The 72,089-nt window shown below is 49.1% G+C and overlaps 1 protein-coding gene across 1 annotated transcript; it reads right to left on the reverse strand.

Annotated features, from left to right (window-relative positions):
* Positions 1-6,327: 6,327 nt before the first annotated feature.
* Positions 6,328-47,388, reverse strand: LOC146829867 (uncharacterized). Its single transcript, XM_085608522.1, has 2 exons — positions 47,193-47,388; positions 6,328-10,260 (listed from the first exon to the last, which is right to left on the reverse strand). Exon 2 carries the CDS (start codon positions 10,089-10,091, stop codon positions 6,645-6,647), a length of 3,447 nt encoding a protein of 1,148 aa, XP_085464648.1. The 5' UTR covers positions 10,092-10,260; positions 47,193-47,388; the 3' UTR covers positions 6,328-6,644.
* Positions 47,389-72,089: the final 24,701 nt, after the last annotated feature.

Genomic DNA, 72,089 nt, shown 5'->3' on the forward strand with positions numbered 1-72,089 from the left:
TAAACAGGACTGTGATCTCTTATTGGGGATATACTATATCCCACTGGATGGAGAAAAACTCTTGAATAGAGTTAATAAGAACCCTACGTGTTTTTACATTCAACCTACTATTTCTGAAGTCCAAAGTTGGACGAAACGCGTCGGCTGCTTTTTCTGTTGTCGGAAGTTTTTAAAGAATTGCATGTTAAACTGCATAATAAAGAAGAAGCTTTTGGAATACGAACTACCCTAAAGATTTGGACTCACTTAAATTGTATAGGTGGAGTGGTGCATTTGGTGCTGTTTTTTTGTATATGGAGATCAGAGCTGTGCCTGGAGGAGATCAGTGCGGTGCCTGGAGGAGATCAGAGCGGTGCCTGGAGGAGATCAGAGCGGTGCCTGGAGGAGATCAGAGCGTGCCTGGATGAGATCAGTGCGGTGCCTGGAGGAGATAAGCAGGATGCCTGGAGGAGATCAGAGCGGTGCCTGGAGATCAGTGCGGTCCCTGGAGGAGATCAGATCGGTGCCTGGAAGAGATCAGAGCGGTGCTTGGAGGAGATCAGAGTGGTGTCTGGAGATCAGAGTGGTGCCTGGAGGAGATCAGAGGAAAGCCTGGAGGAGATCAGAGGAAAGCCTGGAGGAGATCAGAGGAAAGCCTGGAGGAGACCTGAGTGGTACCTGGAGGGGATCAGAGTGGTGCCTGGAGATCAGAGCGGTGCCTGGAGGAGATCAATGTGGTGCCTGGAGGAGATCAGAGTGGTGCCTGGAGATCCGTACGGTGCCTGGAGGAGATCAGATGAAAGCCTGGAGGAGATGAGAGGAAAGCCTGGAGGATATCAGAGGGAAGGCTGGAGGAGATCAGAGGGAACCCTGGAGGAGATCAGAGGAAAGCCTGGAGGAGACCAGAGTGGTGCCTGGAAGAGATCAGAGCAGTGCCTGGAGGAGATCAGAGCGGTGCCTGGAGGAGATCAGAGCGGTGCCTGGAGGAGATCAGAGCGGTGCCTGGAGGAGATCAGAGCGGTGCCTGGAGGAGATCAGAGCGGTGCCTAGAGGAGATCAGAGTGGTGCCTGGAGGAGATCAGAGCGGTGCCTGAAGGAGATCAGAGCGGTGCCTGGAGGAGATCAGAGCAGAGCCTGGAGGAGATCAGTGAAGTGCCTGGAGGAGATCAGAGTAGTGCCTGGAAGAGATCAGAGTAGTGCCGGGAGATCAAAGTGGTGCCTGGAGGAGATCAGAGGAAAGCCTGGAGGAGATCAGAGGAAAGCCTGGAGGAGAACAGAGGAAAGCCTGGAGGAGATCAGAAGAAAGCCTGGAGGAGAACAGATCAGTGCCTGGAGGAGATCGGAGCGGTGCCTGGAGGATATCGGAGGAGTGCCTGGAGGAGATCAGAGTGGTGCCTGGAGATCTGTGCAGTGCCTGGAGGAGATCGAGATCAGAGCGGTGCCTGGAGGAGATCAGTGGGGTGCAAGAAGGAGATCAGAGCGGTGCCTCGAGGAGATCAGAGACGGTGCCTGGAGGAGATCAGAGCGGTCCCTGGAGGAGATCAGAGGGAACCTGGAGGAGATGAGAGCGGTGCCTGGAGGAGATGAGAGCGATGCCTGGAGGAGATGAGAGCGATGCCTGGAGGAGACCAGAGCGGTGCCTGGAGGAGATCAGAGCGGTCCCTGGAGGAGATCAGAGGGTGCCGGGAGGGGATCAGAGCAGTGCGTGGAGGAGATCAGAGGGTGCCTGGAGGAGATCAGAGGGTGCTTGTATGGAAATCGCAGAAATTACCGTTCGCATAAGCTGAAGCCATTTTGTTTGAGGCATCCATTTTCGTTAGCCATATGTTAGCCATGTGCTTCTTCCGTCCTCACTGTTGCCTGCTTTTCTATTCTGCTGGAGTCATCAACTATAGTTAACTCTTTCAGTACTGAGCCAGAGCACTGCGCATGCTCAGAAAGGCCTGTAGCTGCCAGAATACACCCGTTTTACACTGTAACGGTCAGGCTATTCCAACTGATGTAAGCAGAAATGTCTCCCCTCCCACTTTGTTGAGAAAGCAATATCTGTATGCCCATGTTAGTCAATAACTATTGTTGTGTATGCCTGTACCTCCCTTTTGAGTCTCCATGCTGACTATGCAACATGTAAAAGACCCTTGGTTTCTGTATTCTATGGACTACCTCCTACAGTGGCCCGAGGGTACTGTATTGACGTAGTCCCACTCATGAGAGATTAATAAACATATTTCTTTGATATTACAGCTTCCGTGCCAATCTCTTCTTTGTTGGTTAAAGAAACATTGGACAGATAAGGGTGAACCCCTGCACCAGTGAGCCCCTAAAACGGCTCATTTCCACGCCTGGAGGAGATCAGAGCGGTGCCTGGAGGAGATCAGAGCGGTGCCTGGAGGAGATCAGAGCGGTGCCTGGAAAAGATCAGAGCGGTGCCTGGAGGAGATCAGAGCAGTGCCTGGAGGAGATCAGAGGGTACCTGGAGGAGATCAGACCGGTGCATGGAGAAGATGAAAGCGGTGCATGGAGGAGATCAGAGCGGTGCCTGGAGGAGATAAGACCGGTGCATGGAGAAGATCAGAGCAGTGCCTGGAGGAGGTGAGAGCGGTGCATGGAGGAGATCAGAGCGGTGCCTGGAGGAGATCAGAGCGGTGCCTGGAGGAGATCAGAGCGGTCCCTGGAGGAGATCAGAGCGGTGCCTGGAGGAGATCAGAGCGGTCCCTGGAGGAGATCAGAACGGTGCATGGAGGAGATCAGAGCGGTGCATGGAGGAGATCAGAGCGGTGCATGGAGGAGATCAGAGCGGTGCATGGAGGAGATCAGAGCGGTGCCTGGAGGAGATCAGAGCAGTGCCTGGAGGAGATCAGAGGGTACCTGGAGGAGATCAGACCGGTGCATGGAGAAGATCAGAGCGGTGCCTGGAGGAGATCAGAGCGGTGCCTGGAGGAGATCAGAGCGGTGCCTGGAGGAGATCAGAGCGGTGCCTGGAGATCAGAGCGGTGCATGGTGGAGATCAGAGCGGTGCCTGGAAAAGATCAGAGCGGTGCCTGGAGGAGATCAGAGCAGTGCCTGGAGGAGATCAGAGGGTACCTGGAGGAGATCAGACCGGTGCATGGAGAAGATGAAAGCGGTGCATGGAGGAGATCAGAGCGGTGCCTGGAGGAGATAAGACCGGTGCATGGAGAAGATCAGAGCAGTGCCTGGAGGAGGTGAGAGCGGTGCATGGAGGAGATCAGAGCGGTGCATGGAGGAGATCAGAGCGAGGCATAGAGGAGATCAGAGCGGTGCATGGAGGAGATCGGAGCAGTGCCTGGAGGAGATCAGAGCAGTGCATGGAGGAGATCAGAGCAGTGCATGGAGGAGATCAGAGCGGTGCCTGGAGGAGATCAGAGCGGTGCCTGGAGGAGATCAGAGCGGTGCATGGAGGAGATCAGAGCGGTGCATGGAGGAGATCAGAGCGGTGCATGGAGGAGATCAGAGCGGTGCATGGAGGAGATCAGAGCGGTGCATGGAGGAGATCAGAGCAGTGCCTGGAGGAGATCAGAGCGGTGCCTGGAGGAGATCAGAGCGGTGCCTGGAGGAGATCAGAGCAGTGCCTGGAGGAGATCAATGTGGTCCCTGGAGGAGATCAGAGCGGTGCCTGGAGGAGATCAGTGTGGTCCCTGGAGGAGATCAGTGGGGTCCCTGGAGGAGATCAGAGCGGTCCTTGGAGGAGATCAGAGGGTGCCTGGAGGAGATCAGAGCGATGCCTGGAGATCAGTGCGGTCCCTGGAGGAGATCAGTGCGGTGCCTGGAGGAGATCGGAGCAGTGCCTGGAGGAGATCAGAGCAGTGCATGGAGGAGATCAGAGCGGTGCCTGGAGGAGATCAGAGCGGTGCCTGGAGGAGATCAGACCGGTGCATGGAGGAGATCAGATGGTACCTGGAGGCGATCTGAGTGTGCCTGGAGGAGATCAGAACAGTGCCTGGAGGAGATCTGAGGGTGCATGGCGGAGGTCAGATGGTACCTGGAGGTGATCTGAGGGTGCCTGGAGGAGATCAGAGAGATGCCTGGCGGAGATCAGAGGGATGCCTGGACAGGTGTGTGGAATTAAAAAAAATATCTACTTGTCCATGGGGCAAGTTGCTTCATAAATCTACTTGCCCTGTAACAAAATCCATTTGTGTGTTTTGTGCCATGTAGTGCAGTGACAAATTATGGCAGCAATCTCATTATATAAGAGCTCTGATATAGTCTCTCTGATTATGTCAGGGCTCATACCATGGTTCGGGTTTTAAATACTAGCAATTCCCTTATGATGCCACTTTTCTGTAGATCTACATACTGGGGTTGAAGGTAATGGTAAGCAACAGTTCCAGGGCTGGAATGCCCTTTTGAGTCTGTGCAAACCTACTAACTTGCATGTTTTAAGGGTTTTCCCCAACTGTTCTCTAATCTTTTCCCATACTAAGAAAGGTTGGAAATTTACTCCCGACAGTGGCAGACATAAAACTTCTTCCGGGGTTGGGAAAAAGAGTGGCGTGAGGGAAAGTGAACTTGCAAACACTAATTTTCGCATGAGCAAATCTACACAAGCATATTTGCTCGTGCTAAATTGCAGTGCACAAATATTTTCTAGGAGTGCTATTTCTTGGCCAACTTCTGTAAATTCTTGGGATTCCACGAAAGCAGTATATCTGAACTTAATGCAAGGACATATACCATGGGTGCACTTTTGAGACTTTCTTTAAGAATTTGGGCCCCTAATTAAGTCTGGCGGTAACCATGACCTTTAGTGTTTATTAAAATTATGTCTCTCTCTATCAGCTGGCTTCACTGTGAGTGACAGCATTCTCTTTCACAAGGAGCATATTGGCACACAAAGTAGTTTTGTTCAGTGCTAGGATCTACAGTGGCAATGTGTGCTTTTTGAGACCAAAAACAATTTTTGCTTTTGCCAATGTTTGTTATAATGGTGAGGGCCCGGCAGCACCTACACCTAAAAGGTTTTACAAACACTATGCCAAAACAAGTCACGCATTGACAAATATCAAAAGTCTGACCACCAATTACAGACCTACTGGCTTGCCAATGCTTGTTTATTTTTGTTCCCCATAATCTTATTGAAACAGGTTACACTGATTTTCCTTCATTATTTTTGGAAAAACTAGCATGCATCAAAACGTTACTAAATGATGCTGCAAAGAAATGGTACCTGAAATTTCTCAGTAGTTTAGTGAAATGTTTTTTTCCTGCTTTGTTTATGAACATTTTATTTTGAAAGCAAAGAATCATCAATCTTGCTTTCAAGCTTCTGCAATATTTGCACCAAATCAGAGAGCATTCTGGGAGCATTATACACCGCCTCATATTGCTAAACTTTGAAAACGTGTGTACACATGTTTATACTGGAAGCGCTGTCAGTAGTGCAGTCTGAGCTTACAACATTTACTTCGAGCGCTCGCCCTAATATAAAGGCTTTCAATTAATAAACCATAAATACAAGTTTGAACACCATTAACATATGGATAAAAACATTACTTTAACTACACACAGTGAGTGCCCTTCCCTGATCCATAATGTGGCACTGCAAACTGGCAGCCAAAGGGTTTGTGCTGCAGGGGGTCGGACCTACTTGTCCCAAGGACAAAATACACATGAAACCTTGTTGCCCCTGACCCCAAACAATATGTGCTGATGTCCTGGGTGTCGGCCTATAGGAATTCCACATCCCTGCTGGAGGAGATCAGTGCGGTGCCTGGAGGAGATCAGTGCGGAGCCTGGAGGAGATCAGTGCGGAGCCTGGAGGAGATCAGTGCGGAGCCTGGAGGAGATCAGTGCGGTGCCTGGAGGAGATCAGTGCGGCATCTGGAGCTCAGTGCGGTGCCTGGAGGAGATCAGTGCTGTGCCTGGAGGAGATCAGTGCGGTGCCTGGAGGAGATCAGTGCGGTGCCTGGAGGAGATCAGTGCGGCGTCTGGAGCTCAGTGCGGAGCCTGGAGGAGACAGTGCGGCGTCTGGAGCTCAGTGAGGAGCCTGGAGGAGATCAGTGCGGCGTCTGGAGCTCAGTGCGGTGCCTGCAGTGAGATGCCTACACATGATTGTAAAGGAATTAAACTAACAATGCTAGATTTACAATAGAATGATTTAAAGTATTAATAGCTCTGTTCCTCCTCACTGTAACGCAATAGAATTGCCGTCAATGTTTCATGGTAACCTTTGGGTGCAGTGGGGTGCATCTTAGCACTTGCCCTGGGTGCAACAGTACTTTTAAACAAGTATCTGAAAAAAAGGCTCCTACTGGGAGAATACTAATATTAAAGCAAAAAGTAAGTACAACAGATATAAACTTTAGTATCACAAATCCATGGTCGTGATTTCTTTAGTAATGTTTAATAAAAGTACTTTACTGTTACTTTACATGTTTATGAATATAGTATAAAGTTCTTTCTCAAAGCAACACACCGTTTCTATATCATAATGTATAAAATCGCCTCACAATTTACATTGAAGTACAATCTCCATCACCTGAGCTATAACGTGTATGGACCACAATCGAGTGGTCTGAAGTTGGACATTTGTTGTGTACAGTCCTTAAGGGGAGGTTGGATGATGTTTAAGGCACTAAACAGTTTGCCGAAGAGCAGCGCTTCCCTTGGTTCAGGATGCTATCTTTCTTCTCATGTCTTGCAGATTACGACTCTGCCGTGGTCCTTGGGGTATTCACATTCAGGTAACCCATTTCTGAAGGCTGAGATGGTGATAAAGAAAGTGATGTCTGCAGGCCATTGACCGTGTCCTCATACTTTGCATCATGAATTGCTTTCAGACTTCCAATACAATCGGGCAGCCCTGCCGCTGAGCTGCTTACGTTTGGAAAGGACAAAGAAGTTCCAGCTAAATGTAGGCCATCCGAAGGGACGACATTCTTCATCTCCTCTAGGTTGAGTGTTTGGATGTTCTTTATCATACGCTCCAACGCACCAACCTGTGCGGTTAGCCGAAGGACACTTTCCTGAAGTTGCCGGTTTTCGGCCTCCGTAAAGTGTAACCGGCTCTCCAGGGATGTTATCTCCCACCTGTTGCTTTTCTCCATTTCTTCACAATCATTCATCTGCACTAAGAGGTCTCTTTTCTCATGAAGTAAGATTTCATTTTCTGTTGTAGCCTTTCGAATCCATGCCTGCTCCTTTTCGGCTTGACTTCGTATCAGTGCAAGTTCACTTACAAGCTGTTTAATGTGCAGGTTACATTGCTCAATTTCCTGCACATGCAACTCTTTTGCGCGACACAGTTTGGCTTTATGTCGAAGCTGCTTTTCATTATATTTTCGGATGTATTCATTAAGGTGCTTTTGACTTCGCTCATACTCAATGTGCAATTTTTCCTTTTCTTGCTGCACCAACGTCAGCTGATCTACAAGCTTCTGGTTGTTACTCTGGCAATCAAGGTGTTCACTGAACGTGGTCTTGTGGTTGTCATCAATTATGCGAAGCTTGGACTCCTGCTGGTGAACTCTGACCTGAAATTCGGTGTTTGTTTGTGTCAGAGAGGTCACTCTGTCCCGAAGACTTTTGATTTGCTGCTGTAGCTCTTCCACAGTCTGGTCAGATAGTTTTCTGCTAAGTTGTTCCTCTTCCAGTTGCCTTTTAAGTTTATTTTCATTTTCTTGGTGCTCCCTAGATTTGTTCTCAAATCGATTTTCCCGTAAAATACGGGCTTCTGTCAGGCACAGCTGATGTTGGGTCTCTTTCAGCAGCTGCTCAAGTTCCAAGATCCTCTTCTCGGCATCAGAAGCTTTGGATGCGGCCAGCGATAGCTTTTCTTGGAGGGTGACCTGCGTTTTTGAAGTTTGTTGCAGTTTAAGCTGGTCTACTTGGAGCTCTTTTACTTTCTGCCGAGTCCGTTCTAAGTCGGCATCGAGGCTGGCACACAGTTTGGAAGAATCTGCCAGTTTTTGCTGGACGTGCGTTAGTTCTCCTTTCACCTTGGTGTTTTCTTGCTGGAGAATGTTGTTGTTCTTCTGCAAGCTCAGGTTCTTGTCCCGTTCATGCCGCATCTCTTTTTCTGCCGCAATGAACAAGTTCTGAGCCCAGTGGAAATCTTGGCGCATCTGACGCATTTCCTCCTGCTGCTGCTGACGCAGAGAGTCCTCAGGTTGGTATACTGACCCACCACTATGCCGAGCAACCTCTGAATTTGGAGATTTTATGATCTGGCTTTGTGCATTTGTTAACTGTTGCCGAAGTTGTGCAGTTTCTTCTTTTTTGCTTTGAAGTTCATGCCTCATATTATCAAGATCATGACAGAGCTGGACATTTTCATTGAACAACTTTTCTTTTTCTACCATGCCTTCATAGAGCTGTCGCTGTAATGAGTCAAATTTGTGCTTACTCTCAGAAACGGCCAGATTTAATTCTACTTTTTCTTTTTCCAGACCTTCAATTATTTCTTCTAAGGCTGCTCTTTGAGCTGTGAGGTCTTTGATTGGGCTCCGGTTAGGGGTTGAAATCCCATTCTTGAACTCATGAGAGGTGCTTTGGTCCTTAGTCAAGTGTTTTGAACCACTGGATTCTTCTGAGAGGTGCGCCATCTCTTTCTCATCCCTCAAAGCCTTCTGTGCTGCTTCGAGGTCCAATTCCAGCTGGTGTCTCCACTCTCTTTCTGCAGCTAGGGTACTTTCAAGGATTTCAATGCTGTCTTCCTTGCTTCTGAACATCTGCTGGAAATCACTGGTCGTCTTCCGTACAGCTGCTACTTCTTGATGTTTGGTACTGGGTTTCTCAGTGCCTGTTTGCAGCTGTGATAACTGTGCCTCCAAATGCAAGATCTTTCTTTCAAGACCGTCTATGTCACATTCAAAGTTGTCCTTTTCTTCCTTTCTTTTGTTCTGTGTCTCCCCTAGAATGGACTCTAGTTCTTCGTTCCGTTCTACTAATTCATCGTACTCACGCTGAATCTTCTGTATCTTGTGTAGGAGCTCATTGTTCTTACATTCCCTCTCAACAATTTGTGCCTGACATTGTCTATGAATCGCTTCATCGCTGGGCCGTGACTTTTCTGGAGTCACACGAGTAACCATATTTTTTGTAGAACTTTCTGTCCCTGCATTCTGTAGCAGTAGGCTAGCAGACGGCGGCACTCGCTCGTCAGTCTGTTGGGTTAATACTTCCCGCTGTTCCTTCTGGCACTCATTAATACTTAAGTTTAGCTTTTCAATTAGCTCCATGTATTCTTTTCTTTCAGAGTCCAATGATCTGACACGGTTGCGCAGTGCCAGAATTTCTTTATCTAATCTGTTGTTATGCTCCTTGGCCTTCTGCAACTCTTGCGATTCCAATGTCTCCTGTTCTTGTTTCTTCATGTCTAGCTCAAACGTCAGTCGTCGGATTTCAGCATGAGCCATCTGGAGCCTCTGAGCGGCTTCGTCCAGATCTCTCTCTACAAACTCCCGCAGTTTCTTTTCCTTGACAAACTCTTCATCATGCATGGTGGTTTCTGCAGTTGTGCTGTCTTTGTATAAGCCAAACAGCTTCTTCCACGGGTTCTGGATTAATGTCTCCTTGGTTTCATGGAGGGCGTGACGCTGCTGCAGTTGTTCCTCCAATGTATGATGGATCATCTGCAGCTCATCCTTGAGCTGCGCTTCACGGACGCTTCCAAAATGAAGGCCGAGCTTTTCTTCATCCTGTTCTAGTTTCTCCAAAAGTGTGGCTCTCTCGACCAATAAATAGGCAATCTGTTCGTTTGGGCTGCTGTGCGCGATTTCCTCAAGCCCTTCCTGGTCCAGCATCTCCTCCACCTCCTTCACCTGCGCATCGTAATGAAGGCGCAGCTGCTGCAGCTCACTTCTGAGCTGTTCATTCTCCTTTTCAAAGTCCGAAGTTGGAAGGTCCCGCTCCTCAGTCAGCATACGGATGTGATCCGCGTAACGCTCTACGTCTTTCATTTCTTCTGCCTGCTGCTGTCGGAGCAAGTGCAAATCGTGGTTGATGGAAGATAATTTGCCTTCACTGCGCTGGTACAAATGCCAGAGATGGCACAGACACTCCTCAACACTCGTTGAAGGATCGAGCCCAGTTTCTTTTAGCACTCTCAGTACATCCTCCCAAGCATTTTCAGGTTTAACTTGCTCCATCATAGCTGGGGACAAGAACTTGTAATTTCCTTTATGCGTCAAACAGATAGGATGTTCTTCACGTGGCAGGATTAGAGTAGAGATGAAAGCGACACCACCATCTGGTCACTGGTAGCCTGATCACCAATTCAGCAGCCAGCTCCTCCATGCCAACAGCAAGAACCAGGAAGCGCTTGATTTTAAAAGAAAAGAAAAAAAATGTCAGGTGTTATCTAGTATAACAGATTAACAAAAGATACACATACGATTCAGGTGCAGAAATGAAACACTGCAAGATGCCACAGTGATACTCTGGAAATTCCTGACATGATTTGACTACACATGGATAAGACTTTACTCCCAACATAGTTTGGGCTCTAGTATGAGAGTGTCTAAAAGTGGGAAAGGTTGGACAGCCACAGGTCAATGGAGGTAAAGTGCTGTAGAAGGCACTAAAAAGAAAGCAGCTATAAAAACGTAAACTAGCTGTGAATGCGATAAGCTCAGGAATATAGCAAAACTAGAAGTGAAACACCACGGGCATGTGACACAGCTGAGGAAGATAGAAAGACCTGGCGTGGACGAGATAGCACTAAGAGGCCTGAGGAACAGCCCAGCCCGTTCATCGCTACCAGTAAAAGGGCATGGCAAAAAATCATGTCCGTGGGACTGCTAGCAGACGTAATGGACAAAGACAATGGCTATCAGCTCACTGGCCTGCAGGTAGGACATGTGTAGGTATTGGGTGAGAAAGTTCAGACCTAGAGAATAACCACCAAGTCCAGCAAAGTTCTTAGGAAGGTGGGCAGGGGGCAAGGCTGGGCCAGGGGCCAGCTCACTGGGCCCTCCAGGCAGGAAGGCAGTCCAAAGTGGCGGTTCCTCCTGGCCTCCAGCAGCAGCAGCCCCCCTCAGGATCCTGGAAGAGAACCGTTTCTGTGGGGACACAGCCCCATTTTTATACAGTAAAACCCTTTGTCTCAGGGTGCAGGGAAGGGGCGAACCAGTTACAACTGGTTCCTGAGCACTTTGTTTTGCTCAGCCCCTCTCCCTATTCAGAGTGCAGGCCAGGGTCATCAGTCGCACCACAGGGGGCGGAGCCAGCATTGTGTGGGGAAAACCCAGCCCTATTCAGGACCCAGGTGTACTCCTCCCACCCATCTAGCTGCTGATCTCCCTATTCACCACTGGGTGACTCCTCCTGACTCTGGGGAATCCCTAGCCCGTCACATGACCTCAGCCAGCCAATCGCCAGACAAGGCACACATTTCACACGGCACACAGAAGTGCCCACTTCTAGAAGTGGCACTTCCATACTAGGTACATGCACGCCGCACACATCATCGCGCAGCATTTCATCACACGAGTCCGCACATACCAGACTCGACCCTGCACACCCCATGCATCAGGAACTACCAGGGACACATACATTCCCCATGCATTCCTATGGGAGGGCAGGCCTATCTCACCACATGCACTCAGAGGGCGCACGCACTTTACTCTGGGACACAGGGAAAGTGCGCAGAAACCAAAACCAAAAATCACTACCACCAGGTCACCAATAAAAGCAAAAAGTTCAGGGGTGAACCTGCCAGAAGGGCCAAGTCCAACACCTAGTAACTGCTGGGATCCGTCAGGAGCCCGTGCTCAATGCAACACCACACTGGCGTACCTTTGGCCGCTGTAAGTCACTATCATAGAAGATGCCTGAAGGTCATACACTATGTACACAACCAACAAAGCACGGTTGCAATGTCCTCGTACAAAGCTCGCATAAGAGCTTGACCAAAAGGCATTGCCTCTACACTCTGTATACAATCTAACCTCCTGCAATGTGTGCAACATAAACAGGTGTGCCTGATATAAATGTGACCATTGGTCACATACATAGAGTGCATGGGGTATGGTGAAGACCATACCATGATTATACCATGGCCCTTCATATAAAAGACACACGGTCATGCACATTAGACGGCCACAGTTCACCCCCCCCTTTGCTCTCTGCTCATAACCAGTGCTTGGTGGAGAGATAATTGCATATCTACCCACATGTTGACTACATTTACGTGTTGGGTCACAAGCACAGTTCATTCAGCTATGTTTATCATGGATATAGGTATATCTCGCTTTAAAATATATATATATTTTTGGGAAAACAATGTGTGGTTGCCAGTGTGATACATATATATATATATACTTGACAAGGACTTGGATTTCAAGTGCACAATAAATCGTTGTGCCGTTTCCTGGTGTGCCGCCTCTTTACTCATAACTAAACGAGTTGTGGATTAAGGAATTCACATATAATAAGTGGTTGCTGCTACCACGGGCGGTGCCAACGCTGTAGGAAGGGGACTGCCGAAGCAGCGATCCGGTGAAATATAATATATATATATATATATATATATATATAATATATATATATATATATATATGTAGATTATTTTTTGCAAGATCTGGTCAAAAAACTTCCATCGTATGTGAAGGATACGGGAGATTTTCTTAACAAAATCCGCAATATTGAATGGAATGATGATTGTATTCTTATGGCATTAGACATAGAATCTCTATACACGAGTATTAATTATGGGACAGGTATAAGAGCAATCCGCCATTTTTTAAACTCACGATCCATTGACTGTTTTAATCATAACACGATGTTAATTGACATGATCACCTATTGCCTAAACAACAATTACTTCATGTTCAAAAATGATGTTTATGTTCAGAAGCAGGGTGTTGCGATGGGGGCCTGTTTCTCCCCCAGCTATGCTTGTTTACATGTTGGCTGGTGGGAGGAACAGGTTCTCAAGCGCGCCCACTCGGCTAAATATGAAGGGAACATTCGTCATTGGTTAAGATTTATGGACAATGTTTTTGTTGTATGGCAAGGAAACATGGCTAGTGCACTGAAATTTGTCGAAACCATCAACACTAACGATGAGAATCTTAAATTTACATCAGTAATTAGTGCGAAGGAGGTGGATTTCCTAGATGTAAAAATTTATTTGAAAGAAGGAAAATTAGCTACCACTCTCCACCGGAAAAGCACGGCAGGAAATTCAACACTCCATGCCCGAAGTGCACATCCAAAACATGTTATTGACAATATCCCTTATGGTGAAATTTTACGTTTAACCCCTTGAGTGCCCATGACGAGATGGTCTCGTCATGGGCCGCGGTTGCGCTGTGCCCATGACGAGACTATCTCGTCATGAGCCCCGCCCGCTAATGAAACGCCCGGCACAGGGCGTGGAAAGGGCGGGGCACTCAAGGGGTTAAAAAGAATCTGCAGCACACAGGAAGATCTTAAGTCATGCACCGAGGAAGCTTTGAGTAGATTCAGAAAGAGGGTATAGAGAGGCAATTTTAACATCTTCAGTCAATAAAGCAAACTCAAGGTCACGCAATTCACTCCTAGAACAAAATTTGGAGAAGAAACAAATAGTTAATACTGACAATGAGGGACCTAGATTGATTCTCACATTCAATCAGCAAGAAAGAAAATTGAGATCAATCATTAATAAAAATTGGCCAATCATTTTAACTGATGGAGTCCTAGCATCTAGAGTCAGGACTGTTCCTACTATTACCTTCAGAAAAGGGATCACAATGCGATCACAGATAGTTAAAAGCAGTCCTGAACTAGGCAAAATAGAGTCATGACTACAACCTATTGGTTTTTTTTAAGTGTAGCACATGTCGGGCCTGCAAATTTGGGATGAATACCACTCATTTTCTCACTCCATTCAGCAAGGAGAAACAGGCGATTAGAGGGAACTACAATTGTAGAACAGATTACGCTGTGTATGTTCTGACGTGCACCTGTGGCCTTCGGTATGTGGGCAGTACCAAATTACAGGTGCACGTCAGAATTCTACAGCATTTGCGAGCTATCGTGAACAATGATACAGCCTATCCGGTAGCTAGGCATTTCAAAACCCAACACAATAACAGCCTTCAAGATTTAAGGTATTTTGTAACTGCAGCCATTCCAAAACAACGAAGAGGGGGAGACAGAATGCTCATTAAGACAACTGGAGTCCAAAATAATCTTAGAGCTGAACAGTAAATACCCCAATGGCCTAAACACAACTGAGGACATGCATTATTTTTTATGAGATCCTATTTTTTATGGCGTGGTTGTTTATGAATTATACGTTTTGTATGTGTTTTTTATTGAGTACCATGCTATATTTGAGAAATAGGATAAGTCATTGTGATTCCTTATGTATTGTATAATGAGACTGCATCTTAGTATTGTTAAACAACAGTTCAACTTGACCACCCCAGAAATTTACGATATCTTTTAACTAATTTTAATAATTGGTTATTATGGAATGAAATCCTTTTTAGCAAGGCTTCTTTACTTTTCAAACAACTATTTTTAAGTATTTAGCAGTACTTATCATGTTGGTCACATGTATTTATTTAAGCATTGAAGCACTTTAGCCAATCAAGCATTTCATTAATAGTACTTGGCACTTTATGGAGAACGCGTTATTTGCACAGACTTTTTTAACTTATTTTGATACTACCTCATGTCATAGATTTAAACATTATCCAACCTAGAGGTAGCTGTAGTGATTAATCAGCATCAATACTGATCTACTCATCTAAGCATTGAAGCACTTTAGTTAATTAAGCACTTTATTAATAGCACTTGGCACTTTATTGAGAACGCGTTATATGCACATACTTTTTAACTTACACTGATATTACCTCATGTCATAGATTTAGACATTGTCTAATCTAGAGGTAGCCGGAGGGATAAATCAGCATCAACACTGATTGAATATCAGATGCCATTAATACAAGATGAGGGTTCAAACAACATCATAGATAAAACAATACACTATTACTTGTATCGCTGTCAATACGGATATTTGCAATTAGCCAACAACTAAGGTTATATGACAAACAGTTTGGGTGTTTCAGCGTTTTAAATAGGACATGGTGTATTTATACACACATTAAAGGGAATTTGTGACAGCTCCTTTAAGACATTAAGTCTAAATCATATATGGCAAAACCTTTTAAGTTGAATGCTTTACAAGGTTGTCGTTCAAAAGGTATATAGATCTGTACATAGTCAACGTAATTTTAAAACGCGGACAATTTTGTTGAAGAGTTTATGTCAACATGGTGTTTGTTTTATTATCCACAAGCTTTGTTCAGCGTACAATAAGTTTATAATAATTATGTATGAGTGTTGTACCCTGCTCTACTGTTAAACATCCTTCAGATTTGAAGGAAAAAAGTGGTAAAGAAAAGTTAATAGTATGTTTTCATCACATGTGTTCGGGTGTAGCACTGCATCTTTAAAAATGAAAAAACCAGCCTTAGCGTTTGTGGTAACGTGAGATCATGGGCACTTGTTGCTCGAAACGCGTCACGAATGAGGTCTTTGGAAGAATAAAACATCTCTGCCAACATATCGGTGGGTTTGTGTGCTTTCCTCTCGCCGGCCAGGAGGTTTGGAATAGCGTTTGTTTTTGGATATATATATATATATATCCATATCCTACTGGAGGCCACCAAGTAGATAATTATAGTAGGGTGTAGTTTCCATAGGAAGAGCGTTTTTTACATTTCCAATAACATTGGCATCCTTTGACAAATCCTTGCGCAATTTTTTTTAACTAGTATGATGCTCACTTTAGCTGCCGACTTAAAAGTTTTGAGGTGATCCATTAAGCAGGGGCCAAGAAAAAGGGGGAGTCCCAAAATGCATTTTTCTCATGTTAATTCTCATAGAGATCTTGGACATGACTACATCCCGAACTGCTGAACGGAATGACATCAAATTTAGCAGAAAGGAAGCTGTTGGTCCAGAAATCAACCTTTTTTTTAAATTGGTGTAAATCTGCTCAGCAGTTTTTGAAATATGAAGGCAAATCCAAATTTGTATATATAGGGTCGCGAAGGCTCCACGATCCCTCGCAATCTTGTGCTGAGATCTCATTAGCTGGCAACACTACAAACCACGAAGTGTTGGCAGCCATCTTGGGACTCGGCTAGCCTCTGGCCCCTGCAGGGACAAAAAATAATTTAATAAAGCAAAACATCTGGAGAATCCGCAACTACCGCCGAAAAAAGTGCAGACTCCTGGGTACCTTTAGTAATCAGCCCTGGGGTGGGCCAGGCCCGGGGGGCATGTTCAAGATAAAGGAGGGGGCAATCAGGACCCCCGTCCTGGGGTTCAAAAAATGTTCCGGGGAACACCACCTACCCCAGGCTTGAGTAAATTTAAAGGGTGGGGGGGGCCTGTCGGACTCCCGCTGTCCCCGGGGACCACCACCTCTCCAAGGCTTTGGAATTTGTATTGGGGGGTGGCAGAGATCTAAGTGCCCCCGGGACCACCACCTCCATGGGGCCAATGTCAACAAGAAAAGAGGGGGGCCGCGCAGCCTGTCTCCTGGAGCCATATATGGCCCTGGGAACCACCATCCCCTAAGGCCGGCTCCTGCTGTGTCCTGGGGTGTCCACCCCCAGGACATAGCTGTTTGCTTTGGCTTGACGGGAGCTTTACAGCTTCCTCCAAGCAGTCACGGCCGGCATTGCTCGCGGGTGGGGGAACAGGGGTAGCGCAGGGGGTTAAATGTAATAATAAGATTTTTTTTCTTGTTTTAATTACTCTGCTCCTGCCCCCAGCAGGAACAGAAAGCAGGCAGGCAGCCAGGCTCCCTCCCCTAATCTAATCCCAATGCTGCAAGCAGAATTGTGATTTGTCAGGCTGCTGCCCAGCCAGGGGCTTATCAGGAGGCCATGTTCTCAGCCTGCATGGAGAAGGACAGAGTGTGCATGACTGGTTTGGACATCCCCAGAGGGCTGACCAAACAGTCTTTGAACACTCAGGACTGGGCACACCATACCTTCCCTGCCGTGCTCAAAGAGCAGCCCTGGCCACTGACGCGCCCGCAACCAAACATAAAATGTTAATAACTGAAAGTTATTACCATTTTATGTTTCTGCTTCTTGCACTGTGAGAAAGCAGTGGGGCGACTCTCCTTCCCCCTAGTGGAAGAACCGCCCCTGCCGCCAATCCACAGCAAACACTCCGCTTTCAGCAAGCAAGGGCATTGAAAATGCTCTTGCTTGCTGGAAGCAGAGCAGAATTGCTTTCAAACATAGGGAGCTGCCTTTCCAGCAGGTCCCTATGTCTGAAAGCAATGCCGGCTTCCGCAGGAGGCGGGAAGTCGGCAAGGACCGCAGGGGCCTTCACACTCCCACCGAGGTCCCCAGCGAAAGTCACTGGGTGCCCTGGGTGGGACCAGAGCACCCAGAATGAAGGCTGGGCCCCGGGTGATGGGGTCCCTGGGGCCAAATTCGGCCCGGGATAGGGGCTGCGCATCCCCCCTAGCCCAGCTATAAATGGCCGGGCCCCCTCCCCTAGTAGTAGTGAATTTCAGGATCGGGGTCCCGGGACTGAAATCGGAAACCTCATCCCTTTTCTCCACCACACTGCAAACGCAACTACAAGTTAAAAAAACATAGACATTAACTTAAAGATCAAAGGTTGCAGGGACGTTATAGTTAGGAAATAGAATTTGAAAAACCTTAGATATTCAATTAAAAAGGGGGGTCATCAGAGGCTCCCTCCACTCTGCAAACGTGCCTCCTGGCGCACTACTGGTTGGGGAATAAAGTCCTTTGGCTGCTGAGGGATCTTGGGGGGCAAAACCCCCCACTGTTACCTCTAGTAAGTCCTACACAACGGGATTGCGGAGAGCTCGAATGACACTGTACCACATGCCACTGTATGGCACGACACTCCACTGTTTCGTACGACATGCCACTCCACTGAACAATACACCACTCCACTTCAAGACCCTCCACTCCACTGTTTTACACTACATGCCACTCCACTCTATGACTCGCACCTAAAATCTACAACACGCAAACCAGTCCAGCACATGCCACAGAACTCCACATTATGACATCTCACTTCACTCTACACCACTACAATCTATGCCCCTGCACTCTAAGAAACTGTACTGCACACCACTCTATCATGTACCACTCCATTCTACTGTATGACATGCTACCTCACTCTACGCCATTCCACAACACTTTATTCCACTGTATGGTACTGTACTCCACTGTATGCTACTTTAATGTGTGAAACACAACCCCATGTTACTCCACTCTACAAAAGTCTACTCCACTCTATGTCACTCTGCGATACTTTACAGCATTCTATGCTACTCTACGGCACACTACAACACTCTATGCAACTCCCTCTACGCCAGTCCACGTCACTTTACTCCACTCTAGTCTATGACATACTACTGCACTATACTCCACTGTACTACAGTATTCCACTCTACACCATGGGTTGATACTCCACTGTACGACAGTGTATGCTAGTACACTCTAACACACAACAGCACGCCACTCCACTCTACAACACTCTGTGCCCCTTCCCTGTACACCAATCTACAATACACCACTCTACAGTGCGATACCCCACCTCAATCTACAAAACACTACTCATCTCTACGACACTCCACTCTACATTACTCCACTCTATAACACTCCATTGTATGCCACAACACTACACCACTCAACTGTATGCCACTCCACTGTACTCCTTTTAACGACACAATACTCTAATTCACGCCAATCCACTCTGTGAGACGCCACTCCACTGTACAACACACCACCCTTTGACACTCCTCTTTACTCCATGAAACGCCACTCCACTCTATGCCCCTCCACACCAATGTATTCCACTCTATGACACTGTATAACATCCCACTTCATTCTACACCCCATACTCTACGCAACTCTACTTAATGACACGCCAAACGACACCCCACTTTGTGACACTCCACTCCACTCCACACCTTTCCATTGTAGGACATGCCATTCCACTCTACAACACACCACTACACAGTTCTCACTCTGTGACACGCCACTACACTACACTACACAAGATGCCACTCCACTCTATGCCACTCTACCCCACTCTATGACATGCCTCTCCACTCTACTGTACAACACTCCACGCCAATGCACTCTACTCCACTTTATGCCCCTACATTCTACTCCACTAAACACTATACAACAAGCTAGTCCACTCTACTCTACGACACGCCACTCCTAAGACACTCCATTCAACTATATGGCGCTTTATTCTACTCTACACCGCTCCACTCAACGACAATGTACAACATTTTATGCAGGACTACAATACAACACTTTACTACACATTATGCCCCTCTACTCTACTACACTATATGACACGCCACTCTACTCCTCTCTACGACATGTCAATATGAACTTTAGCATATGTTTTAACTAATATTTTGAACAATAGAAAGTTTATCTGGGCTTTACAAACACAAAGAACATTTAAAATGTGAAGTATTGTAGAGTACAGTGGAGTGGAGTATCAGACTGGAGAAGAGTGGTGCGGTTTTCTCTAAATTGTACATGTCAAAAGAGCCACCACTGGACTGTTGGTGGTTTAGGACGGAGCCAGGCTACTGCTATTTCAATCTTGCTACTGCCATGGCTATAGATGTAAAGTAGAGCATCCCCATGTAATTTCTGCTTCACCAAGTGTCTCCTTTAAGAAAGCCTCAATCCCGGCTCTTAGCAACTGTAATTTCATACATAAACAAAACAAGGGAGACAAATCCACTGGTGCCACCCAAACCCGGGGAAACTGAGAATCAGGTCTCTTATTCCAGCTAAACATCTTGGCCGATATATAATACAAATTTAAAAAAACTGTCAAATAGTGTTAGCTCTGTAGACATGCAGCTAGCAACACTTCAGAAACTCACCTTCCTGCTTGGTGCTGTATTTCATCTGGTATTGTATAGATCAAAGCATTATATATTTCCCCGATCCCAGCCAGCTTAGTGCCCTTTATAAGCTTCATGATGAAATCCAGGACCTGCAAATATTTTTTTTAAGCATTGCCTAGGCAATCAAATTTCAGTTAAAAGTCTGTAAACAATAACATTTGTTGTGAATAAAGAGTTCCTCCAGCCGGACAACTCCTGCCCGCTCCCAAGTCCTACAAACCACATCATGAAATACGGATAGTAAGATAGATGATCTCCATAACGGGGTACATTGATTATACTTAGTGATCCCAATTTTTGCCCCAAGTGACTTCCAGATTTTGAAGGCCACCACAGTAGTTTTAAATTTGACTTTCTTAAAATTACTACTTTCTAAATTTAGGGCAAAACAATCCCCTAGCCTCCTAGCCCAAGGGCAATTCGTAAATGGTTGTTAGCTCTGTCCGAACTACCACAGAATCCTCACTATCAGTAATCAGAATCCACATATTCTGTAAGAAAGATGTCCAGTGATAAAATTGGAAATTTGGCATTGCCCAGCCACCTCTTTCTCTAGGAAGCACCAGGTATCATAGGGAATGCCGCAATATTGTATACAGCTACATAAAGTTAAAGCAGAATGCTTAAACTTTTCTAAGCCATGTGTGTTTCTACCTTAAGTGGTATTATCCTAAATAGGTACAGGATTTTCAGTACTACAATCATTTTTACAACATTGCACCTACCCACTAATGTTGGTAGGTTATTCTACTTAGATCCTGCCTGACTTTGGTTAGTATTGGGGCATAATTTATAGCTATGACTTTGTCCACTTTCGCTGTAATACTAATCCCTAAATACATTGCACTTTCTACTTGACTGCTGTCACTAAAGACAATGGCCTTTGTGCAGACTATCTGGGACTTCCCTTTATTAAGAAGATATCTGGAGAAAGCCCAAATAATTCAGCTTCCTTTTTTATTTCCCTCAGGGCACTCGCAGCTCAGGAGTAAGTACTGTGGTGTCGTCAGCATATACTAGAATTTTTGTATCTATCCCTCTTATTTTCATTGGCCTTATAGAAGCATTTCTCTTTAGTTTATTGATAAAGGGGATTCTTTTGGCACAAAAAGAAGAGAACACGTGTATCCCTATCGAGTCCCCCTCATAATGGCAAATTCATCCCTGTGGCCCCCTCCTCCCATTAACTACAGTCTAGCCAATGGCCTGTGATACAGTGAAAACGTTTGGAGCAACTTTGGGGAAAAACTCCATAAGGTGACTAAGTGCTAAAAAGTGCTTATTCTTTCAAAATGCATATCTCCGGTTCCCTACATTGTCTTTTTGATGTCATTTTAAAGATAGAAATGAGACCTATTTGTATAAATGGGTGTTGGATTTTTATTGTAGGTTGTGTCGTAATTATTTACTGAATTGGTGTTTTAAATGCTTTACATACCCGTCTCCTAAGTTAAGCCTGCCTGCTCGAAGTAAAGCTACCACGGGTTGAACATGGGAATAAAAGGTTAACACTTATTACATGTAGTAAGGTAACCCAGTGTTATGCTATGCAAGAGGCAGCCACTAGAAAAGTGACATGGACATGTAAAACCTAAACCTAGATGTCCTACTTTTTAAATACAATGTACCCCGTCCAAGGAGCTTTTAGGGTCTACTTAGCGGTATCTTATAGGTACTAAAAAGGAAGGTTTAGTTCTAGTGAAAGGTTCATTTTGCAAGGTTGATGTGGCAGTTTAAAACTGCACTACTGGCTGCAGTGGCAGGCCTGAGACATGTTTTAAAGTGCTACTTTTGTGGGGGACACAAGGAGTGCTGCAGGCCCACTAGTAGCAATTAATTTACAGGCCTTGGGTACATGCAGGACCGTTTACTAAGGACTTACAAGTAAATTAAATATGCCACATAGGTGCGAGCCAATGTTACCATGTTTTAGGGGGAGAGCACAAGCACTTTGGCGCTGATAAGAAGTGGTAAAGTGCACAGAGTCCTAAAGTCAACAAAAATGAATTCAGCAAAACAGGAGGGGTGAATGCAAAGCCTTTGGGGGAGTACCACTCAAAGATGTCAGGTTTAGCAAACAGGAAGAGATTAGTCTAGAAGTGCTGTACTGTGCTGGCTTGCAGTATCATATTTTAATAAGACTGTGTCTTCCTCAAGAGCATTATTACCCCACGATTCCAGTGGCTCTTTTTATTTTCCTCCTCCACCCTATATCAACTGTTTCAGATAGTAGAACTTCCTTTTTTGGAAAGAAAACAGGAGCCAGACAAGGCGACTGCTAAATTTCTCAACGTATGCTCAGTTTGAGATCTTGGATCCATCCGTTTGGCAGACACACACATGATCAAATCTATGCTCGACGTACCCATGTAGAATTTCTCTTGCTGCAACAGTTTACGTGGACCGATCACAAGGCCATCTTCTTTTCTATTAATTAAGACAAACACGCTAGTCTATCCTGTGAATGTCATCCATCTCTGTTACTGAGTCCAGTACAAGAGGGGTTAAAATCCCAGGAACAACGGTTTCCTTTTTTTATTAGACCCTCACACACTCTATTAACATTGTGCTTCATTATCGGAACCAGGATGGGTTCAACCATTTTTCAGGGAGCTCTTCTGAATATTGTGGAACGGAAACAAAAAGCTAAATATACTTTGAGATCTTATCTGGTATCTTACGTAAGGTTCAAAACACAAATTTATACATGGCTCAAGGAAATTAGTGCCCTTATACCTCTCTCAATTCTGCCACGGCCGATCCCAAGCCCAGCTGCGAAAGGAGGAGTGTTATGCATGAGGCTAGCTACCCCACCATGTAAACAAAACCTCCTAGCTGCAGAAACGTCAACCAGAAGACTAAAAGACATCCCTGCCCTGTGGCGAGAGGATGAAGAGCTATGACAGCTTGTGGTGAAAGCCAGGAATCCCTGCAAGCCACATAGCTGATCCACCTGCTTTCGACCAAGACCATCTCCATCGGGACATGGAACGCGAGCACCATGTACGAGACAGGCAAGACAACCCAAGTGGCAGCAGAGATGAAAGAATGAAACCTTGCCCTGCCAGGCATCAGCGCAACCAGATGGACAAAGCCTGGACAGAAAAGACTGACTCTAGGAGGAATGCTGCTGTATTCTAGACACGAGACAGAGAATGCTTCACAAACTCCGAGAGTGGCATGGATGTTAACACCAGCCACCAACAGAGCTCTGATTGGATGGGAAGCTCAGGGCCCCAAAATCATCACAGGGACCTTCCGCACAAAGAAAAAGAGGATCAACATGAATGTTATCCAGTGCTAGGTACCTACAAATGACAGCAAAGAAGAGGAAAAAGAACAGTTTCATAACAAACTCCAGTCCATCCTGAAGAAAAGCCTTGAGAGAGACATCACCATACTGATGGGGGCCCTCAATGCCACGATTGAAATCGACAACAATGGATACGAAGGAGTCTTCGGCAACCATGGCCTCGGCAACATGAAAGTTCATGATAGGCTCGCAGATCTTCGTTCCCCGAACAGTCTGGTGATAGGAGGTTGTGTATTCTCACACAAAAGAATACACAAGGCAATGTGGGTGTCACCAGACCATTCAAAAGAGAATCAGATTGATAATGCATGCATTTCTGAGACATTCTGGAGGTACCCGAGAGATGTGAGAGTGATGAGAGGTGCAGACATGGTATCAGATCATCACCTTGTCATGGCCAGGCTAAAGGCAAAGTATGGATGGAACTGGCAAACCAACACAAGTGAAATAACACCACCCTCCTCAAAAAAGCACAGAGCCAGAGTGAATACTCGGTCACCCTCAGTAACAATTTCAAGTCCTGCAACAACTAGAGGTCGCCAGAGACTCCGTAGAAAGTAAGTGGGAGAAGATCAAAGAAACAGTGACATCAAGCTGCCAGGAGGTACTAGGGCCCAAGAAACACCAGCATTAAGGACGGACTCCCAACTAGGCTCTCTGCACAATCTACGAAAAAAAGAAAAAGAAAGTTGCAGTCAACTCAAACTGAACACAAGCAGAAAAAGCGAAACCTCAGGGTGAATATACCAAAACCAACATGGAAGCAAAGAGAAGCGAAGACTCATCTATGGTCTTGCAATAGAAGCACAGGAAGTAGCAAGACATGGAAACTTGCGGGGAAACAATCATGGGCAATGACAGCCGACAAAAAAGACGGGAGGAAAATTTTGCAGAACTGCTGATCCAGCCAGCCCGTGCCGCAGTCTCCACCAGACATACAGTCAACTGACATGGACTTGACAATCGACTGCAGCAGATCAACCAAGGAAGAAACACGCCAAGCCATCAAACATCTGAGAAATGGGAAGGCAGCAGGACCTGACAACTGTCCTGCAGAGGCAGTGAAGGCAGACATTGAAACATCAGTAGATGTGCTCTACCCCATGTTTGGAAGGATCTGGGAAGAGGAAAAGGTGCCATGAGACTGGAAGGAGGGAGGTCTCATCATGATTCCCAAAAAAGGTAACCCGAGTAACCGCGCAAACTAAAGAGGGGTCACTCTTCTATCAAACCCTGGCAAAGCGCTGAAAAGAGTCATCCTGCACAGAATGAAGGAACAAGTGGATGCTCAGTTACACGACCAGCAAGCAGGCTTCCACAAAGATAGATCTTGCAAAGACCAGACAGCAAGACTGCGCATCATCATTCAGCAGTCGATGGATGGAGCTCTTTATGTCATCAACTATGAGAAGGCATTTGACAGCGTGGTCAGAGAGACCCTCTGGAAACTCCTCGGCTACTATGTGTGTGCCAAATAAACTCGTAAGAAACACCAGGAACTTTTACTATGGAATAGTCTGCAATATAGTCCATGGAGAATAACTCACAGAAGCCTTTCAAGTGAGGACCGAAGCCCGCCACTGTTGCTTGCGTTCACATTTTCTATTTCTGCTGGTAATAGACTGAATCATGAAGAAATATACAGCAAGGAGAAGGAATGGGATCCACTGGAAACCTTGGACGGGGCTCGATGGCCTGGACTTTGCAGACGATCTGGCCCTACTCCCCCGTACCCATCTGCAGATGCAAGAGAAGACCGACAATATGGCAGCCACATCAGCACGTCTTGGCTTCAACATCCACAGGGTGAAAACCAAGATCCTCAACTCTAATACTGCAGCACAACAACAGTGACTCTTGCAGGCAACGCACTGGAAGACGTCGAGGCCTTCACCTACGTGGGCAGCGTCTTAGAAAAGCAGGAAGGCACAGATGCCGACGTCAAGGCAAGAGTCGGCAAAGCCTCCATTCAGCTAAAGACAACCTGGAGCTCCAAGGACCCAACGTTGCAAACTAAGGTCAGGCTTCAATGTAAAATCGGTCCTTCTGTATGGAGCAGAAACTTACAACACCCAGTAATGAACTGTCATGTAGTCTGGTCCCTAAACTCTAGGAGAGTACAAGGACAACACGCAATATACACTATCATGCAAGCTTACTTTGCCTCAGAAGTCAAGCTCCTTCTTGTGCCTAGATAGGGTTATTATTATTCCAACTTATAAAGCGCACGTCTACCGAAGACAGGTTTCCCGGAACCAAGCATAGGTAGAAATGTCTAGCCGAGGCATTACAATTAGCAGGCCTTCAAGTTCTTGTGCAATACAGCAGAGAAGTGCAAAGTCTTAGGGATTCTGGGAGGGCATTCCACAGTTTGGCCCCAGATATTCAAAGGAGCGACCTACCGTGCACACCAGCTGGATTCCGGGCACAAGGTATAAGGCCCGATTGCATGATCTCAGTGTCCGCCTGGGCTGATAAGGCGCCACGAGATCCTGGATATAATGTGGGCCTAGTCCAGCTCGAGCCTTGAAAATCAAACATGGGGCCACATGTGTCGTTACTTCAAATAGCGATTACCTAACTGTGATTCTCTGCTATTCAAATGTATGAAACTCCATGGGTCGCGAATCGGCCAGCCTCATTAAAATTAATTAGGCAGGTTGCATTTTGCGATCCATTAGGACCTGCTAAAATCACAGGGATGGTGGCCTGCTGGGGTCAGCAGACCACCATGTCTGTCATTGTCTTTAAATAAAGCAATCATTTTTTTTTAATGAAGCCCGTTTTCCTGAAAGGAAAACAAGTTGCGTTTGAAAAAGAAAAATTAAGTTTCCTTTTCATTTTTTAAGACCAGTCAGTGCTCCATGGGACCAATGCCTGCTCTTAGAAAACATGTTTACAAACATTCACAAAGGGGAAGGAGTCCCTTGGGGACCCTGTTGGCGAATGGTTTATCACATCTGGAAAGTTTCCTGCCGTGATGCCTCCTTCAGGAATAGCAGTTCCTGGAACATAAACAAACACAGATCAAGAAGATCAGTTTGTGTCTTTTTCCAATCAAGTGAAGGGCACTTCAGAAAAAGAGATTACATTTTTAGGAAATAATAAAAATATTTCTTGATGGGAAATGACAGAAAAATACTCTTAAGGACGTCGAGAAAACTGGTTTTGAAGACGACCTGGAAAGATTTCCCAAAAGCAAAAAAAGAACAAGCTCAGTGCTCCCGGATCCAGAAAACCGAACTGGGGAAATTGCCACCGACAGAGCTTGATGGCCACTGGAGTCCTAAAGGCTGCAGTATGAGTTTTCAGCCTATATGGCTGCATTGCCGTATTTTTCCCCTCATTTCGTTTACAAAATGTTTCTGAAAGAGGTTTTTTGTAGGGGTGGGCGGAATTTGTGTAGTTGCGCTACGCAAAGCTCCACAAAACGGTAAAAAAACTCTGCAAGCATGCAGAAATTCCGCGAACAGGAGGAGCCAAGATGGCGACCGGGATGGCAGCGTAGGCTCCCGGCTCCGTGAACCTCCGCACCCCGCACAGATATCCTGCACGAGATCCTTAGCCTGCGCTATCCGCCCGTGTTGGTGAACGCGAGCGGCAACCGATCGTGTGACCCCGAAGTTTCTGGCAGCGGTACCGCCGGAGAAATGTCCGTCTAAAGTTTGCGGCCTGTGCAGCCCTGGAGCCGGGACCTCGAGTGGACGCCGTGGCCGGGCGGCAGTGCAACAACAGCGGCCTTCGGTGACTGGGTGGAGACGGACTGCCGGAGTGGTGCGAATGTCGGCCTGCGTTTCACCGTGGTCGTTCCTACCACTAAGCGTAGCGGAACAAGTGCGTGCCCGAGGTGGCAACTCCAAGACTCTCCGGTGATTGCCTCAGCCTTCGCCGGTGAGCTGCCCGGACGCCGCCCGTAACTCGCCCCGATTCTCGTGGGCTGCTCCCGGATTTTCGCGGGCGCTGGTCCGTGGTGGGGACGACTGTGGCCCGTGACCACACACCGAACACATCATTTGCCTGCCCCCGGAACCCTGTTTCCAGCGACATGGAACCCGAGGCGCTTGAGCCTGAGTCCCGGTCCCGATCTGGGTTGGATTTACCCAGCGGCCATTTTGGTAGGACAGTGTCCACCATCCTGTACACTGGGTTGCAGCAGGATTGGGAGGGTGCGACTCTGAGGAGCGTAGCGGAGCGAGCGCCGGGAGCTGTACTGGGGTACGGTGACCTTCTCGAGGCTCTCGGTGCCCTTCATTCCACCTTGGTTCACGGCGCCTGGGTGTTGGGGAGCAAGCTCGATGGAGTGACATCAGCGTTGGAACAGTTGCCGCCTGCCTCTCCCCAGGTACACTGGGACTTCTTACGCCGCGCACGGGGGGACAGTGTCGTGGCCGCCCGATGAATAGTGCACGTCTGGACTCTCCGGACAGTATATTAACGTGCGATCAGCTGGCTGTGGATCTGGTCTGTTCCGGAGGTTTCGGACCTGAGTGGGGGGTGGTGGCCTTGTCCCGTGCGCGGCCTCCGACGACTCAGGCAACATCCAAGCAACGGTCGCCTGCTCTGCCTGATTCCGCCTTCCTGGGCCTGGTGTGCAGTGTAAATCCTGGCTCAGCACTGGGAAAGACGACCCTCCATAGAGCTGATTGTGTCGATCTTCAGAGCCCTCTACCCTACCCGTGTGTGTCGCTTCCTGATCTTTATTGGACGCTTCTCTTCCTGGTAACATTGGACATGGCACTGGGACGAGGGGTATGCATGGGTGGGTTTGCAAAGAGTGGCCAAGGATGAGGCTGACCCTTCAGAGGTGGTCTTCTACTAGGCGGGCGGGCTCGGGAGTTGTGTGCTCTCACGGCATAACTGTTTGTGTACCAAGTGTGTAATGCTCCTTACTTCACTTTGACAGGGTCGATTTCGTGTTCTGTATTGTATGCTTTGCGGGAAAACGTATGGTGCGGGAGGGAGAAGCCGGGGGCGTGTTTTACAGGCCCTCCTCCAGTTTATTAATATTCTCTCTACCCCCCCGTCTGGTGGGGGCTCTTTTCCTACTCTTTTTTTCTGTTTCTTCTATATTTCGGGTCTGGTTCAGGGGCGACAGGCACACTGCTGGGGGGGGGGCCGTACTCATCTGCAGAGGTGCAGGGTGGGGGGTGGGGGGTTCTTTAGTCTTTAACCCCTTTTTTCTATGGCCTCCTTTTCTTCTCTTATTCTTCTTTGTCTTTTCTGGGATCAGCATGGTAGAACTCCTTTGTTGTTATTCACTGTTGTTTCCAGAGTGCCATAATTTTCGTGGAGTTTCCTGGGTCTTGGGGCAGGGGGGTTGCAGGCGCAAATGGCCGTGTAATTCCTTCACATCCTGAACTTCCTGTTTCAGCGCCATTGCCTAGATAGACTGCTGTTTATTGTTTACGTTCATCATTCTGCCTGCCATTTTTCGCTGCTGGGAAACTGTTTGGCGCCTGATCCTTCCATCCTCTTCTATTATAAAATGTAAACCTTTATTATCCTGGTCTCCTACTTGGGCTGTTCAGAGACTGAGAGTATGCTAGCGTCGAGATTTTGCACCCCGAGGTGCTGACTGTGATATACTTGCTTTCGGTTATTCTGACTGTTTAGCGGCCGGCCCCGGGGGTTGTAGGCCCATACGTGTAATTGTTTGAAATATCAATAAAGGTTTTCAAAAAAAAAAAAAAAAGAAATTCCGCGAACACGCGGAATTGCTTGTTCGCGACGCTTTTTTCCTGTTCGCGAACGCAGTTTGCGTGCTCGGGGGGGGGGGGGAATATCTCACGGTCATGCATTTTGGGAACGCGAACAAGCAAAAAATTCCGTGAATCTGCGGAACGCAGAATTTTGGGCAAAGTTACCCAAATTCCACAAATTCCTCGAGCGGAACGGAATTTACCCTACAGGCCTAGTTTTTTGCCACATAGTTCTCCTGTGATCTTTTGCATATTTTAAAGTTGGTTTGATTTTTAAAGAAAATAAATAGAATTGCCCAATAAATAAAATAATTGATGGGTAAAAGTGAATAACGCAGATGCTGTTTACCTGGGGGTTCTCAGGGACATTTAATTGACAACAAGAACAAAGCTCAAGATGTCTATGATGTCATTCAAAGCTCAGAGGTGAAAACCATCCTCGCTGCTCACTTTTTACTGTAAGAACCATTTCTCGAGGGCCACGAGACAAGCAGGAGCTTCTCGACCAAATCGTGGGGGTTGAGGCCTTTTACTCCTGATTTCTCAGGGCCCGACCTGCTATAGGTCCTGAACAAGTGGCCAAGTTGCCCCTTCAGCATTCGACTCTCAGTGGTACCACGAGTCGAGCAGGCCAAGGCTTCTCTTGGGGGAGGAGCATCCAAAGGGTGAACACAGGCTCAAAACTCAAAATACATTCAATAGCAACAATAAATGACTGTCCAGTCAAATACCAGCTTCTATGAAAAAAAGAGTAGTTATACACCAACACAAAGGGAAATTCAGCACTCTAGTTTTAGATGGGCAGGTCCCCGCGTCCCACTTCCTTCTCTGTTGGTAGTAGTTATTGCCCATTTACAATAGGTGACAAGTCTCGGGAGTCCCACTCCGGCTATTCCAAAGACAAAAGTGTTCCAGCACCTAAAGAGATAGGAGGCAGAACAAGTTCCCCATGGTCCTGCAATAAGTCTTACCCGTTCTTGCTGCGGTTGCTCTTCTGGAGTCCCAAGGTGCATTCCAGATTTTGACATCGCAGCGGTCTGCAGAGGCTGCTGCCGATGTGTAGCTCTCTCTCCTTTAAAGCGGCTGGTCATCCATAAAGCTTCTTCCATTGACACAGTAGAATCCTCTGATCCTTCTCACAGGTATTGGAACAATGCTCCAGTCTGGTCTTGTGCACTCAGAGGACGCCAAGGTGCCCTTTCCTCTCGGCAGCACAGAAACCAGGCAAAGGCTGCCCCCTGTGGCACACAGGATCACCGACTTTACTCTGCAGACGGGCGAGGGCACAATCGGCACAGCAATAATGCAATGTTTATGGTGACCTTCTCTGGCAAACGGGATAGCTGACTTTACGCCATAAATGGGAGACAGCCAAATTAGCAAATCAGTTATGCAATTTTCGCACTGGCCCCAGCGGAAACATAGGGTGCTGACTTTACTCTGCGCACAGGCTATGGCCCGATCAGCATGGTAGTAATGCAGTCTACAAGGCAGCATCCTCTGGCAGACGGGGTCACCCACTTTACTTTGCACAAAGGTGACGCCCAATTGGCTTAGCAATAAAGCAATCTTCACAGCGGTCTCCCAGTGGTTTACCGGGTCAGGGACTTCACCCTGCACACGGGCGATAGCTCAATCAACAAAACAACAGCTAACTTTTCAGAAGCCCAAGCTGGCATCAAGGGTCGCCGAGTTGAATCTGCACACGAGCGACCACCCAAACAGTGCATCAACCGCTTCCTCCTACCTCGTAACTAGGATCCAGTCGCCAGAATCACCCACTGGACGTTGCTCCCTCCAAGCTCTTTCCTCTGCCTCGCAAGGCACAATGGTCTTGGAAAGCAGGCAGGCGCTGGTCCTCCAGGCTTCAGTCCAGGTGGTCTTGGATTTTACCCTGTGATGTCCCCTCGTCCAGCTGGGAAACTGGCAGACCTTATCCCTCAATCCTGGTCACAGGTAGAAGTCTTGAAGGGCTTCTCCTCCTCAACAAACAGCCCAATGTGATTTGTGAGTCTGAAGTTTATGTTGGGGGTCTGTTTCTTTTTGAAGTGCCCACTCCTCTGCTCTTCCTCCAGAAAGCAGTCTGTTACAGAAGGAGCAACTCCAAATCTGATAGCCCAACAATACTGGCCAGCGGGGTGGGTAGAGGTTCACTCTTGAATGTCAGCCACAGTGGTACATGCATCAAAGGGTTGTCCAAAGGCGCCAGCGAGAGTTTACAGGTTGGTTGAAGATGTTTGTATTCCAGGAGCCCTCCAACTATTTCAGAGGAATATGAAGAAGACAAAATCTTTAAGGTTAGAATCAATGTACTGCTGCCTGGACTGAAAGTAATACTCCTGAAGGTACCCGAAAGTTTATAAAGAGACGAGTCCAGCAAGTAAATTATGTTCCTTTATTAAAGCAACAAAATGAGTACCTGAAAATAAGGAAGACTTTGGATAATTCTTTATGAGATCTTGATAGACAGCTCCCCCTCACAGAAATAGCTAATTTGGGGGGATAAATTAAATGATTTAATAGTTGGAAGATTGAGCTCTAAACGAATCATCGAATGAGGGGCTGAAGTGTGAAGACTGAGTGGAGATCTCACATTTTGTAAATAGATAGTTCCCAGCTCATGAAGGCTCTTTTCGTTGAGCGCAATGGATGCAGAAGTCAAAACTGGGACAAGTTTAGCATTCAAGGCTCAAATAATTGGCCTAACAGCTTGTCTGCCATAGAAATGTGCAAAACGTTTTGGGGCTTTAGTTACCATGGATGATTTAGATTTTAGTGTTTCCAGGTGTTGAGAAGCTGTCAGCTTTGTATCCAGTGCAAATCCCAGGTAATCATAGGTCTCTGCAGAATCGATCAGATGTTGGCATATTTTATCGTGTAATTTCCTTGTCGTCTTCCTAAAGGAAAAGATTTGTGTCATTGTAATATGAACTGTAAAGCTATTTACTGGATTAAATTAATGCAATGCATTCAAATGACTTTGAAGTCCTGTCGGAGTCTGGAAACAAACTGCAAGGTCATAAGCTACAGGACTCATTTGACAATCTTCTAATTTGGGAGGGCGAACGTTTGGTTTATGAATGTATAAACCGATGTCCGAAACATGAAGGAAAAAAATAAGTGGTGCTAGGACACATCTTAGTTTACGCCCATTTTCTACTATGACCTTTGGAGAAATGAGAGACGCCCCTCCCAACAGAACAATGCTGCAATCCGTGAGACAGTCCTATGTCATGGCGTACACACATGAGCCGTGTTCGCCCATGATAACCAAAATCAGCATCACGGATCCAGATATCGTTCCAGCTGGGACAATCAGGGCAGGGGTCACACCCATCACCATGCTAGGGCCTTTCCTGTCCTAACTTTACACATCTATAATTTCATGTAATTAACATCCTCCTCACCCCCAAATCACCCACCCAGGCATTTAACAGCGGCAGAGGAGTAAGGGGAGTCATACATAGCATAGACACCAACCCCAAAATTAAAAAACATACTGGGTCTTTTACACCTACCCCATGTACCTTGTATGCCTTCCCTCCTCATCCCCACCTGAAGGTGTGCTCTACAGTCTCCACTTACCACAGGGTCAATGCTGGGCAGAGCCTCTGAGCGCGTCCTGGACATCCTATATGATGCAGCCACAGAGGGGAAACTATGGTTGGTTCCTGCTGTTGCTGGGAAACGTCCTTTAGGACGAAGCCGAAATCACGCTGTGCCTTCACAGCGCCGGCAATAGAACAAACTAGTCTTTAGCACGCATTCGTTCAGAACACAAGTCGTTGCAACAACTTGCTTTAGGGGGGGCGCATTGGTGGGATGGTGTTGGACTGAAAGTCCAACACCTTCCCTACTGTAGCACAGACTGGAGTTGGAATAGTAAATAAAACTATTCCAAAATCCAGTGCCCCCATAAGGCACGTCATTATAACTACTTGCATGCTGAACAAAGGCATGCTAAAGACGCATTTGTACTAATGACAGGGTTCAGAAGGCATGCGTGCTCAACAAATGCGGAATACCATCATATAATCGCTGTTGCTACATACTTAAAGTGAAAATGTTTAAAATTAGGTTTGTCAGCTAATGGCTTCCAATGGAAGCATACATAACTTTTTTAATAAGCTGTCAAAATTAATTCATATCAAATTAGAAGATATATTTTTTCTAACAAAAAATGAAAATCCAAGGGACAGTGCTACACTGGATCGCGTCTTACCCACATGGCCGAGTACAACAGGTCTCGATCCCCCCTTACACCTCCACTGCAAAACCATTAAAGTGGGGGTACCCCAGGAATCGGTCTTGAGCCCGCTACTTTTCAACATCTACTTGACTCCGCTTGCGGAGCTTATCGCCGACACTGGGATCAAGGTGACATCTGATGCCGCCGATACTCAACTGATGTTTACTTTCAGTGGAGTGTCCGCACCTTCCTTTGACTCTCTGAAACTATGCCTAAAAAACATCTCTGCCTGGATGAGCACTAACTTTCTTAAACTTAATGCTGAGAAGACGGAGGTTTTGTTTTTTAATCAAGCTGTAACACCCTCCACAGCACTATGGTGGCCAGCAGATTTAGGACCCCCCCACTCCTAAGGACTCAGTTAGGATTCTAGGAGTTAGGTGGGATAAAGATCTGTCCCTTGCCACCCAGGTCCAACAGGTATCCGCGGCCTGCTTCGGCAGGATAAAAATCATTAGGAAATGTCTTAATTTTTTGCCAGAGTCAGCACGTAAAACCGTCGTGCATGCCCTAATCACATCCCATCTTGATTATGCTAACGATCGCCTGAAAGAGGACGTTTCAGTTCTTATGATTATCAATGGAGATCGCCTGAAAGAGGACGTTTCAGTTCTTATGATTATCAATGGAGATCGCCTGAAAGAGGACGTTTCAGTTCTTATGATTATGTCGGAGGGATGGTCGGAATCAGAAGAGAGGAGGCCGTATAGGGTGAATATTGGGATGTTTATTTTGGGTGGCGAAAGTAAAAGGAGGATTGAACAGAAAATGTTTTGAGGAACAGCACAACTCAATAAGGTCTATTCCGGTACAGGGAACGTTACAAACTTCTTCCTGGCAGTTCTTCAGAAGTCCAGCTGGTAAGTGATGGTGGAACGTAGATGGGGTCCCGGAATACACTCGAGAAAACAAAAATGAGAAGGAGTGGTCAATGTTTCATTCGCGGCATTGTCTTCTACCGTCACCACACCAAGTGCACGAAGTGAAAACACACACAGTATGCGGTCTTTCTTTAAGGGTGGAAAGAAAGAGAAAAAAAAATATATACACGGTTACTCAACCGTGGAACCGCCACTCGGATATCTTTTAATGGTATAGTCAGGGTCTTCCCTGGCGTTTGTCGTATCCCTTTCTGGGGGTGAGGCTGTGGGGGTGTTAAAGGCGGTGAGGGGGTTAGGGTTTGAGGTCAAAGAACGGAGGCAAGAACTAAGTGGGAAAGTAATCTCTGCACACCAAAAGAAAACGTTTCTCCTGTGTTTTTACCCTCCCTTTGCTTGCTCCCACCCTCCCCCTTTGTCCCGTCACGTACCGCTAAAAGCCACAACTCTCCTGAGTTGTGGTGGCTTGTGCGTCCTCCGGGATCCACCACTCTTCTGTCTACGTTTCAGGGGGCTCGTGGTCCTCCTCGTCAAGGGTTCCGTCTTCGGGGTTTCCAGCGGCACCTCGCAGTGTCTCGGCGTCTCTCCCGTAATCCCCGTCTCCTCCTTCTGGACTCCTCGTCCGGCCGGGCACACCTCCGATGTTCTCTGTTCCGCTTTTCTGCCGTCCGTGACCGGGATCCCGCGTTGTGGATTGGCTGTTCGTCACATCCGGTCCGCCTCCTCCAGGTGTTTCCTCTTCCGGGTTATGGAACGCGTCCTGCGGGAGGGAGAAGTCTTTCTTTAATTCCGGCAGGGATACTGTATCGTCATCCAACCGGTAAGGTGTCCAAGGGGCTTCCGTATGGGGTTTGTGGTTATGCAGGTTTTCCACCCCCGGATCTTCCTCACATCCCCCTTCCCTAACTTTCTTGTGTACAAGAAAAGGAGATCTAGGATACCTAGACAAGAAATCAGCATTGGCCTGTTCTTTTCCTTTTCTGTGGTGTACTGTATATCTAAAGGGTTGAAGGGCCAGGAACCACCGTAATATCCTAGGATTGTGTGCTTTGTTCCGGGAGAGCCATTCAAGTGGAGCATGGTCAGTGTATAGCTGGAACACCCTCCCTTCTAGGTAATAGCGTAGGGCTTCCACAGCCCACTTGATGGCTAGGGCTTCTTTTTCAATAACTGTGTATCGGGTTTCCCTGGGGAACAGTTTGCGACTGATGTATAGAATGGGTCGCTCCTGTTGGTTCTAATCTTGTTGGGACAATACTGCTCCGAGGCCTTAGTCGGATGCATCCGTTTGGAGAATGAAGGGTTTTGTATAATCAGGATTGGCTAGGAGAGGTTTAGAGGTAATGAGCTGCTTTAGCTGTTGGAATGCTTGTAGGACTGAGGGTCCGGGATGTCTTAAACATTTTTCGGTATGAACAGGTTTTTTTAATAGGTCTGTTAAAGGGGTAGCTATATGTGAAAAACAAGGGATGAAACGTCTAATAACCCAATAGGCTTAAAAAGGCTCTGAGGTCTTTCTTGGTTCTAGGGAAAGAAATGTGTGCAATCGCCGCCACCTTCTCTTCCTGAGGTCGAATACACCCATTCCCTAATAGAAATCCCAGGTATTTCACCGATCTAGCAGCTAAGCGACTTTTGGCTGGATTAATCGTCAATCCAGCTGTCTGTAGGGCTTGTATCACCCGGGTAAGGTGGTGAAGGTGTTCTTTCCAAGAGTTGCTGTATATGATTATGTCATCTAAGTAAGCCGCTGAATAACTGTGGTGGGGTTGTAATACGATGTTCATGAGTCTTTGGAATGTTGCGGGGGCTCCGTGCAACCCAAAGGGTAGTACTTTAAAGTGGAATAAACCCTGGGGCGTACAGAAAGCAGTTTTCTCTCGATCTTGGAGCCTAAGTGGTACCTGCCAATACCCTTTACACAAATCTAAGGTGCAAATGTATTGGGCCTTCCCAAGTTTTTCTACCATTTCATCGACTCTAGGGAGGGGATAAGTGTCGAATTGTGAGATCTTGTTTATCTCCCTAAAGTCGATGCAGAAACGTATGGAGCCGTCAGGCTTAGGCACGAGCACAGTAGGGGAACACCATTCGCTTTTTGAGGGTTCAAAGGTGTCCAAGTGTAACATTTGTGAGATTTCATGGTCTATGGCTGCTCTTCGTGCCTCAGGGACTCGGTAAGGTTTTAGTCGGGACAGTTTTCCCTGGTGGGGTGTGAATAGCATGTTCCATTAATGGGGTTTTTCCTGGCGTTAGAGAAAACACTTCTTCGAGTGGGGTCAGTGTTTTCCTTAGTTCTTGTCTAAGGGGTTCTGTTAATTCCTCATCTATATTTGGTTCGTACAGGGTAGTCTGGGGATTCGATATGAGGGCAGGAGTAGGGCCCTCCCACTACTTCAGTAAGTTGATATGGAAGACCTATGTGGCATGGTTTGAAGGGTTCATTTCTAGTTTGTAAGTGACTGGTGTTACTTTCTCAAGTACCTTAAAGGGACCCTGCCACTGACTTAGAAGTTTGTGTTCGGAGGTTGGACGTAACAGAAGAACCTGATCACCTATCTGTAGGGTCCGCTCTTTAGTGACTTTGTCGTACTGTTTCTTTTGAGCTACTTGGGAGTGTTCTAGATTATTTCGTACTATCTCCCTGATCTGATTCAAGTGGGTTTTTAATCCGGCCACATACTCTAGGAGGGGTTTTGTGGTGTTTGATTCTTCTTCCCACTCCTCTCTTGCCATATCCATAAGGGTACGGGGAGGTCTCCCATACAATAACTCAAAGGGGGAGTACCCGGAACTTTTCTGTTGTCCGCACCTAATGGCGAACAGGGCCAAGGGAAGCATCTCCTCCCATCTCCGGGCCTCTAAGTTTAACAGCTTTCGTAAGGTGTTTTTTAAGGTGGCATTGTACCGCTCGACCAAGCCGTCCGTCTGTGGGTGGTAAGCAGCGGTCCGGATTTGTTTAATGTGTAATTGCTGACATACTTGTTTCATCAGCCTGGAAGTGAAGGGAGTGCCCTGATCTAAGTATTTCCTTTGGGAACCCCACACGAGAAATATTTTTAATCATAGCTTTAGCCACTTGGGTGGTATTGGGTTGTCTGAGAGCCACGGCTTCAGGAAATCGCGTTGCGTAATCCACCAGGACCAGAACATACCGATGACCGTTACGGGAGGGTAGTAGGGGTCCAATGATGTCCATTCCCACTCTTGAAAAAGGGACATCAATTACGGGTAAGGGTCTCAGAGGAACCCGGGGGGGAATATATTGACTGGTTTTTTGACAGATGGCGCATTCTCTACAATACTTACTCACCTGTTGGTAAATACCAGGCCAGTAAAATCTCTCTAGTATGGACTTTTCGGTTTTTTCCCCACCAAAGTGTCCTCCCAACAGGTGACTATGGGCTAAGTATAGGACTTTCTCTCTAAAGGGGACGGGTACCAGAAGCTGCGTAGGTTGCTGTTTTCCCCCCTTTCTGTATAACAAGCCCTTATGGAGGAAGAACTGGGGACCTACTTGTAGAGGATCTTCCTCTTCTTTCGCTTGTTTCCAGGCTTCTTGGAGGGTGTTGTCTTCCCTCTGAGCCGCACGAAAGGTTCTATCGTGGTCCCACAGAGAAGTAGTTGTATTATTCAGAAAGACAGGAATTCCGTTTCTCTTTTCTTGCCTTTTCTGTCGTCTGCTTTTCCTATCTTTTCCTGGAACCCACCCTGGATCTGACTCATGGAAGAAGGGCGCTTCTTTGCTCCAGTCGTCCTCTTCCCTTTTCTTTTCGTTTAGTAGGGTATGAATGTGAGGATAATCAGTACCTAGGATAACCGGTTCAGGGAGGTGAGGAAGGATCCCGACTTTCATGTTTACAGGGGTTTGGGCGGACTGGTGTTGTATCTCTACATTGGTCACGGGATACATTTTACTATCTCCATGAATACACTGAATATTTACTACACCTGTAGGGATTGGGGGTCCCCCTGGAATAACCTGTGGTCTTAGTAGTGTTTGACGGCTCCCTGTGTCTATAAGAGCTTGTTGGTGTTCTCCATTAATGGTTACCGGGTGGTGGAAAGGATGAGAGTCACCCTCTACGGAGCACATTAACGCTCGTGTATATCCTACTTCCATGGGTTCCTCTTTTTGTGGGCAGGAACGTGCTATATGACTGAATGTCCCACAGTGATAACATTGGGGTCCAACAGGGATGGGTGGTCTAGTAACCGGGGTTAAAGGACTCGGTACTATAGTCACGGTGTCAGGTTTGTGGGGTTAGGTAGGGGCCCGGTGTGCCTCACAGGCTGACTACTGGGTTGTTTCCAAGTGGTTTCCTCTTTACCCCTCTGTAATTCCTGTGCCCTAAATAGGCTGCTGCGACCTCTACCGCTTTGTCCAGGGAGAGATCGGTGTGTTGTCGGACCCACCTCTGGATAGGGGAGTGTAGAGAGGAGAGGAATTGTTCTAAATAAATTTTTTCCAGTATCGCTTCTTTAGAGGCAGTGAGAGGTTTCAACCAGCGGTCCGCTGCGTCCCGTATACGATAACAGAGAGCTCTGGGATTTTCCTGCGGTCCTTCCCGGATGTTGCGAAGACGCATTCTGTATGTTTCTTCATCAATTCCCATACGTTCTAAGATACACCGTTTAATATCGGGATAGGGTGTGGTTCCGAAGGGAATTGGCGGCTTGGTAGGCGCCTTGAAGATCCCCACTGAGTAGAGGACCCAGATATTGACCCCAACTGTCTTCTGGCCATTGGGCCGCTCATGCCATTCTCTCAAAATGGATAGGAAGAAGTCCGGATCCTCCCCTTGTACATACTTCTGTATCACGACGGACGGAGGAGCTGTATATCCCCTAGGTTGTCCCAGGACCTCTGCTAATTTGCCCATAGTGGTCTCCTGGCTTTGGCTCTGTCCAGTGAGAGTTTTGTGGAGGGTCTCCCTCTCAGCCTCTGCGGTTTCCAAGAACCGGGCCATAATTTGCTCTAGGCGGTCCTGCCCCATTGCCATCTTTTTCACCACGGCCTCCATGTCCTCCGATCCCACTTCTGACACCAAATGTTGGAGGGATGGTCAGAAACAGAAGCGAGGTGGCCGTATAGGGTGAATATTGGGATGTTTATTTTGGGTGGCGATAGTAAAAGGAGGGTTGAACAGAAAATGTTTTGAGGAACAACACAACTCAATAAGGTCTATTCCGGTACAGGGAACGTCACGAACTTCTTCCTGGCAGTTCTTCAGAAGTCCAGCTGGTAAGTGATGGTGGAACGTAGATGGAGTCCTGGAATACACTCGAGAAAACAAAAATGAGAAGGAGCGGTCAATGTTTCATTCGCGGCATTGTCTTCTACCGTCACCACACCAAGTGCACGAAGTGAGAACACACACAGTATGCGGTCTTTCCTTAATGGTGGAAAGAAAGAGAAAAAAAATATATATACAGGGTTACTCAACCGTGGAACTGCCACTCGCATATCTTTTAATGGTATAGGCAGTGTCTTCCCTGGCGTTTGTCGTATCCCTTTCTGGGAGTGAGGCTGTGGGGGTGTTAAAGGTGGTGAGGGGGTTAGGGTTTGAGGTCAAAGAACGGAGGCAAGAACTAAGTGGGAAAGTAATCTCTGCACACCAAAAGAAAACGTTTCTCCTGTGTTTTTACCCTCCCTTTGCTTGCTCCCACCCTCCCCCTTTGTCCCGTCACGTACCGCTAAAACCCACAACTCTCCTGAGTTATGGCGGCTTGTGCGTCCTCCGGGATCTACCACTCTTCTGTCCACGTTTCAGGGGCCTCGTGGTCCTCCTCGTCAAGGGTTCCGTCTTCGGGGTTTCCAGCGGCGCCTCGCAGTGTCTCGGCGTCTCTCCCGTAATCCCCGTCTCCTCCTTCTGGACTCCTCTTCCGGCCAGGCACACCTCCGATGTTCTCTGTTCCGCTTTTCTGCCGTCCGTGACCGGGATCCCGCGTTGTGGATTGGCTGTTCGTCACATCCGGTCCGCCTCCTCCAGGGGTTTCCTCTTCCGGGTTATGGAACGCGTCCTGCGGGAGGGAGAAGTCTTTCTTTAATTCCGGCAGGGATACTGTATCGTCATCCAACCGGTAAGGTGTCCAAGGGGCTTCCGTATGTGGTTTGTGGTTATGCAGGTTTTCCACCACTGGATCTTCCTCACAGATTATCAATGGAGATCGCCTGAAAGAGGACGTTTCAGTTCTTATGATTATCAATGGAGATCGTCTGAAGGAGAACTGAGCGCTACATCAAGGCAGGATGGTAGCCAGGTAATGCTACTTTGCTATTTTGAGTGTATGCCACATACAGCAGTGAAGGGCGCTCTTGCTTGTACCACGTGGTAAGAGTGGTCTTCAGCCATTCCCTGTACACCTTAACTAAAGATGAAAAGAGCAAACACAATATAATCTCTGAATACATACTGTATGCACCGCAGACAAAGCACTGCATTTGTTCTGTCGGAGCACACTTCATACAGCGCAAAGGGAAAACACTGTGGTGTGCACTGCGTGCATGAGCCTTTGGCAATGTTTGAAGTGCAATACCTACTAGGTATTTTATTGTCCATCGAAAACATAAACCATGTCCTTTGGCCATGCCAGTGTGCAGGAGAAAAGGTCAAGGGGCATGCCCCAAACTATATGCTGCTGCACCAAAATATTCCGTTTTTCTTGAATGAACAATCCTACAGCTATCTCCAGGACTGCGTGTACATGGGATCAGCAGAGACTGGATTTAACCTCCACCCTGTCTATCTCCTCTGTGTGGAAGAACCGTCTTGTGCCTGGGGAGGGTGGGGAATGGCTGCAGTGCATTGCTAGGTTAGGCAAGCCATGCACCTCATTCTATTTCTCACATGTTGTTCCGTTGGTCTGGTAGGATTTCTGTTCCCCACCCCAGACATGCAAACGGGTAGTAAACATTCCAGGGGGGCTGCAAGCCTCCAGATCACCAGGCAACAAAATGAGAAAAGGAATGGGTGGGGCACTAGTATCGGGCCCCATCACTATGCACCAAACAGCATTTCCACCCTCTGGGTGGAGCAGAATGGGTGGGGGTTACACCCTTTTGGGCAGCCCACAAGTCACAACTACAACCAAAGAAATGCCAATTGTCTCAGACTTGCTGTGGTAACCGGCTGCATTATTCAGGTGCTTGGTCGGCTGAACACTGGAACCAACAGACCCAAAAGAATCTGTGGTGCTGGGACTTGCATGGATCCAAATAAGCTTTCTTACCCAAAATGCCTTGAGAATAGGTCAAAATACACACTTTTTCTATATTGAGCACTTCCAGCCAAAGACCAAAGTCTTCACACGTTTCCACCTCAAACTGCAAGTAAGTAGAAAACACAAAATTAGAAAAACATGGCGACCAGTTAGAAAATTGCTAAAATTGTGGTAAAAAAGTATAGTGTCCTGCTGGACCTGTTCTAGCAGGCACTAGTCTATCAACCACTCACGTGAGGGATGGCCTTTACACCCATCCAACACCCATCTAACACAGGCATCACGGGGCCGGTGACCCTGCCAATAAAAGATCCCGAGCACACGTGATCATGGCCAGTCAGTAACCATGAACACCGTGTCTGTGTCATTATTTCCTAAGTCTGTGGCCCAGGGTCCACGACTTTATAAAATGACGAAAAGGGGTCTGACACCACAGGCCGTGCCGCCTCACAGCTGATCACTGTGCATGAGGTGGATACATCAGGCTTGCGTGCAGGAGGTAAAACAAGGCTTGAAAAATACACTCTCATTGTTGAGCAAAATGTATTCAGGACGAGAAATTTTTAGGGGCTACTGGCCCTTTCTGGCGAGTTGAAAATTCTCTAACTTCAGGGAAGACAGACTGACTTTTGACCTCTGCCACTGAAAGCAGAGCAAATGAGACAAGATAACACGATTTAAAGGCATCTTTACTGCTCACAAAGTGAAAGAGGAATAAAAATGCCTTTAAATCTAGTTATCTTGTCACATTTGCTGGCTGTCAGAGACAGAGGTCAAAAGTTAGCTTGTCTTGAAACTTTCTACATTTCGTTTTCTTTCTGTGACTGAAGTTATAGGATTTTGTAAAGTGAAATGTGTGACAATTGAACTATGCAAAGCATGTGAAGTGAAAGGCTGTAAGATGTCAGGCTTTTTTCTAACAACACTGAAATAGTTAAGTGAACTGTTCAAATATTTCAAATCTATCTCACTAGTTATGAAGACACATTTTTGTAATTCTGTGGTGAAAAAATATCTTTATAGGATTGAAACAAATTAGAACGCTTTAGTTGGTAATGTGCAAATTTTAAATATTTTTGCTGAAACCCAATTTCCAAGAAATGTTTAAGCGCTATTTTCAGAAAACCTACATGTTAGTGGGAAAGTTCTGTGGCCATTTCAAATGAAGATATGCCATCTGTAAATGACAGTGCACCACCACATCATGCTTTGGTAATATATTTATGAAAAGTGAGTTTTTAAACATGAACTGGGAATTATTACTGCTCCTGCCCGGATGACAATGCTATTAGTGAACTAAGAGGCAAGCTAGGAATCATGTGTACCCTATATATGGGCTCGATTCTTGTTATACGTGGAGCAAATATTTAGTCTAGTAAATAAAAAGAGTTTCTTTGTACGGCAGAAATAGTGAACTTGCATATTTAAAGGTGATCTTTGATGTGATAATAAAGAAAAAGCCAACTCCATAAGACACATTATTTGCCTAGACTCACACAGTTTGAAACCAGTTCACGGGTCAAGTTCATTAGAGTTAGGTCACGTAGATTATTAAAGTTACTAGACCTACAGGTCTAGTAAACATTTTATGATTTTTCCAGCCCTGTAAAGGGTATACACTGTCCTCACCAGAAGGAGGACTCAGAGAATGTTTGCCTCCTTAACAACTGCTGCGGTATGAGTACGAGGAAGTGAGCGCCTAGAACTAAGAGTAGAGCCCTTCCATAAATGCGCATAGCAACTCCAAGTGAGGCCTGCACATACTCTGAGATACGGCGAGAGGGCCTCCGGTGAACAAGTTTCCTAATGGCAGCCGACTGCAGTATCCCGCCAGCAGGGGAAAGCCGCCCTGCTGCACTGACACTAAGTGACCTTCCCCCCCACCTGCAGCACCCACGCGGGCGGAAAGAATGCACCTACCCTCGCTGCAACCAAGTTGGGTGAAAGCCAGACTCTGTCAGCAGGAATAAAAAAGGCCATTACTGCACGGGCAGATCCCCCAACCAGCATCGCCAACACCCCACAACACAAGTCAGCAACACCCCGGGCCCAAGTGGGAGTGCGGAGAGTGCTGCGCTGAGCCCGAGAATGCTTTTGCCCCTGAATGGTGACGCCCACCCCTGCATCACTTGTTTGTAATGAAGCTACGCTTATCGGGGAGCAGGCGCTCCGGCGAAGAAAGAGGCTGCACCAGCGGTGAGTATATAGCCCGCACCGCACCTGCCTCTTAAAACCTTGTGGCTTGTGGTTTCAGGGAACACTGCTGCAGCCTCCTAAAGTGGCTGCAGTGCTACCTAGCAGTTATATGTGGCACTGCACCAGTGTACAGTAAGCATTTCACATAGAAACAGCCTGCAGCAGTACGAAGGTTGCAGTGGCCCCCACCTTTGAAATGGCATGTGCGGCAGCCCTGACCAGACAAACGTGAGGAGACGAGCTGTCCTGCCGCACCTGCATTGCATGGCATGGCCCCCCTCCTGCATCTGCTGCCCCTGCGAGGTACAGGGAGAAAGAGAACCTGTCATCACCCGCAATATCCCTGCCGCCCTTACTGTCAAAGAACATGGGTACCCCACAGCGTCAACCTAGGCAGTAGACACCAATAGTGAGGCCCAGCTGTACTGTCGCACACTGCCTGCAGCAGCAGAGGCATCATGGAAGAATGATTCTGTCAGGAAGCTCTAGGCTCATGCCTCTGCCAAGAGAATCTGACACAAGGGAGGCCAATGCACAATAAAGTACCCATACCTTAAACACCAAGCCTGAACTGTAGCCATGTTTCACCCCCTGAACAGCCACAGGGGACTGTGACCAGCGCGTCTCAAATGTTGCAATGGAGACCTGTCTCTGGTACCAGAGAACCAGAAACTGACTGTCTCTCTCCCTGAAAGGGAGGAGAGCATTGTATGTCCCCTAGTGGCAAGCCACAGCAAGAGTGAAGACACGGGCAGACAGGGAGCTAGCAGAGGGAGATCACGAATATCCTAACTGCAGTAGCACCGCACTGCAGTGGACCTAAGACGATTCAAGGAGTGCCCTCCCCCACACTGCCTCAAGACAGAGTAGCCAGTGGCCCATTAAAGGCAAGCCGAGAGTCGCACAGCCACATGGCAAGCTACCACCACTGTAACTGGAAGAGAAGACTCCTACTCCAAAGAAGAGAAGACACAGTCCTATGAACAGGACACGACGTGCGAGAGGCCCACGGCAGAAGAAGACACACAGTCCTATGAACAGGACGCGACGTGCGAGAGGCCCATGGCAAAAGTAAACACAGTCCTACGAACAGGACGCGACGTGCGAGAGGCCCACAGTAGAAGAAGACTCTCAGCCCTACAGACAGGACAGGACTGGAGAGAGGTCCATGCAAACAGAATAGGCATCATGGAGAATGATGCCACCTCGCAGAATGTGCAGAGAAGACAAGCAACATGTGGCTGGACCCCACAGCACACAGCAAGCAAGAAGATGCCACATTGTGAAGAAGAAATGAACAGGAGAAGACAGAAAAGAAAAGAGTGGGACCATCCAGTCACACTTAAGAGCCTTACAACCACAGGTTCACAGGAGAAATTAACAAGGGGAGAAGACTGAAGACTCGTACCACTACCTGAGAGTGCACCTGTCCTCAGCTGCTTGAAACTAACAATATCCTTGCCAGCAACAGTACATGCCGAAGAACTGTACCAACTATGCAATGAGCCACGTGGCTGTGAAGTCATTTCAGTCACCCCGACTGCAAGTCATCACCACTTGTTGTACAAGTTGTCTAATGTCAACACCACCATCAGTGCCATATGCATCACCATAACCACCAAAGGGACATCTCACCACCAAAGTGGAGCCTTACATCTGCAAACCACTAAGGAACCAGGAAGGCGCTCCTGACATTGTGAGGGACCAAGTGCCAGATACAATATGCTAGCCCACCCTCACCAGAATACTGTTGGCAATCACATCAACCATCTGTCATCCACCCTTGCACGAATGACTTGGCCGCGTTTTCTTTGGTTTTTGTTGGTGACCCTGCAGCAGCCCACACACAGCCCTACACTGTCCACGCCGTCTGGTGCAACCTATCGGAATGGGCCTCAGGGGAATCCTCGCACAGGAGATGGTCTGGAAGCTGCTCCACAGACGATACTAGGAGGCACCGGGAATTCAGCGGAAGACGTCCAGCGCATCATTGAAGCTATCCCAGTCTGACAAGACTTGCCTTCATAGTCTTTTAACATCTCTCATCTCCCCCACCCCCCATCCCCCTAAGAGTAAGCTCCACAGAGAACTCCACTGACGCTCCTGATGAACAAAGTTGTGAATTGTTGGACATGAACTGCACCACCCCGAGAGCATGCAGGACTGACCTTCAGTGTGTGAGTGGGCGTACATTGACCCAACTGAGTGGCTGTCAAAGATTCCGGATTCCCTCTACACAGTGTTCATGCCCAGTAGTAGCTGGTTAAACCATGGACGCATGCAGCGATGCACGGATGCTACCCGCTGCAACTGTCCACTGCTGTCCTGAAGACTGCCTCCAAGGCTAAGAGACAATGCTGGTGTCCAGAGTGTCTTTTTTTTTTCTTACAGGTTGGACTTGATTTAGTTTCCAACAATGTTTGGGAGGAATGTAGAGTCCTCCTCATGGGGCCCTGCAGCCCTCCCACACCTGGCACCGCCTGCACCCACAGCCCCCTGGTGGGTCCCTGCAGCCCGCCCACACCGGGCACCACCTGTACCCACACCCCTCTCGTGGGTCCCTACAGCCCCCCCCACACCTGGCACCGCCTGCACCCACAGCCCCTCAGGGGGGTCGCTGCGGCCACACCTGGCACCCCCTGCACCTACAGCCCCTCAGGGGTCCCTGCAGCCCTCCCACATCTGGCACCGCCTGCACCCACAGCCCTTCAGGAGGTCCCTGCACCCCCAAACCTGGCACCACCTGCACCCACAGCCCCTCAGGGCTCCTTGCAGCCCCCCACACCTGGCACCGCCTGCACCCACAGCCCCTCAGGGGTCCCTGGAGACCCCCCACACCTGGCACTGCCTGCACCCACAGCCCCTCGGGAGGTCCCTGCACCCCCACACCTGGCACCGCCTGCACCCACCTCCCCTCAGGGTTCCCTGCAACCCACCACACCTGGCACCGCCTGCACCCACAGCCCCTCAGGGCTCCCTGCAACCCACCACACCTGGCACCGCCTGCACCCACAGCCCCTCAGGAGATCCCTGCACCCCCAAACCTGGCACCACCTGCACCCACAGCCCCTCAGGGCTCCCTGCAGCCCTCCCACACCTGGCACCACCTGCACCCACAGCCCCCTTGTGGGTCCCTGCAGCCACCCCCCCCACACACCTGGCACCGCCTGCACGCACAGCCCCTCAGGGGTCCCTGCAGCCCCCACACCTGGCACCGCCTGCACCCACAGCCCCTCAGGAGGTCCCTGCACCCCCAAACCTGGCACCACCTGCACCCACAGCCCCTCAGGGCTCCCTGCAGCCCTCCCACACCTGGCACCACCTGCACCCACAGCCCCCTTGTGGGTCCCTGCAGCCACCCCCACCCCCCCCCCCCCACCTGGCACCGCCTGCACGCACAGCCCCTCAGGGGTCCCTGCAGCCCCCACACCTGGCACCGCCTGCACCCACAGCCCCCTTGTGGGTCCCTGCAGCCACCCCCACCTGGCACCGCCTGCACGCACAGCCCCTCAGGGGTCCCTGCACCTCCAAACCTGGCACCACCTGCACCCACAGCCCCTCAGGGGTCCCTGCAGCCCCCAACACCTGGCACCGCCTGCTCCCACAGCCCCTCAGGGGTCCCTGCACCCCCACACCTGGCACCGCCTGCACCCACAGCCCCCTTGTGGGTCCCTGCAGCCCCCCCCCTCCACATCTGGCACCGCTTGATCCACAGCCCCCCACAACCCTCGCCTCTCCCCCCCCCCCATACCTGCAGACGCTCCTCGCCCCGGCCCCGCTGGCTCCTCCTGTCCCAAAGCAGGGGGCGGGGCCTCGAGCACAACACAGCAACAGCAGCGGTAACCAGGGCCCGCCTCCTGGCAGGAGCCACCCGCCACGGAAAGAGGACCGACACAGGCTCCGCCCACCGAAGGCGACGGGATAAACATCACACTAGGGTAGCACCACTCGCCATAGAAAGAGGAAGAAACAGGCCCCACCCACCGAGGATCGCATGGATAAAAAACACACCGGGTACGAATCACTCGCCATCGAAAGAGGATAGAAACAGGCTCCGCCTACAGAGGGAGTTGTGATAAGCAATATAGCAGAGCACGCACCACTCGCCATAAAAAGAGGAGGAAACAGGCTTCGCCTACGGATGCCAATAGGATAAACTATGGTCCGCTTCCGAGCAGAAACCACCTATAATAGAAAGAGGACCGAAACAGGTACTGCCTACAAACGTCGAAAGGCTAAACAATACAATGGGGGGAGGGGTGGCGGAAGAGCACGCACAACCTGCCGTGGAAAAATGACCAAAACAGTCCCCGCCCACAAAGGGCAAAGGCATAGAGTCCTACACGGGAACACATTGTGATGTCTTCTTCCTTCTCTTACATCATGTAGAACACTGTTTGTGGAAAGGAGTTCTTGGTGGGTCAGTTGGTTTATTGGACTGTTGGCTGAGGTGTTATTAAATAAACCTCCTTACTAAGTTCACTCTGTGTACCTCGTTTCATCTTAATTTTACATACATCACTTGCTGTAGAAACAAGACTGAAACTGTCCCCGCCCACATGAGCCGATGGGCTACACAATCTGCACTTTGGCACCTTTCCACCCACTGCCCAAAAAAGCGAGGAACTTTCTTCACTTTTTATTCTATGGCAAAACGGAGGCGAGGATTATGCATATCTTCCTTCACTTTATTATGCATAGCAGGTTCAAAGAACATGGTAAAAACACGCAATAAAAAAACAGGAAACACAACAGACTACACATCCCATGAACCACAGGGGGGTAGTCTCTATGGTAAACACAGTCCAAAACAGTCCACAATAAAAAATGTTAGTGACAAGAATTTTCAATTCTATGTCAGTCCACGGAGGCTCTGATTATGCTTCCCAATCTTTACTGACAAAATACAGCAGCCAATAAAATAACTTTAAACTTGCATGACCCCCGGAAGGTCAACCCCCTCCAGTGTCTGCACCAATCACCACCAAGTCCTTCACATAATTGTCTGTGTAAACGCCGTGACGTCCTCTTTCTTTGCTGCTGCAGCAGCAGATAAGTCCCTTTCCCTTCATTATATTTTCAGTATATTTGTTGGGGGAGGTTGGTTTCACGATATTTATTTCACAATATTTATTAAATGGGTTGATATCGGCTGGCTCACGGGCGCGAGTGTATCGCGGTGCGCGTTTGCAGGTGTTGGGTTTCGCAATGCGAGCTTTTTGCCGGTAGGGGGCGGTGGAGCAGGAGAAGGCAGACGCGAGACTCTCGCGCTCAGGGAGCAGTCGAGTTGTGGCCCAAACACTGCGCGTGAACGTAAGGACAGTTTCTATTTGAAATCGAGTGACTGAATATTCGTTTTTAAACGCGTGCAGGACTGCATAAATCCCTGGCCTTGTGAACGCCTACCGGGGCAGTAACCGGATAAGAGCTTTGCTCTAGGGGAGTACAGGGGCTCCTTCCACCTTGATATTTTGCCTCATTAGACCTCTGGATATTTGCGTTTTGTTAGGATTTGGGACTGTAGAAAGGTCTGAGGTACCCCAGGGTTCTCCCCCCCCTTTTTTGAAAGTTCCTCCAGTCCTCTCTGCCTTGTGGCAATGGCGTATTACGCTGAAGAGGAAGATCAGTGGGTTGAGTGTAACCAGTTTGAGGAGGAAAATCTAGTGGAAGTTTTGGACACCCACATCCAAGGTTCGGTAAATAAAGCCCTGATCAAGGCTTTAAAGCCTTTTACTAAAACCCTTCATAGCTCTGGTAAACGGAAGGTGAAATCTTCACATGGCAGCGCGGGCCACTCACAGTCATCGGCCAAAGTATTAGCGCGCATGGCTAAGAATGTTATGAAGGACCATGGCTCCATGGCTCATTATACTACTGAGGAGTCTTCCCAGTCTACATCGGCTACCTCAGATTCCGAGGTTGAATCGGTGTTACCTAAAAAGAAATCACAGAAAACTAAACATACAGCTTATAAAGCAGATGACAGTCAAGCGCCCAAGAACCTTTTATTTGATCCTCAAAGTTTGGTTCATCCTCGATCTACCGAGTGGGTACCTGGTCCCAAAGTGGCTCAGTATGTGGCTAATAATTTGCGCCAGGGTTTTGAGAAAGAAGTACGGGCCACCTTACGTTCGGAATGCCCGAGGCCTTCCTTGATAGGGAAGGTGGCGGATACGCCAGAACTAGATCCCAATATGGCGACGTTCATGAGAAAGTTAGCGAAAGACCCCAAGAAAGGTTTAGATAGGGCTTGGCGGGATGCCAGGACAAGTTATTGGATGTCTCTGGACCCCGCACGAAGATTCTCGAGGCTGCAGTTAATGCAAAGGATCAGAACGTCCCACTGGATACGTCGGATATCATGGAATGGGCCCAAAGGGCTTTATGCTTTCTGGGAAATGCCAATGTGGCTCTCTCGACGGAGAGACGAAGATCCTTTTTAATGCGTATTGACTCCCAGTTAGCGGAGATGGCCACTACCGAACCCGGTTCCCTTGCTAATGGCATGCTGTTTGGGGACAAGTTCGTTAAGGAGATGGGGACGTACGTGGCCACCTTTTCGGCATTGGACAAGGCCCAAGCAAACATTAAAAAAGTGTTTCTCACAGGTGTTTTTGACAAGGCCGGCCGTTCAAGAGGTCGAGGGTTCGGCCGAGGTTTTAGTCAGACCTCACGAGGAGCAGAGCAACGAGGCAGAGGTAATTAGAGACCACAATTCTACCCCTCCCGTAATAGGGGTGGAAGAGGCAGAGGCCAGAGAGGAGTCTATCAAGGACAACAGCATACGGCAGGAGATGCCTCCTATTCAGGTACGAGTCCTAAGTCCCAGGGAGTGCATGGTGGGTGGTCGGATAGCTTTGTTTTTCCACAGATGGCAAAGTCTCACAACCGACCCCTGGATTTTACAGACTCTGCAGGGCTTTCACATAGAGTTCTATGCCTCTCCAGAGCAGACACACGTGCCCAGTCCTCTTCATTTTTCCCTACTAGAGCAGAGTTTCATCGACAAAGAGGTGGAGGCATTGCGCCAGAAAGGGGCAATAGTGGAGACCATTCCTCACACGCAGGGTTTTGTAAGTACCATCTTCTTGGTCCCCAAAAAGGATCAGGGATTTCGCCTGGTGCTAAATCTCAAGGAGTTCAACGCCTGGGTCGTGTATCGACACTTCAAAATGGAAGGCATACACCTCCTACGGGACATCCTCCTAGAGGGCGATTGACTGGTTCGATTGGACCTAAAAGATGCCTATCTCGCAGTTCCGATTTTCCCTCCGCACAGACGTTTCCTTCAATTTCTTTGGCGAGATCAATGGTTCGAGTTTTCCGCCATGCCGTTCGGCCTTTCGTCCGCCCCTTGGTGCTTCACCAAGTTGATGAAGCCGGTGGTACAATGGTTACGAGAAAGGGGAGTACGCCTGATCATTTATCTCGATGACATTTTGATCATGGCGCGGTCCAGAGACCTTCTGTTAGTCCACCTAGCATGGACGATACAACTCCTGCAGGAATTGGGATTCATCCTGAATCTGGACAAGTCCATTCTGGTACCTGCACAGGTAATGGATTTTCTGGGGTTCCAGATCAACTCCCTTACGACGCAGTTACTTCTACCTCTCAAGAAGAGAGTAGCGATCAGGAAGGAGTTGAGGAGAGCGCTTGCCTCTCCGACAATATCATTGAGGACTTTGGCTCGACTGGTTGGACTATTGGCGTTTTCCATTCAAGCAATATTTCCGGGTCCATTACATTACAGGGCCCTTCAGAGATTGAAGATTTTACATCTGCGCAAGGGTCTTTCGTACGCGCAGCAGATTGTACTGTCGTCAGAGGCACGTACGGAGATGAATTGGTGGTTAGATCATATGGACGCCTGGAATGGCAGAGTCATTTTCTCAACCAGTCTGGATGTGGTGATAGAGTCAGATGCCAGTCATTGGGGCTGGGGAGCACGTTGTGGGACTATAGAGACAGGGGGTCGATGGTCCTGGGAGGAGTTGAATCTGTATATCAATTGCTTGGAGCTTCTAGCAGGCTTATTCGCGATTCGCACGCTGGCTCCTCAAAGGGTCTCTTGCTGCATTCTTCTCCGCATGGACAATGTGTCCGCGGTCCGGTATATAAATCCCCTGGGAGGCACCAGATCTCGCCTTTTGGCGGAAATAGCAAAGGACTTTTGGCATTATTGCCTCGAGCATCACATTGTGGTGACAGCGGAGTATATTCCCGGGTCGACCAATGTGGTAGCCGACTGGAATTCTCGATACTTGAGGGACGCCAGCGATTGGAGACCCCATCCCAGAATTTTCAGGGCCTTGAACCTCAAGTGGGGTCCTTGTACGATGGACCTGTTCGCATCCGGACTCAATCGTCAGGTTCCCCTGTTTTACAGCTGGCGCCCGGACCCTCTAGCGGTCAGCTCGGATGCCTTCCTTCAGTCATGGACGACGGGCATTCTATATGCATTTCCACCGTTTGTCATGGTACCCAGAGTGCTGGCGCAGATCTGCAGACAGAGGGCGGAGGTTATTCTGGTATCACCGTGCTGGAAAGCACAAGCGTGGTTTCCGAGCGCGCTGGAGTTGACTTGCGCGCCTCCGGTTCGAATTCAGTCATTTCCGGATCTCCTCACGGACCCTCGAGGGCTTCGACATCCTTTGATCCTACAACACCAGTTAGTCCTCATGGCCTGGAGACTTTCAGGCGTTGTTGGCAAGTGCCGGGAGTTTCACAGGACACTCTCTTCTTTCTATCCCAGGCCTGGGCACCCTCCACACACAAGCGGTACGAATCCGCTTGGAGACGATGGGTTAGTTGGTGTAATGAATGACAGGGTGATCCTATGGGATCCGACATACATATGATTGTAAATTTCTTGTTGGAGCTCGCCAGATCAGGGCTAGCGTACAGGATTGTGAACAATTTCAGATCAGCGATCTCAGCGGGACATCCGCATGTAGAGGGCAAACCGGTGGGGGAGCATCCACTGGTTTGCAAGGTGGTGCGAGGTATTCGGTTGGTGAATCCTCCCCAACATAAGTATACGACTCTTTGGGATGTTACTGTGATCCTACGTTTTTTGATGAACTGGCCCAGTAACGAAGGTCTGTCAAGGAAGCAGCTATCGGCAAAATTGACGATTTTGTTGTGCCTGATCTCATGCAGACGAGTGTCTGACATACGGGCCTTGGATTTGGCAGGTAGAGTATTCACTCCCTCGGGAGTTTCATTCACGATTTCAAAGCGTACAAAGACACATTCGCACTGTATTTCTTACCCTGCCTTTCCTCATCACAGCAGATTATGTGTGGTCAAATGCTTAAAGGTTTATGAGGATTGTACTAGAGAATTTAGAAATGATGTGTTGGGACAATTGTTGATTGCTCTTCAGAGACCTTTTCGCCCAGTCACGTCTGCGACTTTGGCCAGGTGGGTCATTTGGTTACTGGGTCTTGCAGGTGTGGATACCTCTAAATTTGGAGCCCATTCAGTTAGAGGGGCTATGGCCTCCAAGTCATTTGGTGCCGTTCTCGGCTGCAGGACATCATGACTGTGGCGGATTGGTCTACTGATTCTACGTTTAAGACCTTTTATCATAAATCTATTGTGGATGTGGCTTCGGTGGTGGTGGAACAACTTTAAACTAGCATAATCAGAGCCTCCGTGGACTGACATAGAATGAAAAATTGTCTAGCAATCGCGACAAAGAATTTTCAATTCTATTAAGGACACGGAGGCGAGGATTATCCCACCCAGGCTACAATGTCAGTGACTCTCTTTTGTTGATTACTATTCATTTTATTATTCAGGTTACAGTGCAATGACAATATTGTGTATATTATAATGCAGTATACCCACCCTAGAGTTAATTCATGGTTACGGTATGTCCATCGGTTTGGGGATGGAATTTACGGTGTTGATTTCCATTTTAGGTGACCAGAGCAAGCAGACCTGAATCTGAAAGAGTAATGCACATGTAGTGCGGAGTTCACTGGATGTCGCGGACCCCTTCAGTTGCGACAAGATTCTACGTCACGTTGTGTTTCCAGTTATGGTTGGACTGTTCAAATGAATCGCAAAGAAAGAGGACGTCACGGCGTTTACACAGACAATTATGTGAAGGACTTGGTGGTGATTGGTGCAGACACTGGAGGGGAATGACCTTCCAGGGGTCATGCAAGTTTAAAGTTATTTTATTGGCTGCTGTATTTTATCAATAAAGATTGGGAAGCATAATCCTCGCCTCCGTGTCCTTAATAGAATTGAAAATTCTTTGTCGCGATTGCTAGACAAGTTTTCATTCTATTACAGGACCGGAGGCTTCGGATTATGCTATCACTTTCTTTATTGTAAAACAAACTGCAGCCAATAAGATTTTTTTTTTACATTAAACTAACATTCCCAGAATGCTCAGCGAATGTTCTATAACAACCATAGATACTAGCCCTATATATGTGTCTTGCCCAGTGAGCACTTCCTCTTTCTTTGCTGCTCGCAGCCGAGATAACTGCTTCATTCTACCTTATGACTATATTTTTATATTAGTCAATGCATATTTGGTATAATATCTCTATTGCTTCGATATTGCTTGACTTTGTCAATGTGCTTTGAGCGCTGCAGCGCTCGTGTGGTTTGGTAGAGCTGTATTGTTCTACCAGCGCGTAGTTTATTGTGTGCCTCTTAGAGCGTTATAACGCTCGTGTGCTGCAGTTTCTCGAGCGGTGGCGGACAGCAGTGGAAGTCAGTTTGCCTGCAGTGTGCCCCCGTCCGATTGACCTTCCATTTGTTTTTTCACTCACCGCAAAGTCCCGATAGAGGCAGCGGCGCGTTCCCTGATTCAGGTTTTTCCCTTCAAAATACCAGCCGGGTGCATGTAGCCCAATTGGGCTCTTTTTGGTCTCCTTTTGGTCTCCTTTTGGGCTCCGTGTAGCCCAATCTCCGTTTTTCCTCCTCGCGCTCATTTTTAAGTGAGCTTTCAGTGCTGGTTGTCTCCCAAGTCCCGTTGCTGCAGCCATTCCAAGGCTGGTTACAATTTGGTAGGCCCAAGCCGAGTGCAGGCTTTTAAAATCCATATTTTTGGCTGGTGACCCCTGTAGTTGGTTTTTCACTTTGACTACAGCTTTGCTGAGGATCAAATTTAATAACTTTACGTTCTTTGCACACAGGGTGGCTCCCCCTTGACTGATCCCTTTGGGATTGATATTACATTTTTTTAATTAAGTCTATATCGCAGTTGGTTATTACACCTTTTGCAATGGAAGACTGGGCATATTTTGAGGAGGATGAATACGGGTTCTATGAGGAGGCGAACGCAACTCCTCTGGAAGACAACCTGGTGGATGCTTTGGATGCATCTGTGCAGCAGTCTGTAGTGTCCTGAGAGATAGGGCACTAGGACCTCGGAGAGGGCAGAGGGCAGGACAGGTCACCGGAAACCATTTCTGGTCAGGGGAAGCGAGGGGAGAACACAGGAAGCAGGGAACGAGATAGGACGTGCAGCGTGCTGGCTGCAGATGATGTACAATAAAGAAATATCGACTAACCTGGTGTTGTGGTGATCCTTGCAGCAGATGCGACACGACAACTGGCGACGAGGCGGGATCGAAATCCATGCGTCGCGGCGACTGTCGGAGCCCACCCGGTCGCGGAAATAAAGTCGGAGCCAGGAGCCCACCCTGGTCCGAAGTGCCCAGCAGAAAAGAACATCATTGCGGGAGCCCACCCCGGCGCTGCTAACGCAAGTAAGAGCAGCGCGAAACTGAAATTGACGAGGCAGCTGAGAAAAAGATTAAAATCCCTCCCGCCAGTGAGTTTCAACGAACTCTCGCGAGAGGAGGCGGCCATTTTAAAGTCAGGCAAATGGGGCCAATCAGCGTCCAAGATAGACGGCGGACATTTTGAAGGGTCAGGCAAAGTCCCGAACAGCGTGAAATCGCGCGAGAGTGCGGCGTCCATCATGGAGTCAGGCAAATTGGGCCAATAGCAGCACAGGAAGGCCGGGAGGCCATTGTAAAGTCAGGCAAAAAAGGGAAAATAGACTAAAAAGGTCTAAATTAAAGGAGAAACAAAAGGAAAAGAAAATAGCACCAGAGGAACAAGGAAGAAGAGGAAAATAAATAAATAAATAAAATAAAGGAAGGATGGGTGACGAAGAGACAAGAAGCACACAAGCCGTGTTCCGCAGGTCACTGCCATTTAATATATCGGAACCGCAAGCAGGCATCGGATGGGAGAGATGGCTACGACAATTTGAACGCTACATGCGCGCAACGGACGTCGTAGAGAGCAAACAACTAGATCTGCTGGTTAACCTTGCGGGAGACGAGATAGAAGACTTAATGATGACAGTCCAGAGTGAAAAAACGGCGGTTTACAAAGGCGCGAAAGCATGCCTCACGGAGAAATTCGACCCCCAACGCAACATCAATTTTGAAAGGTACACATTCCACACAGCATGCCAACAACTAGAAGAGCGAAATACGAAACTTATGCCAACATGCACACTAATATTATGTTAAATCCAGATTCCAACTTTTGAATTACAGGTTGTGCTGCTAACGCCAAGGCGCCTGTCCAATGGCGACTTCCGGTAAACATCCAAGCTATAGTGCAAAAAGGAAGAGTTCTGTTGGAAAGCGTTCCCCGGGAAGGCTGCGGAATGCGTTCCTGACCACCCGGGGACCCACCTTTCCCAGAGTTAGGCCGAGCAAGAGCGGGGAGGCCCTTCCTGGAAGGGTCTCGTACTAGGATCGCACACGCTGCGCTTACTCTCTTCTGATAGAGGGACACCACACAGTAGTTCTTCGTAAGACAGTATACTTTATCGTTAGTTGTAGGGGATCTTTATGATCCAGAAGGCAGGTACAGAATTAGTGTCACAAACGGCGGTGATCTCGGGGTAGCGGGACAGTCTTTGAGTCAGTGTCTCTGCGGAGTATCCGGCGCACAGCTCTCAATCCTCGAGCTGAGGGGATGTTGCTTCTCTTGGCAGTCTCTGCCGATTCTCTTGGAGGAGGGGGCCGCGAGTCACTCAGCAGGCACAAGTGGTTCGGAGTTCGGGGAGCCGCGACAGCGTCAGCAGGGTTCAGATGGTTCAGAGTTCGGGGAGCCGCGACAGCGTCAGCAGGGCTCAGATGGTTCAGAGTTTGGGGAGCCGCGACAGCGTCAGCAGGGCTCAGATGGTTCAGAGTTCGGGGAGCCGCGACAGCGTCAGCAGGGCTCAGATGGTTCAGAGTTCGGGGAGCCGCGACAGCGTCAGCAGGGCTCAGATGGTTCAGAGTTCGGGGAGCCACGACAGCGTCAGCAGGGCTCAGATGGTTCAGAGTTCGGGTAGCGTTCTTTGGTTCGGGGAGCGATCGAGCCGCGACCAGGTCAGCAGGCTCTCGTCAGTCCAGGTCTTCTCTGCCTCCCGTCCCTTCCGTACCCCTTGTTATACTTCCCCTCCTCTTTGAAGTCCGGGGTCCTCGCCGAGAGGGGTCTTGGTGCCTGGGGGGCGGTGTGTCGGGGCTTCCTGTCGTTCGGCCCTTTGATCTGTTCAGGTGGGTCCGGGAGGGACTCCAGACACCCAGCAGGCGAGGCGGCCGCTCACCGGGGGCCTGGTGGTCGATCGAAACCTCCCTTGGGGAAGAGACCAGAGGTGTGACAGGGTCGGCGCCTCTCGGTCTGGCTTGGGGGATTTCACTCTCCCTCGGCCGGGCATGCATGTTGGGGGTCTGGCCGGCCATCGGGATGTTGGGCCATGGTGGCCGGAAGTCTGTGACATGGAGGATCGGTGCGGTTGCAGGGTGGCTTGCTGGTTGGGAGGGCCTACACCACGAGGCCGGTCTCACACGCGCCCCCCCCAGCTGAAAGGCGGGGAGAACTACCCATCCACTTGGGGGTTCTCCTCGCCGAAGCGGAAGAATCGGGACAGACCGTCCGCGTTGGCGTGGTCCGTCCCGGGGCGATGTTCCACAGTGATGTCCATCCCCTGGAGGGAGATGGACCAGCGTAGCAGTTTGGGGTTTTCCCCTCGCATCTGCATCAACCACCGCAAGGGTCGGTGGTCGGTTTGCACTCGGAAGTGTGTTCCGAACAGGTAGGGCCGTAGCTTTTTGAGGGCCCAGACTACTGCGAAGGTCTCTCTTTCAATTGTGCTCCACCGCTGTTCTCGGGGCAGCAACCTTCGGCTGATGAAGGCTATGGGCTGACCTTCACCCTTGTCGTTGAACTGTGAGAGGACTGCCCCGATGCCGTGTTCCAAGGCGTCCGTCTGGACCACAAACTCCTGGGCGTAGTCGGGGGCCTTAAGCACCGGAGCAGTACATATAGCGGTTTTTAGGGCGTCAAACGCGTCCTGGCATGGGGGAGTCCATTGTATTTTCTTCGGGTGTTTTTTTGAGGTTAGCTCAGTGAGGGGGCCTGCGATGCTGCCATAGTTCTTAATAAACCTCCGGTAGTAACCGGTGAGGCCCAGGAAGGCCCGGACTTCCGTTTGGGTCGTTGGGGGTTCCCAGGACAAGATGGCGTCGATCTTTGGCTGGAGGAGGGCGACCTGTCCGCTTCCCACCTGGTGCCCCAGATAGGTTACGGAGCCGTGCCCAATTTGACATTTGCTGGCTTTGATGGTGAGTCCGGCCTGGCGCAGAGCCAGCAGGACTTGTCGGAGGTGCTGGAGGTGCTCGGTCCATTGGGAGCTGAATACCGTTATATCGTCGAGGTACGCCGCGCTGAACCCCTCTAGTCCGGACAGGACCCTGTTCACCAGCCGCTGGAAGGTGGCCGGGGCATTCTTCATTCCAAACGGCATCACCCTAAAGCGGTAGTGCCCATCCGGGGTGGAGAAGGCGGAGCGCTCCTTGGCTCCCTCGGTGAGGGCAATCTGCCAGTATCCACAAGTTAGGTCGAAGGTGCTGAGGTAGCGAGCGGCCCCGAGGCGGTCGATGAGCTCGTCTGCGCGGGGGATAGGGTGAGCGTCCGCTCGGGTGACCGCATTGAGTCCTCGGTAGTCCACGCAAAACCTCAGCTCGGGGGCGACACCAGGGGCAGCCGCTTTCGGGACCAGGACTACCGGGCTGGCCCAGGGGCTGTCGGAGGGTTCAATCACCCCGAGGGCCAACATCTTTGCTACCTCGGTCTGGATGCAGGTTCAGACCCGATCAGGGACCCGGTAGGCCCGGTGTCTTACTGGCGGGCTGTCGCCAGTGTTCACGTCGTGGACACACCAGTCGGTGACCCCAGGGGTTAGGGAGAAGAGGTCCGCGAACTGCCTTAGTAGCTGGCAGCAGTCGTCGGACTGCTGGGCTGTGAGGGCGGTTGACAGTCTCACCCCCTCCACGGAACCACCGGTCTCTTTCACCCCCAGGGGGTCTGGGAGGGGCTCGGTGTCTTCTTCGGCCCCATCGTCAGTGGCCAGGAATAAGCTCAACTCCGTCCTCACAAAGTGGGGTTTGAGGCGGTTCACGTGGAGGACCCGGAGGGGGTTCCGCGGGGACTGTACATCGACGAGATAGGTGACTTGGCTCTTCCGCTCGACCACCTTGAAGGGTCCAGTCCATTTATCTTGGAGGGCGCAGGGTCTCACCGGGGCCATGACCCAGACTTGTTGGCCCGGCTGAAACTCGACCAGTGTAGCGTTCTGGTCATACCAGCGCCTCATCTCTTCCTGGCTCGCCTCGAGGTTCGCCTCTGCGAGTTCTCGGAATTTCCGGGTCTGGTTGCGGAGCACCAAGATGTATCGGAACATATCCGGAGGGGTCCCCTGGAGAGTCATTTCCCAACCCTCCTTGACCAGGCTCAGGGGTCCCAGGACGGGGTGTCCGTATAGCAGTTCGAATGGGCTGAACCCCAGGGATTTTTGTGGGACCTCTCGGTAGGCGAACAGGAGGCATGGGAGGAGGATGTCCCATCTCCGGCGTAGAGGTTCTTCGAGGCCCATGATCATTCCTTTCAGTGTCCTGTTAAATCGCTCGACTAGGCCATTCCCTTGGGGGTGGTATGGGGTGGTGAACTTGTACGATACTCCGCACTGCTGCCATAGGGACCTCATGTATTTGGAGATAAAGTTCGTGCCCCGATCACTCACAACTTCGCGGGGAACCCCACGCGGGAGAAGATCCCCATCAAGGCCCGGCCCACCACGGGGGCTGTCACGGTGCGGAGGGGGATGGCTTCGGGGTAGCGGGTGGCATGGTCCACCAGGACGAGGATGAACCGGTGGCCCTGGGCGGTCTTGGGGTCCAGGGGTCCCACGATGTCTATTCCTACCCGCTCAAAAGGGGTACTGACGACGGGGAAGGGTTGTAGCAGAGCCTTGCGCTTCCCCCCACTCTTTCCGCTGGCCTGGCACGTGAGGCAGGACTTACAGTGGGCCTCCACATTCGCTCGCATCTTGGGCCAATAGAAGTGGGTGACGAGTCGCTGGTAGGTCTTATCTTGACCTAAGTGTCCGGCCAGGGGTACATCATGGGCTAGGCCCAGGAGGAGACTTCGGAAGCGCAGGGGTACCACCAGTACTCGGGCCGAGCCCAACTCGGCCGACTTCTGTTCGCTGTACAGGAGGCCGTTTTCCCAGTATACCCAGTGGGTGCCGGTCCGGTCGCCTGCTGCTTGGGCCTCGGCCTGCTGTCGGGGTCCAATGAGAGAAGGGCAGGTGGATTGTTCTTGGCAGAATTCTTCTCGGGAGGGGCCTCCCTCACAGTGCCACTGGGCAATTTCGGGCAGGTCCCCGAGCTCGGTCAGGGGTTCGGGGTCTGGAGGCACGGACCCCTCGTCGGGAACGGTCGCTTCGTCCGGAAGGGGGTCGTCGGTCTTGGGTGGTGCATCCCGGACCTCGGGGATGGTGGCGGTGTTCAGCGGCCTGGCCTCCCCTCCCTCGGAGGAAGGCAATCTGAGAGTCATCGAGCGCGTGGTGGCGCATACCCATTCGGCTAGGCCCATCATCTCGAGATGGGCTCTTCGTTCCACTTGTCCCCACGGGGAATTCTCAAGGTCGTTGCCCAGGAGGCAGTCTACGGGCTGGGAGGTTCGGACTGCCACCTTCAACTTGCCGGTGACTCCCCCCCATTCGAAGGGAACTAGGGCCATCCGGCAGAGGCACTCTGAATTGTCTGACGATATGACTGAACAAAAGGCGTTGGGCAGGATCTGATCTTCGGAGACCAGGTGACAGTGAACTGCCGTGACACTCGCCCCCGTGTCTCGGAGGCCCTCGACGCGGTGACCGTTGACCGTCACCTGCTGTCGGTACTTCTTCGTGTTGGCGGGCAGGGACGTTCCAGGGACCATCTCTCGGTCCCCTAGGGAGACCAAGGCCATGGCGGCTGGTTCCCATTCTTCGGAGTTTTCCATCTCTTCCCCCAGGGCTACGGAGGCCATTTGTCGAGCCGGCGGGGTGGTCGTGGCGGGTCGTTGGTACATGGGACATTGAGGGTCGCTGGCATAGTGTCCGGTCTGTAGGCAGCGGAAACAGGTGATCCTTACTCGGGGCCCCGACCTCCCCGGTGGCCCGGTGCTGGTCGGAGGTGGAGCTGGAAAGGGCGGAGGTTGTCCTCTGGAGGGACTGAGCTGGGGTCCCCCCGGGAGTTCTCTTGGCCGGCCTTGATTCCCTCCGCCCCTCTGGCGGGGGGGTCCCTGACTGTGGCGACCGTAGTCTCCCACGGGACCCCGGGAGGCCCGGGTGTTTACCCATCGGTCAGCCTCGACGGCCAGTTTTCGAGGGTCCGTGAGTTTGCTGTCCAGGAGGTGTTGGCGCAACTCCACAAAGCAGTTGGCGGACAAGTGTTCCCATGCGATTAGGACGAACAGCTCCTCAAAGGTGGAGACCTTGCTGCCCTTGATCCACCCGTCCAAGGCCCGGCTGTAAAAGTTCACGTACTCCACCCAGGTGGTACCGGGTATCTTCTTGCAGTCTCTAAATCGTTGCCGGTACATCTCAGGGGTGAGCCCATATCTGGCTACTAGGGCCTCTTTCATGTGACTGTAGGAGTTCGGCACCGTGGAGGGCAAGTCCAGCAGGGTATCTCTCCCCTCGCTCAGGAACCGGCCCCACAGCCCGGCCCCCCAGTCTTTCTGCGGGACTCGTGGGAGGTCATGGCGACTTCGTAGGCCTTAAACCATTGCTGGATGTCGTCGTTCTTATAGTATTCCTTCACCACATCCTTGGGGATGTGGACCTTTGGTTCCACGGCGGAGGAGAGGGGTTGGGTTTCCGAAGGTCTGGCCTCCGCATTCTTAGCCTTGAGCTCGATCTCTTTCAGGCTACGTTCGTGCTCTAGTTGGAGTTTTCTTTCTTCGTGTTCTCTCTGTCGTTTCTTTTCCTCGAGTTCTCCTTGTAGGCGTAACTGTTCTACCGCCAGCTTCTTTTCGGCCAGTTTTAGCTCTCCCTCGATTTTTAATTTTGCTAGTTCTAGCGTGGTTGCGACCTCTTTCTCGGTCCGCTAGCTCCTCTGGGGAAAGGCCCCCCTCGGGGGCGCCGTTCCTCCCCGGGGTGCTTCGTGGTTCGTTTGGCGGCTCTCCTTCTGTTTGTGTCCGGGGAGCTCCTGCCCCGACCCAGGTTTTTAATGCTCCCTGGAAGTCCTCTTTCGTGCTTAGTCCGGTGGTAGCGATTCCAAGGTCTTTGCAAAATTGTTTCAGTTCTCGGTGCGTATAAGATTCCAACTGGTCCTCTCGGAATATCGTGCTCGTGTCGGTACCCGCGGCACCTAGGGAGGTTTCTCCTGCCATTTCTTCTTGGTAGTGCGTCAGCCGTTTACTGCACGAACTCTAGGTGTTGGCTCGGATCCCGTCGCCTGCCACCAAATGTTGGAAAGCGTTCCCCGGGAAGGCTGCGGAATGCGTTCCTGACCACCCGGGGACCCACCTTTCCCAGAGTTAGGCCGAGCAAGAGCGGGGAGGCCCTTCCTGGAAGGGTCTCGTACCTAGGATCGCACACGCTGCACTTACTCTCTTCTGATAGAGGGACACCACACAGTAGTTCTTCGTAAGACAGTATACTTTATCGTTAGTTGTAGGGGATCTTTATGATCCAGAAGGCAGGTACAGAATTAGTGTCACAAACGGCGGTGATCTCGGGGTAGCGGGACAGTCTTTGAGTCAGTGTCTCTGCGGAGTATCCGGCGCACAGCTCTCAATCCTCGAGCTGAGGGGATGTTGCTTCTCTTGGCAGTCTCTGCCGATTCTCTTGGAGGAGGGGGCCGCGAGTCACTCAGCAGGCACAAGTGGTTCGGAGTTCGGGGAGCCGCGACAGCGTCAGCAGGGTTCAGATGGTTCAGAGTTCGGGGAGCCGCGACAGCGTCAGCAGGGCTCAGATGGTTCAGAGTTCGGGGAGCCGCGACAGCGTCAGCAGGGCTCAGATGGTTCAGAGTTCGGGGAGCCGTGACAGCGTCAGCAGGGCTCAGATGGTTCAGAGTTCGGGGAGCCGCGACAGCGTCAGCAGGGCTCAGATGGTTCAGAGTTCGGGGAGCCGCGACAGCGTCAGCAGGGCTCAGATGGTTCAGAGTTCGGGGAGCCGCGACAGCGTCAGCAGGGCTCGGACGGTTCAGAGTTCGGGTAGCGTTCTTTGGTTCGGGGAGCGATCAAGCCGCGACCAGGTCAGCAGGCTCTCGTCAGTCCAGGTCTTCTCTGCCTCCCGTCCCTTCCGTACCCCTTGTTATACTTCCCCTCCTCTTTGAAGTCCGGGGTCCTCGCCGAGAGGGGTCTTGGTGCCTGGGGGGCGGTGTGTCAGGGCTTCCTGTCGTTCGGCCCTTTGATCTGTTCAGGTGGGTCCGGGAGGGACTCCAGACACCCAGCAGGCGAGGCAGCCGCTCACCGGGGGCCTGGTGGTCGATCGAAACCTCCCTTGGGGAAGAGACCAGAGGTGTGACAGGGTCGGCGCCTCTCGGTCTGGCTTGGGGGGATTTCACTCTCCCTCGGCCGGGCATGCGTGTTGGGGGTCTGGCCGGCCATCGGGATGTTGGGCCATGGTGGCCGGAAGTCTGTGACATGGAGGATGGGTGCGGTTGCAGGGTGGCTTGCTGGTTGGGAGGGCCCACGCCACGAGGCCGGTCTCACAAGTTCCTTTTGCTGGCGCGAGCACTTTACTTTCGGCTATTGAAAAGCCATCATCAAAGTTAATTTGGTTTCATGTAAGAGCATATAAACCAATAGTCGTCGATTATCGAATCAATTTATTCTCGGTGATAATTGCATTCAAGAACTTCATGTGAAATAAGTTCATTATCAAGCTGGGAAAAGGTCATCCAACTTATCAATGTTTCAACAGTAAACCCAATGCATTTCGGGTCCCATTCGGACCCTTCATCAGGGGAATTCCTTAAAGCTGTAAAGAACAGAAAAGGCAATTCAATCTATAGTCCTCATAATCATAACATAAATCTAAAACATAAAAATAAATGTATGGAATTAAAGTAGTAGCAATGTATTAATGAATACATCAACGGTGACATAATTCTAAGAGCGAATTGTAGCGGCTGCTAAAAATGCCGATGCATATTTACAACCTATCAAGTGCTTTTAGTGACAATGAGATGTAGCTATAGTTAATGTCCACGTTTAAAGTGCGGATTACAGCAACAAAAGGTTAGCGCGTGAAGTGAATATTCATTGGTGAAAAGAAAGATCAAAGAAAAAAGAAAAATGAACGCACAATACGGTGGCAAAAATCGCGTGCTTACCCGGTTAGTGTAATGTGAATTACGTTCAACAAAACCGCGTCAGGTAACATGACTAGCGTGCTTGTAACGGACTGGTAATGGTTTAAAGTGATGCAAAGTGAAGACGGAAAAGATCAACAGAAGATAAGAGCATAAAGCTCCGGTGAAAAAACGGGTAAAAGAAAAGTGAAGTCAACATGCTAATACGGCGGCTAATACCGTGGTTAAAGCGAAAATCGCGTGCAGGCTTACCCAGTTAGTGCAATGTAATTGCGTCCGGCGGAACCACATCAGGTAACGTGACTGGCGTGCTTCCATCGGACTAAGGATGGTTTAAATAATAGAAAGTGATGACGGAAAATAGCCATTAGTGAAAACCAATAGACATAGAAAGAGTCTGATTAACACGCAAATTCAAAAAGTCATAAGCAATAAAGCTAAATCAACGAACCCACCCATTGCATTGCAATAATACGAAAGCTGCTTAGAAAAACATATACATCATGAATGAAAATTCGAATTACAGAAAACAATTAAATTCTATGCGATCATGGAGGCCCAGGGGTTGTAAAGATTGCAATTTTTTAGTCCAGTAAAATTCTGCGCGTGCAAGAGTTTTTTGAGGATCAATATCTGTTTGTGACCTTTGTGCCTCCAATACAGTGAAACGGAGCTGAGAAATATTATGTTTAGCTTCCATCCAATGTAATGCGACTGTGGACTTCTCATTTTTCATGCGGATGTTGCTGTTATGCTCCCCTATACGTATCTTTACTTTTCGTTCAGTTCTGCCAACATAAATTTTGCCACAAGGGCATTTAAGTGCGTAAATAACGTTGGAAGTATCACAAGCACTGGAATGTCGTAGTTTTATCTTATGGCTTTTGGTTGGGTGAATAAAACAATCACCTATTATTACATTATTGCAATGAACACAGTTCAGACATTTCTGCATGCCTTTAAACATTTTTGTGGATGTGTTAGATGGATTGGTTAACAGTTCTTTCAAATTTTTAGATCTTTGCATGGCGAAAATCGGTTTCTGAGGAAACAAAGCAAATAAATCAGGTTCAGTTTGAATGATATTCCAATGCTTCATGATGATGGATTTAATTATGGTGGCTTGAGTGGAATGTTTTAATACATATACCAACGGATTAGCTTGTTTTTAGGTCGAGGACCATCCGGTCTGCCGAAGGCAGAACCGGAAGTCGGAGATTTAATGATTCTTAGAGTGGCTATTTGAGGAGAGAGCCGTCCCTCCAAATAGGCTCCGTCTTTTTCAGATTCGGGGGCGTGTTCCGTGCTCTTCTTTCCACTTTTTAGCCACGCCCTTTTTTAAGGCGTCTTTTTCTCTCCTCCAGCCAATGGCAAGAGGAGAGAAAAAGAAACACGCCCTCGAATCTGAAAACGCCACTGCGTTTCTCTGAGGCATTTCTGCTTTGCCTCGGAGAAAGGCAGTGGTTTTAATGGCGTCCTCTCCCCCTGCTCTCGGCTCCCGTGTTCGGCACATATCTTGTTGTACGTCTAACTCAGAGAGTGCGAAGGCATCTCCCGCGGAAGAGCGCTTGCCTCGCGGATGTAGAGCATAGCGCCTAGAAACAAAACTCCACAGTCTTCGCTCGGGCGTGCGGGACTCACTCAGCCCTGCAGATCTCCATCAAGTGCCTGTTAAGCTTGCCCTGCCCTCTGGGTCAGCCCAGGTGGCACCAGTCGCCCTCGGTCCCTGGGCAGGGCAGGCTGGCTGCGCCCGGACTTGGGGGCGCTCCGGGCTGAGTCGAAGGCTGGAAGTTTCAGCCTGGCCGCCGCCCTGCAGGCGCATCCCGCTCGGGAGTCCAGGTGAACCAGACTGCCACCAGGAAGTGCACGCGCGCGCTTTGTACATAGCTCTTTATAGCGCCTTCAAGTGTTTGGATTAGATAGGGGCCGTGTGAAAAGGAGAGCGAGGTTAGAACTCTGCCCTGCTGCTCATATTTACCTGTCTTCTAGTTTCATACTCTTATTTTCCTCCCATCCCCCTCCAAGCTTTCTCTCACTCGTCTACCCCGGCCCTCATTTCTTCCTTGCATTCCTCATGCCCTTTCTGTCTTCCATGTTTAATATATCATCCCTTATCCCCCCTAATCTGTTCTTCTTTGGTGGCATGCTAAGTACACTCATTGGATGTTTGTTTAATGAATATGTCACTGTCTCTCGGACGTCTGCTACCTGCTAATTGACGTTTTCGTTTTGTCTTTCAGGAGGACCCGACACACGTTGAACCGGCCCCCTAGCAGTATATAAGTAAGTATCTCTCGCCCTCCGACCTAGACCAGTGGGTTGAGCGCCTGTTGCAATGATCTAATGGTCCTTGCCAGGCGGGCAACTAGAGGTATATTTCGGGGGGGGGGGGGGGGGGGGGGCTGAAAAAGATTTCGGGGGGGGGGGGCTAAGTCTTCCAGCCATAGGCAGAGTGGCTGTAAGAAGGGGTGAAAACACAACAAAAGCCTCATTAACGAGTAAATGGTCTTTTAAAGACCTGTGAAGTACTCGGGTGCGCCTGCAATTAGACGGACGCCAGCCCGCGAGGCTGTCTCAGCCGGGCTGTCACACATGACGGGGGTGGGGGGGCTGAAGCCCGGTGAGCACAATGGGTGTTGCGCGCCTGGTCCTTGCAAACCCCAGCAGGCGCGTAGCTAGGGGGGGGCGGTGGGGGCGGTCCGCCCCAGGCGGCACTATTTTTGGGGCGGCAGCCGCGCGGCACTGGTGGCCCGTTGCGGCGGCCTTTATAATTTATTTGGGGACACTGACACTACTGTTACAGTAGCGTCAGTCAGTGTCCCCAAATAAATTATAAATGCCGCCGCAACGGGCCACCAGTGCCCCGCGCGCGGCCCTCTTTGAAATGCAAGCGCATGCGCACCGCCACCACCTAGCATAGGCCCGTGACGTCGAAGGACACGAGCGCTTCTGCTAGGTTGACAGCGATCCGGGCGGAGGTGGTGGCAGGCCGACGGCGACGGAGCTGCAGGCAGCGAGGAGATACAATACAAATCTGCGAGTCTAGGTAAAGCGATGTACCTACAGGCAGGGCAGAGACCAGAGGACCCTCCACGGCACTTTCTGAGAACACCGGGCGCAAGTAAGTGATGTTAGATGAAGGGGAGAGGATGTGGTCCGTCGGCCGGCCTAAACTGCCGCCTTTGGTGCTGGAAACCAGAGTTCGAGCCTCGAGGTCACCACACCAGGTGCTGGCTTCCTGGGGGCGCCGTGTTTGAAAGTTTATTGCTTTTGAACCACCTGCTGCAGCGTTTCTCTTTCTCCCCCCCCCCCCCCCACACAATTACCAGGCCTCACATAAATGTCAAGATAACTCGTGTGATTAATTACCTTCCTGGCGAGAGATCAGCATTTTGTATAGTTGAGGTTTTGACTTCCGTGAAGTTAGTGCAGAGGGTTAATATGCCTGCTGCAAAGAACGTGTACCAAGTAGATTACAGAATGGGTATGATGTAAATAGATCAGCAGGTTACTGCTTTCAAAAGGGACATCCTTTTGTTACTTGCAATTTATAACTTAAAGTCCTAATATAGAACAGTGAGATATTAACTTTCATCCTGGAACTGCATACAGACTGCAAAGTATACATTATTAGAACATTAATTAATGTTGCAAAAAGAGTTAATTTGGCTTGAAATCGATTCTTATTATTAAAGAAAACTCCCAACTATGCGGTTTCATTTTCGCCTCGGAGTTTGTGCTTCTCCACACCAAGCACTCTTAAACTATACTGCCTATCAGTATGGATGACATGTGACTCCTACACTTTTAGTCCTTTGGCTTATGTAACATTTCCTACACTGATTTACACACGTATGATTGATTGTCTCTGTGTAATGTGTGTGTGATGCAAAGTGCTCGGACACCCTACACTGGTATGAGTGGCGCTATAACTAATTCAGTGCATCTGAGAGAGTGTGGTTATGGAGACTTGGTCACTGTTAAAGGGTGCTAGCGAGAGATACCTATGGTGGTGGAGGTGGTCATTGGGGGGGCGCCAACAAACATTGTCGCACAGGGCGCCACCAGCACTTAAGCCGGCCCTGGCTCTAATACCTTCGGGTCGAGTTTGCGCTATATAAATATGCCCAAAAAAAAAGAATACGTTTTGTGAGTTCTGCTATAAGCACAGTTGCTCCAATGTGCTTCCGTGTTCACACTCCACTGAGTGGGGGTGAAGGAGGGTGTGTTTGTGATATGTTTATAGCTTCTTTAGTTTCTTGAATTAAACTTGCCATGGGTTTATGGTGAACCTGTGTGTCAGTGCTGAGCTGTGATATCTAGCAACCATATGCATGACGTTACACATTCTGCAGTAAACATGTGGTAGGTGCATAACATCTTGAAATAGTTTTTCACGTGTGATGCACTGGACAGTCCATGAACTGATTGGCTACAGACCGCCACTGTTTCACAGCCTAGCTAATGCATGCAGTAGATGACCCGAGGCCTGGTGATTGTGTGCGAGCAGGTGATTGCTTGGAAGTGAGATCACAGAAAGCCATAACTGGGTCAGATCTGTGGAAGTTCTGCATGCTTTCACAGATACACAGCACCAAGTGACAATGGCTGTCTCTTCAAAGCACCAGCCATAGTCTGTGCCTACCTGCTCCACAGGGTTGTATGTGATTTCATAGGAAAACGGTTAAATGCCACATAAACTGACTGTTGGAAACTTTCGGGATGAATTGCATTTACCATTTCATAGAAACCGATGAATAGATTTAGCATGCTTATTGTTTAAGGTGTAAATCAAACCCTTCAGGATGTCATGATTGCAAAAAAAATCACAATATCAACACTTTTGTAAAAATGCCTCGCATTTTACAAAAGTGCCTGTGAAATTTTGATAATGCTTAAACTTTTGCCCTCCCCACCGCCCGCTCGTGAGGTTGGATCACTGCATTGCTAAAATGTTTTAGTGGCGCAGGCCCTGCGCCTTCTGCAGCAAAGCAACTCTTTCTCTCCTCTTCAGCGCGAATATCCAAAACCAGCCTTACCCCAGCTAATTTAGCAGCAGAAGTAGGCTCCAGCCCCTGAAGGTGGGGCTAATATGTGCGTTCTCTCTCTTTAGTAATATAAAACCTGCGGGACTGTGAAACTGAATAGCTCCTCCACACTTCTTTCTGGACTGATTAGTTATGTTTCAAAATGTGCACACACTGCACTACGATGCGGAAGGAGTGGGTGGAGGAGTGGTAATACGTCCGCAGCCAGCAAGAAGGCCCAGCAAGTTAAGACCTCTAGTTTTACCTGCAGGTCAGAAGTTTGAATCGCAGTAAAGTGGATCTTAGCCTTTCATTCTTTCAAGGTTGATAACCAGAGCACTCTGTAAGTAATTATAGAATATGTTATTTCATTTGAAAAAAAATCCAATTTACTGTTATTGTAGTAATGCTTCAGGTGCCAATAACTCTTATTTATTTGAAGTTTTTGAAAAGTGCTCTTACAATTGTCCTTTCTCACATTCTCCATGTATCCAAGGCTGACATTCAGTTCTCCAGTGTGCAGCATAGAAGTAACAATTACCATGCAGCACTGTACCCTGCCTTCTCATCACACCTCATTCCACCCTGGCCAACTCCTTCCTGTCCCACCCTATACCACAACCCTACCCTGTCCCATCAAACCAAACCCCCACCATGCCCATCTCATCCCTTACCCTCACATCTCATTTCTTCCCTCACATCTCACCCCACCCCATCCCATTTGCATCAAATCCCACCTCACCATCTTCTCAATCCATCCCATCCGAACGCTACAAGATCAAACCCCAACCCCACCTACCCTCTCCTCATCTCATCAAATCACCTCGCATCATAGCCCATCCCAAAGACCACCCCACCCCTTCCCTTTTACTTTCCCATCCCCTATCCCATTGCATTCCATCCCACCATTCTCCCATCACATTCCATCCATTACACTTCAGTCACCATTGCATCTCCCTTCCCCACCCTCCCTTTTCCCATTTCATCCCATCTTCTCACGCCCCATCTCACTCACCTGATTCCAGGGACGTAGCTAAGAGGGGGGCGGTCCGCCCCAGGCGGCACTATTTTTGGGGTGGCGGTCGCGCAGCACTGGTGGCCCGTTGCGGCGGTCTTTATAATTTATTTGGGGAATCTGACACTACTGTTACAGTAGTGTCAGCGTCCCCAAATAAATTATAAAGGCCACTGCAATGGGCCACCAGTGCCACTCGCGCGGCCATGTTTGAAGTACGAGCGCATGCGCACCGCCACCTGCTGCTTGCAACTGCTGCCTGCAGCGTACGCACGCCGCCACCACCACCTAGCATAGGCCCGTGACGTCGCACGAGCTTCTGCAAGGTTGACTGCACGCTGGGCGGAGGCGTCCGGGTTCATTGTGCGCGCCGCCTGGGGTCTGGTCCGGGTCGGGACATAAAATAGTGCTTGCGCTTCCTGTGGATGGCGCTGTGCAGCGGAGCTTGGGGTGCCTTGGCTTGGGGTCTCCTGGTGCTTGCGAGGACGGGACATTTAAACCTGGAGCACTGTTTGTGGAATGTAGCGTGAGGGGAGCTTCATTCAAACAGGTAAGCCCCGGCGCAGTTCTTGTCTATTAGGTTCCTCTTGTGAGAGAAATGGGGACAGAGACAGGAAACGTTTATCCTTGCACACAAAGGCTTTCTTCGTTACTTTTTAATATAATTATGTGAAATGGTGACAGGCTGTGCCCTTACAGCCCTAGATGATGCAGACTTGATACATACAACAGTGTATTCCTGGTGTACCTACATAGAAGTTTGATTCAAACTGTTTGAACGTCAATATTCAAGCTTAATTTGGGAAATGTTATTAAAAAAATAATGGAAACACAATTGTAAGCAGCTAAATATAAAACAAAATTGACAAGGACAGTCATTTTGATTTCTTTTTTTTTTTTTAAGTGGAACGGTCTCTTAAAGCTTCGCTAATTCACACACAGCATAGGGACAGTATGGACAGCTGGTATGCAACGTTTCCAAACACACAGAGAAGAGGTTTAGCATGTGTAGCAGCAGTTCTGTTATGTTGACCTGCCAGATATGGTTCAGAGTTAGCCAATTACTTGGCCTCGGCACTTTATGCAGACATCAGTCTGCGTTTGTGATTCATCCGTCAGAGGTTTTCCAGTAGAGGAACTGAATCACATTAATGTGAGTGGCTGGCTTGGAAGACATTGGTTATCCTCATAGAGCTGTTCTATAAATGGAGTTGGGGGGGAGGAGAGACTCTTGACACTTTCCAGCCTAACCTTTGTTAATGTTGAGTGTGTTTGGGGGTTCTGCATGGTGGTTCACAGTGGAGGTTAGGGCCTTGAATCCTTCCCCCTAATTAGTGTCAGCTATGGTAGTGTTGTTTGAACGTAATGCCATGTGCCCTTCTAAATGACACAGGTGGTTGATGTAAGAGTCATTCTAGTGCAATATTTGTGGATTTTATGTTTCTCCTTTGGTATGCATTGTTCCTCATCTAGGTTCAAATTCAAACATTCCACCCTAGGTTCTTATTTGCCTGTATCCTTGTAGTTGGAACTGGCCTGTCTCTTGCTTTCATTGTCTCTGTTGTCTTGTTCTAGACTTCCATTTCTACTCTGCCTGATGTTTCCCAGCCTAAAGCCGCTCAATATTGAGGTCTGTCTGTCTCCAAGTATTGCGTCTCCCGGTTCCTTTGTTTTACCTGTCCCACTAAAGTATGAGAGTCTCTCTTACTCCAAACGCCATTCTGAAAGCATTAGTTCCCGAACCCCTCTTGTTCACTGGTTCCCTGTTCCCTAGTTGCTTAGACACCGTGCGGACAGATTGTCAGAAGGACAATCACCTATCCAGGGATAGCTCAGCTGCTATTAAGGCATAGCTTTGCTCCCTGTAACTTGTTTGGGAATGCTCTGTTGTCTGGTGAGAGTAGCTCTGCTGACAAAAACCTTAAAGGATAGATTTGCTGTTTGTACTGAGTAAGAAATTAACCAGAAGAGCAAGGCAA

The sequence above is a fragment of the Triturus cristatus genome, chromosome 5_2, assembly GCF_964204655.1.
Source record: "Triturus cristatus chromosome 5_2, aTriCri1.1, whole genome shotgun sequence".
Classification (NCBI taxonomy): domain Eukaryota; kingdom Metazoa; phylum Chordata; class Amphibia; order Caudata; family Salamandridae; genus Triturus; species Triturus cristatus.

Bases quoted from the DNA above. Each gene is read 5' to 3' on its own strand.
- LOC146829867 (XM_085608522.1), bottom strand. From the start codon at position 10,091: ATGATGGAGCAAGTTAAACCTGAAAATGCTTGGGAGGATGTACTGAGA.